Here is a 58,631-nt window from a genome sequence, read left to right as displayed (position 1 = left end):
GGTTTTGCTTTGGCTATGTTTCATTTCCTTTATAAAATCCCCGCTCCTGAGTGGGGAACAGTTGGCATGGCAGGATATAAATCACTCCTTGAATTCTAGACATTTATGAGGTACTTCCTCACTGGGTGCCTGACTCTCCAAAAGGTGGTAGGAATACAAAAATCAATAAGATACAGTTTCAACTCTTGGATTTACTCTTTAAATGCTGCTCAAAGGGAGAGGGGAGACCTGACAATGGTGATAGATCTAAAATCAAAGCTTTTCTAAGGAATACTGTCCTTCACCGTCTTTGACTACGGGTCCCACACCGGCACATTTCTACCCTGGCCTCTTCGATCCCAAGTCCCTTGCATGCAAGGGAAGAGCAGTAAGTGCTTTGCAAACTAAAGGCTTGACTGCCCCTGACTTGAGCTCTCAACACTTCTCATGTTTATCACAGAAGCATATTTCCGATGTCTGGATTTCTCCTGGACTGTGGAGGGCATGACGCATTCACCCTCGTGGCCCATGGATCGGAAAGTTTTAGTGCATAACAAAAATGCACTTATTTAAGCAAACTGCATTGTTAATCAGCATCCTTCTGTTCAGTACGTTTTAGCCGGCTTCGGAATCCATGGAAAGAGTTCCGTGAGAAAAAGAAATGCTTAAATCTTTAAGGTTTTCATTCTACCACCCACTAATGCAATAGAGCTAACTGTTGTCACTTCCAAATACTATGAAGTTACGTATGCTCTAATATTGCTATCTTCAATAAATGGAAGGTGTGCCACCGCTCTGTTCTGACGAAGAGTTTGAGGTGGGAACAGACCTGCATTTAAGTCTTGGTTCTGCCCTTATCAGCTCCGTGTCCTCAGTCAGATCTTTCGGTCTCCCAGGCCACCTGCACATGTAAAATACATGAGCTAATCGTAAGTTCAGAGATTTGTAACAAGGACACAATAAGGTATATTTTGGGAAGAGTGCAGCACAAATCTTGTTAGTCATAGACTCTGTTTCCATGCAATGAGCGGTCTGCATGCATTAACGGTGCATTTGGGTTTTTGGTTTTAGATGATGGAGTGAGGCACACACCTGTGAAGGGGGTCTGTGCACCTCCCAATTTCTCAATTTCATGCCGTATTTCCTGGAACGTGGTGACAGATTTGGAATCAAAAGGGCTATTTTAAAGTGCTCTGTGTGTGACACAGGCTGATGTGGGGTTGAGCGGAAAAGGTGCCCGAGGGTCAACAGGTAATAATAATAGTAAGAGACTTATCCAAACCTGACTCCCTGAGAAACTCAGTGACATTTCAAAAGGTTTTTTGTTCAGAATCCCAACGCCCGGGGCCTGACCATGGTATGCTAACTTGGCAGCCAGTGACTGTGCCTCTGCGTGTCGCCTGATGGGTTTTTTTAGACATGGAAATTGAAAGCATGTGATGCCCCCCAAAATGCAGCCAAGGTACTCTGTAAACAAAGGGATGTGTTTATTTTTCCTCTGACTCCAGGGACCTGGCCGGCCGCGCCTCAGCTCTGGTTACAATGCTCCTGCCTGACAATTAAGGCTTTGGCAACCACTGAAGCCTGAGGAAGCAGTAGAAAAATCAGGTAGCCACCCCTTTCCCAAGTCAGAAAGTTCTATAAACATCTCTGGGCAGACCCTGGTGCTGGAACTGGTTAAGCTGGATTCAGTGACACTTAGGCCTGACCCCAGGTGAATAAAACTGCCTTTGATGTCAGCGTGGCTTTGGGAACAATCCAGAAAGCTGTTCTACCCTTCAAGTGTTTGTATTGAATGGCAGGACTTAAAGGTAATCAGGAACTACATTTGAACCAAGGTACTGTTTAAATCAAGGTCATCACTGCCCTGGCAGAGTTTCTAAGCAATGTAATCTCTAGCTACACAAGCTCTCCATGGGATCAGCGAGTGCTTGGAAATGCATCATTCTCTGCACCTCCCGCTAAAGTGCTGCTTGCTTACTGGACAGCATCTGCCCTAATATGTCTTAAGGGGAAATATTACCCTTAAATTTCAAAGTCTGTGGCTCAGAGAGGTCCAGTGGTCGCTGACATAGAACTTGGTGCAATCTATAGAGGAATGCTGTAGAAAAAGCTTTGGACTCTGAATGAAGAGATGGTGGAGGGGCAGCAGAATGTGCCACCCCCAAATGTGCCACTTGGACTTAAGGGTTATTTCAGGCTGAAGGCGATTAAGGAGCAGCAGCCATAAGAAAAGATTCCTGCCCTCCCCATTTGCCCCAAAGCAGGGCGTGACTTGTAAAGAGGTCTGCCCCCTCCCTTCCCTACCTGTAGGACAGAAGTCAATCCATGGTGACAATTCTAGACCCTCATCAGACCGGAGAGGGCAACAGAGGCACCCACTCAACAGTTTGCTAAAACTAATCCGTACCTGCCATTAGTTTCCCCACGCATCTGCCTTTCCACCATTTGCCACCCTTAGAGCCCTTCTCCTTTGTCTGATCCTATCTCTAAAAATTTATTTTATTTTATTTTTCATTAAGATGCTGTCTAAGGCCACATTCTAATCACGCCTTTGAGTTACTCATTTTTAGGTGCTTCCCGTGTGCTTCATGCACAGCTAATTACCTTGTTTTTCTCTCTTGTTAATTTCTCTTTCCTTAGTCTAATTTAAAGGGCCTCAGCAGGAGAGGCCACTGAGGAGGAAAAGAGATGAAGGGGAGGAGAGCAAGATGATTGGCAAGAATCACAGAAAGGTTAGCTGGTCCTGCTTGGGAAAGAGTTTCATGCCCTATTTAGAGACATCCGTCCATCCAATACTATGGCTGCGACCTTAGAGCATTAGTTGCCATTCTTAGTTGTGACTCATAGAAATGAACCCGTCTGAAACTGACTTAAGGAGATTCGTGATTCTCGTATCTGAAAGCAGAAGGCCTGGCTGGATCTAGGTGCTCACAGGATACCATCACACATTGCTGTCTCCTAGTTCTGGGTTCTTCGTATCGACTTCTTGCTAAGGCAGGGGCTCCTTAAGTTTTTGGAAACACTGCTGCCAGTCCCTTGGTTATTCCAGGCCAAGTGCTTCTGTGACGGATGGTGTCACTGGCCCCAATTCTTCAGCCCTTTCTGACCCTCTGACCCATCCCTTTGCCACGTAGCTTTGCAGTGCTTGGCCATGTGACTTGCTCAAGCCAAAAGAATGAGGTAGGAGTGACAGTGGCAGCTCCAAGCCAAGGCCACCAGAGGTTTGTTTCCCTGAGCTCTCCTGTGTTTCTGTCACCTCCATGAGAACGACGCGCCCAGGCCAGATCCCTGGTCCCAGGAACGTCTTAGTTCTTTAGGGCTGCTATAACAAAATCACAGAGACTGGGTAGCTCAGACACAACAGGAATTTATCGCTCACAGTTCTGGAAGCTGTAAGTTCAAGATTAGGGTGCCAACAAAGTCGGGCAAGGGCTCTCTCTGGGTCACAGACTTCTCCTTGTATCCTGACAGAGCAAAAAAAGGCGCAGGGAGCTTTCTGGAGCCTCTTAAAAGGGCGCTAATCCTATTCCTGAGGGCTTCACCCTCAAAAGCTAATCACCTCTCAAAGGTTCTGCTTATTTCACTATCACCTTTGGGGCTAGGGATTTCAACATATGAATTTGAGGGGACACAAAAATTCAGTCCATTGCCAGGAGGATGAGAGACACAAGGCGCAGAGCTGAGTCATCCCAGCGCAGGTGAACCTGGGCCTGCCGACATTACATGGACGACCTAGTGCAGAGCAAACTGAAGAGCTGAACCCCAGAGACACGTGGTAAGTCAGTATACAGATGCCACTGAGATGACGAAATCCAATCGTTACAGCTTTTCCCCCAAGTCACCTGCCCAAGCCCAAGCTGGTCCCTAGGGTTCTTTGTATCTCTCCAACAATGTGGGCTAAAATCTCATGGGCGTCCCACAGGAAAACTGGGTGCTCTGACAGAAGATGAAGAAGTCGGTCAGTCAGGCCCCCACTTTCCCTGTGGGAGACTTGGGCTCGGAGGGCTTTTACCCTGTTAATGAAATCAAGGAGCGAGATGCCCTGGTACCTATAGGAAGCTCACTGGTTTGTCCACATCGTCTGGTGGGGCAGTCCCTGAACTGGAGCCTGTCTTGGGGCATTCAGAATCGTCCCGGGCGAGTGTAACTGGCCGCTCTCAGCACCCAGACCTCAAGGGGCCCATTTTCAGCCCCACCATGAACTTCCTTCGAGGATACTCTGTGTCCCTTTGCTTTGTCCGCTCAAGGATTTTCCTGTACAAACTAAAAATATTATTACACAACAAAATGAAACATTCATCCCTTACTGCTCCTATTCATGACCTTGTGAGTAAACATTCAACATACACTACATACACATGTCTAAATCTGGGTGAGACTATTTTTGGCCTCAAATTATCCCTCAGAAAAGTGAGAGAATTGCCTTACTTTTGAAACCTTTCAAGTGTCTCCCACTAAGGTGTGCCCTTTCAATTTACCTTATTTGGACAACTTTTGTTGGACTTTTATGGCAGAGGCTGCAAATCCTTATTGGTTTGGGCTGCTTATAGAGCTCACCTCACAGCGTCAGAATTATGTAAGAGAGAATAAGAAAATACGGATTCAGTAACTATTTACAGCGGTATGATTTTATTAATTCAATAGCAAGCCTTGTAAAGAAGCCTTTTCGAGATTACAGATCTCTACCTATTTGTTAAAATTGTTAAATAGAAACATTAACGTTAATGACCCTAGGTAGTTAGGTCTTGAGATAAAATTTTCAAAAGTATCACTAGAACGTTCCCTGTCCTGAAGATACAGACACACCAATAATTCGTGCTGGGCAACTCAAAAAGGGGGATCATTACACCAAAGCCCAGGGGCTACAGGTGCAGGCGAATGACATCACTGCAAGAAATGTGCTTGCAGAAGAGCAATATTCGTAAGTTAATATACCATAGTAGCAACTGTATGAATTTAAATGTGTACAAGCACCATCGATTCTTTAAATACTAGATTTCATCTACAACTATACATGGGTGTTTCCTGCAGCCATGTAAGTCTTGAACTTGGATAGACTCCTCCCACTTTATTCTTATTGTTGTAGCTATCCTAGTTCCCTTGCTTTTTCATATAAACTTCAGAATAATATAATCTGTAGTTACAAGGATCTGACTGGGGTTTTTATAGAAATGAACCTAAACCTGTATCTGCCCTAAACTTGGGGGGAACTGACATCTTGAGTATGTTGAGTCTTCTAACCCACCAACACAGTATGACTCTACCTTTATTTAGATCATCTTTGATTTTATTATCAGCATTTTGTAGTTTTCGGAGTATGAGTTTTGTGTACACGTTTTGTTGGATTTACATAAAACCCAACTATTTCATTTATTTGAGTGTTGTAAGTGGTATACTAGTTTTAATTTTGTGCTCCCGTGATCTTTGCTGGTATACAGAAGTTCAATAGACTTTTGTACATTTATCTGGTATCCTGCAACCTTGTGGAACTCCATTTAAACTAGTTATTTGTGTAGATTCCTTGGGGGTTTTCTATGTAGACAATCATGCCAGATGCAAATAGGAACAGTTTTGTTTCTTCACAATATATAAATGTTGATGGATACGGAACTCTAATGTGCAACCGTAAACACTGTTCAAAAGGTATAAGATGACACCGTGCCAACAACTTTGAAAGGAAGGCAGTGTCATGAAGCGCAGAGGTATCAGCTACTTCTTTTGTCCACTGCTGTTGGTGGTGATGCTGCCTTGTCCACTTAAAGGAGACCAAATCTCTGCTCCAAAGAGTCATCTCATCTCCTGCATGCATTCTTATGAAAGGAGGGTACTCACAGGTGCCAAGGAGTGCGGCAGAAAATAGGTGAGCTTACTGCATAGGTCCAACAAGTTGACTGCAACGTGTACCCTCCTGTGTACCGAGCACTGCTTACCTGCAGGCCGGGCGGGGTTGGCGACGACTGCGTTTAGGGAGCGGCCTCACCTCGGCGGTCCTCGCGCCTCCCAGACGCGCGGGGGCGCTGTGAATCTCTACGAGGCGGGGCGGCGCTCTTTCTCAGCCTTTAAAAAAAATTTTTTTTTTTTTGGACTGAGGCTTTCGGGACGGCGGCGGGAAGATGGCGACCCACAGGGACAGGCTTGGAACGGCGGAGGTGGAGGGCAGCGCCAGCGGCGCGGGGAGCGCGGGAGTGGAGGTGGTGCTTCTCTCCGATCCCGCCACCGCCGCCCCGCTGTGCCCTCACGGTGCGTCCGTGTTGGGACTCAGTCTCGTTGTGGGGCGCCGAGGGGCGAGGGCTACCCTGAGTTTCCACGGGCTTTTAGTGCTTCTTACTTTTTATCAGTCTGTCTCCTCCACCGTACGTGATGGCTAGAAAACGCGTCTTCCTCGGGAGTTTGCGGTTTTCACCTTACTTAAGAAACGTCATAGAAAGTCCCCACTGTGGTGGTTTCGGCCCCACGGCTAGAGGCTAGGCAAAGGGGATGTGTGTTGTCGAGAAATTCCCTTTGCTGAGTGTCTGGGGATCTCATTTGTTGATTGGCTTTCATTTCAGTTAAAAAACAAAAAACAAAAGTTAGGGAGAACGATAGCATGAATTGTGGCTTGGAAACCAGACCCGGTTTTTCTCTTACTTGCGGAGAGAGTTGTGTCCAGCTCTAAAAGTTCAGGACCATTGAGTGGACCTTACCGAGGTGGCAAAGTGCTCCGTTCTGTGGACGCCCTCCTCGTTCTAGTCTCAGGACCCAGGTCATACACCGTGTGGACAGCAGTTCTAACAATAGCATTTTATTTCTGGAGAGACCAGTTTTCAAAAGTTATTTCCTGATTATTAAAGTAGTGGATTTAATAATGACAAATCGTGCATAAAATTAAAACAAGGTTTATTGAAGGCGGTGAAAACTAGGAACTTGATGTTGATGGCTGCTCTTTGACATGGTTTTCCCTCTTCTGGAACTAGGACCCACTCTTTTGTTTGCGAAGGTGAGCCACGGCAAAGAAGAAACACGGAGGTTTTATGCCTGCTCCGCCTGTAGAGATAGGAAAGATTGTGACTTTTTTCAATGGGAAGATGAAAAGGTATATTAGCTTTTTGGATATGTATATATTTTGATGTACGTGACATTTTTCAGACTGCATGAGATAAATTTCTTTTAAGACAGGAAGATATGTTTTGGGGTTTTTTTTTGTTAGACTGGAGTTCGTACTTAACTCTGAACTTACTTTGATCACTGATGTCTTAAACTACTGTCTCCAAGACTTAGTTCCCGTTAAGACCTTCTGAGGTGTTGATACTGGGTCTGCCAATAAAGATAGATTTCTCCCTGAAGCGCCTAGGTCATGATTGTTCCAGCAAGTGTTTTAGAAAAACACGTTTTTTAAAAAAATATTTGCATTGAACATCTTTTATACAGCTACTGGGCACTTAGAGAAATAGTTATGAGCTGGGATCCTCTTGGACTTGGCCTAATTATAGTTTCTTGAAGTTCTGACCAGAGTACTTTCAGCGTTGTTGGGTTTATTAGAAAGCAGCCTTGTATATTACTCTTCCGGACCCCTGTTAAGCTCAGCACATGGGAGTTCATCTCCACGCTTTAGTCTTCACGTGTTGGCTACTGCTTCAAACTGTTCTAGACTTTTCCCAGTTTAATGTTTTGGGTATCTCCCCCCTCCCCCCTGACACGATGCTTGTCTGCAACTTTGGGCCACTTGAATTTCTGGCTACTGCTTGTCAGAATGTGGTGCCAGTGTCTCTAACATGGTGGCCAGTGGGATATGATATTAAGTGGATTTTGTACTCTCAGTTGTCAGGAGCTAGACTTGCTGCCCGGGAAGCTCGCAACCGAAGATGTCAGCCTCCTCTGTCCCGGACACAGTGTGTGGAAAGGTACTGATGTGGTCATTTTTATTTATTATCCTGTATTTTTTTAACCCCGGCCTCTAAGTTTATTTTGATTAATTAATTAGTTTTGATTGTGGTAAATATATATATGACAGAATTTGCCAGTTCAGTAGCATTAATTCCTGGTGTTGTGCAACGGTCACCACTATTTCCCAAGTGTTTTCATCACCCAAAAAGAAACTCGGTCACCATTAAGCGTTAACTGCCATTCCCCCTCCCCCCAGTCCCTGATAACCTCTAATCTACTTTTGTCTCCATGAATTTGACTATTCTAGGTACCTCCGGTGAGTGGAATCATCAGTATTTGTCCTTTTATGTCTGGCTTGTTTCATCTAGCATAACCTGTTCAAGGTTTATCCATGTAGCACGTGTTAGAATTTCATCCTTTTTATGCTGAATCCTGTTCCCCTGTGTGTCTATACCACATTTTGTTTATTCCCCGTCAGCAGACACCTGGCTGTTGCCACATTTTGGCTTCTGTGACTGATGCTACAGCACACGTTGGGGTATGAGTGTCTGTCGGAGTCCCTGTTTTCAGTTGTTTTTGCATATATAGCTATGAGTGGGATTACAGGATCGCATGGTAATACTGTATTGAGCTTTTGGAGGAACTGCCAAACTGTTTTCTACAGTGGCTGCACCATTTTACATTCCCACCGGCAATGTAGGAGGGTTCCAATTTCTCCATGTCCTTCTCAACACTTATTTTCTCTTTTTTTGATTATGCCTTCCCAGAAATGGTGAAGCGGTATGTCATTTTGGTTGTAATTTTTTATTTCCCTGTACTCATAATGTTGATCACTTTTTCATGTATTTTTTTGGCTATTTACTTACCTTCTCTTTTAAAAGATTTTATTTATTTTTAGAGAGAGGGGAAGGGAGGGAGAGAAACATCAAATGTGCAAGAGATACGTTGATTTGTTGCCCCTTATATGACTGGACCAGCAACCCAGGCATGTGCCCTGACTGGGAATCAAAACTGTTATTACCCCTCAGTTCACAGGCCTTCGCTCAATCCACTGAGCCACCGCAGCCTGGGCTAGTTACTTATCTTTGGAGAAATGTCTGTTCAGTTGTTTTGTTAAATTTTTAATGTTTTTGTTGTTGCTGAGTCACGGGAGTGCTTATGTGTTCATCCTTCTCAGATGACTTGCTAATATTTTCTTCCATTCTTTAGATTGTCTTCACAGTCTTGATGACGTCCTTTGATACACTAGAATTTTTAACTTTATTGATAAAGTCCAGTTTATCAAATTTTTCTTTCATTGCTTGTGTTTTTGGTATCATAGCGAAGATATCATTGCTAGATTGAAAACTGAAAATTTCCTGTAATGTTTCTATTGAAATACTAAACCAATTTTTTATGAAAGCTGTGAAACACCTGTTTTTAAAGGTCCGCACGGTTAAAATGTTTTATCGAGTGAACTGTAATTGAGTCGTGGATTTAACTCTTCGGTAAACCTGTGGAAGGAATCCGTCCCTCTGCTGTGTCGTGGGCCCTGTTCTCTGTGCTGCGAGGAGCTCCCTGAGTCCCTTGCTTGGGTCCCTGATGATGAGAAATGGGCTTTCGCTCTCCTGGCTCCTCCTCCTGGCTCCTGGGGCCACTGTGTTTGGAAGGGTGCTGCGTTCCTATCCGGGCCAAGTGGGAAAGATTCCTGGGCTCTATTAAAAATGTCTTCCCAAGCTTCTTAGTAGATTTTAAGGCCCTTGGATGGAGGAGGCTTTTCTTAAGATAAATGGATTGCCTCTTAAGCAAAGTACTTAATCGGTGGTGTCTACTTAATTTATAGTAATTCAATCGATAACGAAAATGTGGAAAGTAGAAGTACCCGTAAATTGGTCACCACTGCCAGCTAGGCCCAACGCTAGGTATTTTACGTGAGATGTTACTTACGCCTGCTGAGCTGGTTTGCTTACACGAGGCTTGGGGACACAAAGTATCTTCATCAGGTTCACACTGCTACAGTGACTGAGCGGTGTTCACACTTCAGCCTCTCGGGTGCCAACGTGGTGTTTATTTATTTATTTATTTATTTAATCCTCACTGGAGGACATTTTTCTTTCATTGCTTTTAGAGAGAGAGGAAAGGACAGAGAGAGACATGTCTCATGTGGGCTGCCTCTCACACTGCATTCAGACCAGGGATCGTGCACGTCTCTGGACTCAGGGAACAACACACTTGCAACCTAGGCTTGTGCCCCGACTGGGAACTGAACCAGCAGACTTTGGGTTACAGGACAATGTTCCAACCAACTGGGCCACACCAGCCAGGGCATCCAGCATGATATTTTTTCCCCTTTTTAAAAAAAATAAAATGGGAACATTACACATAAAATGTTAATAGTATTTATCTCCACCAACACGGTATTTTTAAACATAAAAGCAGATAGTAATTAATAAATGATGTGTACTAATTTAATTTAAGGAGATATAAGATAAGGAGATGATACCTGAGGGGTTATATAGAGATATATCAATGAGATTATCATGGTGCGATAAAATAGATTATCTGAGGTGCAGAAAGCAGAAACACATCTCCTCCCCCCCCCCCACATCCATCGCCTTGGTCATTTTGTAACATTTCCTTCAGGCCCCTTTTCTCTGCCAGGGTTTGCTTTACAAGGTCGTAGTCACAGTGTGTGCGTAGTTTGTGCTTTGCCTTATTGATTTTATCTGATAGCGTGTCGTTCATGTCACTACATAAGGATATTGGTGATTCAATTAAACTCTAAGAAAGTTTAGGTGCTCTTGTTTCTTTGCGTAATAAAACTTAGTTTGGAGCTAAAAAACACTGATCTTTATATTGTCAGTATGTNCATCCATCGCCTTGGTCATTTTGTAACATTTCCTTCAGGCCCCTTTTCTCTGCCAGGGTTTGCTTTACAACGTCGTAGTCACAGTGTGTGCATAGTTTGTGCTTTGCCTTATTGATTTTATCTGATAGCGTGTCGTTCATGTCACTACATAAGGATATTGGTGATTCAATTAAACTCTAAGAAAGTTTAGGTGCTCTTGTTTCTTTGCGTAATAAAACTTAGTTTGGAGCTAAAAAACACTGATCTTTATATTGTCAGTATGTTTTTTGATAATAAAGGATTTTTGAAACTCATGTTTTAAGCTGTCAGAATATAAAAACACTGGCCAAAAAATGAAGTATTGAAGAATTTTCAAAAGGTTGGTTGTTTGGGCTGCTTGTAGAGGTTAATTTACCTTACAGATGCAGAATTATTTAAGAGAAAACAAATACATAGATTCAGTAAGACTTGGGGGCCATAATTTCATCTGTCATCTAGTGCTGATTCTTGAGAGCATGCCTTAAAATAATTTCAACACCTTAAATAATCTGTGACCCCCCCCAACCTTGGATTTTGTTGCCTAATCCACCATCTAACCATCCATCCATCCATCCAATCATTTATTCGTTCTTTGTTGAGGGCTCAAAAAGAACTTAAAATGCCAGTGGTGGAGTGGAGACAGTAAAAAGTCACACAGTGAAAGGAGAGTGCGGGCGTGTTCACAGAAAAGGCCGAGAGCAGGGAAAGGCGGGGCCGCTGCCACGAGTCCCTGCCTGGGCTGATCAGTGCAGTGTGAGGACTCGGCGTCTGTGTAGGCGTCTGCGTATGCGTTGGAGGACGAGTAGGGGTGTGCGCTGTTCAAAATGTAATGTCTTTGATTTCATTGCATTACTATGTGATTAGTGTTCTTATGATTTCTTATATGCTTTCTGGGGAGTAAAGTTCAAAATCAGTCATTCCTCTGAAAATTTAAAATTTTGGCTTTTAAAATCATAGGCTTACTAAATATCTATTTACTAATATCTCTGTTGTTAATGACCTAGTCTGTTAGTGTATCTTCAGCTTAAGACTAGCAGCCCATTCTTGTGTGCAGACGGACTTACGGGTGGTATACCATGACTTGAGATTGTAATTGCTTTCTAATTTAACTTCATGCAATTCATTTATGTTATCTTATTAAATAACTACTGTATTTGAAAGTAGTAGAAGGCATTTAAACACTATACCTATCCTATAAAGTAAACTTTTCATCTGTTACTGTGGAGTAACAATCACTTTTCATTGACTGATTTATTTTTGAAATTGGTGTAAAGGAATATGGCAGCTAGCAAGATGAATCAGCCCTGCTGCTTGGTTTTAATTACGGAGCTGGCAGCGTGGCCCCGACTCCCGGGTTTTACAGGGCTTGGTCCTTGGTTTTCTAGTCTCACTCTTTGGACCATCCTTTATATTTCATGTGCTCAGCTGACAGATTTACGTTTTGTGCCTGAGATTTGACTTTCCTACAGTTTTTATGCTGCCTGTTATGCTCCGAAATGTGTTATTCTATTATGTAATACGTTCGCACCTTCATTGTGCCCTGTGAAGTCTCAAGGAAGATATATTTCAATGCTAGAATCAGCATTAATTTATGTGCATTCAGATAGTTTTATTTAGTTGGTATTTCATTTGGTTATTTTTTTTCAGAGCTCATTTAAACTCAGATTTTCAAGGTCTGCTATTAGGGAAATGCCATAAACATCATTTGTCTCCTCCGGGAAAGGCAAATGGAACGTCAAATAGAGATCAATAAAAATGACATTTCAAAATGCTGGCCGGCAATTTGTGACTCATACTGAGCCATGCAGCAGAATGAATCTTCCCCCCCAGGGTATGTGTAGTAAGTACAAATGAGAAGGGGGCGCTGAGGACTCCGTGGCTCTTCACGGTCTCGTGTTCTTGCTGCCAGACTTGGAAACCTTGGGTCTGACTGGTGGGAGGGGTGTTGGGCCATTCGGCGAAAAGGTGAAGGGCTTGAGAGATGCAGATTGTTAGTTATAAAATAGATGCAGGTCTATTATAAAATAGTCATGAGGATGTAAGTACAGCACAGGGAACAGAGCCAATAACATTGTGATAACTATGTGTGGTGCCAGGTGGGCACCGGAAATACCAGAGGGAGCACTTTGTAAAGTGTATACTTGTCTGACCGCTATGTGCTGTACATCTGAAGCTAATACAAAATAATAGCGAATGTAAACTGTAACTGAAAAATAAAAATTTAAAATATGGTCTAACAAGAACAAAAAAGACACCCTTGTGTCTGAATGTTAAATTTAAAGCAGTATAGTTGAATGATTATGCTGTGATTGGGAATAGAGAGAGATAGGCACAGGATCTCAGTTTATCTTCTGTCCAGAGATAGTGGATAAGCAAGCAGTAAAGCTTTCTGAAGGACAGTTTTGACAAAGCACAAAGATACATAAGTGGAGGTTCACTTAACGGTGTCTTTCTTTTAAAAATAATTAAACTTTATGCCGTAAGATAGTCTATGTAGTGAGTGACTGTCACCCTCGCCCCTCACTGCCTTGGGCTTTGTTTCATGTCTTCCCGGTGATTTTGCAGCTTCCACCTTGAGCAGGCGGCACAGGGCCTGACGACTTCATCTGCTTGGGGGTCTTCCTTGTCCTTTTCCCTATAACACCCTTGGTGGTTGTCGTCACTCTTTCAAACATCAGAGCAATTTCAAACGTATGCTCTGTGGCTCAGTTTTAGGGCTCGACTGCCTGTGAACTAACTTCATGTTTTGGGACTGAGTCATTGGGTGACCGCAGCGACACCCCACCTGTGGTTCCAGCACGCTCAGTCCCACAGAGAGATGACAGCACGGAGAGCTAGGACCAAGTGTGCACATGGGCACACACTCCCTGCGACATCATGACCTCTGTCTGACTGACAGCAATTATAAATTGTATGTCAATATCATACATGCTAAAACGTGAAAGATAGGTTTCTAGAAAGTGATGAAATGGGGTGGTTGGGTTTTGCTTTGTAATACAATTGGACAGGCTTTTTTCTCTTTTTTTTAATCCTCACCTGAGGATATGTTTATTGATTTTTTAGACATAGAAGAGTAGGGAGAGAGAGAACCTTTGATGTGACAGAGAAATGTTGATCAGTTGCCCTCCTGTAAGCACCCTGACCAGGGATCGAACCCACAGCCCAGGAATGTGCCTTTGACCTGGGACCAACCTTGAAACCTTTCCGTATGTGGGCTGATGCCCCAACCAACCGAGCCCCTGGTCAGGGCCTGGCAGGCTTTCTTTTCACGGGTGGATTTCCTCCATTTTCATAGTGGATATAGTAGATGTGCTTGGCCTTAGTGTTGCTGTAGTGTTTTGTGCTTTCTGTTTTCACTGCCTTTTTAGCTCTCTTTCACTACATATGGCCCATGTTTCCTGTCCTTATGCTTCTGTGTTTTTGTCGTAGTGGTTCCTTTGGAACTTACTGTGATATTTAACCCTTTTTTAAAGATAGTCTTCCTCTAAAAATGAGAAATGAATCTAGTTTAACTCTCCTTCCTGTCTCTCAGTCACTGACTGATTTTAGTTGATTATTTCTTTTTAGGGTTGAGCTTTATGCCTTCGAATATTGCTTATAGCTCTTTTACTTGATTATTCTGTTTTAAACTGTACCTTTCGGCCTCTAGCTCTAAAACGTGCAGCGCTCGGTGTACTTACACTCTGCCACTTTCTCATGCCCTTCCCGCACCACTTTTGTTTGGATGATGTTGCCCACGTGTCCCCTGGGAGTGGGATGCCGTGTGTGTTTCTGCTGTCACCCTGTGGGTAGAGGGGCTCCGTGCTTCCCGACAGCCCCGTGTAGTCTCTTCAGTTGTCTCCTATTTAGCCGAAATTCATCCTCTGGCAGTTTTTATTTTTTAAATAAAAGCCTTTTTTAACAAAAAATTTTAAAATCAAAACTTGTATGTGGCTCTTCTATGATCTGTTCCCGTGAGATGTCCAGCGTGGGCACATCTGTAGAGAGAGGGGTGTGTGAGTGGCCTTGGCCGCTGCGGGGAAGGGGCCCGTGGAGTGACTCCTGGGGGAGACCAGGTTTCTTTCCGACGTGACAGAAATGTTCCGGGATTCTGCCGTGCTGGAGGTCGCACAGGTTCGTGAATGTTCTGACAACCACTGAATCGTGCACTTTACAGGGGTGATTGTGTGGTATGTGAATTAAATTCCAGTGATGAAGTCTGTGTTTAGGAATAGAATCACATAGTTCTGTGAGGTTTAGTGAAGAGCAACGTGCCTGTCTCCATCGTGCGTCTCCCCTCCCCAGAAGCAGCCACAGTCAGCGCTCTGGCCAAGTTCAGAGTTCTCCGGCATGTCTGTACAGCACACGCCATGCTTCCTGACTGATCGGTTGTTGGAACTGTCTGCTCATCTCATACGGAAGACGAGGATTTACCTTTCCCTGCCCTCTCACCCCTCTCCCCTCCAACTCCCCTGCCCCAGCTGTAATCCATACATTTTCATACCTTATTCTTGCTCAGTTCTATCATGAATTTGGCTAGATTCAGAATTTAGTGTTTGCATTCTTACAACCATAAAAGTGTTGTTCATAGCTGAACCCTGAAATAAATCACAGTAAGTTCTTTCCTACACAGCTTTTTGTTTTCCTTGCAGTTGATAACAGTTTTGGATTTCTTACTGCAGCTGCTATTTGTTATTTACATGCTTCTCCCAGATTCAGCTGCAGGTCTCTGCTTGTTTTCTGAAGCCTTGCAGAACATTCAGATGTAGCGCAGTCTGGTGGTTTTATCTTAATCTGTCCTAGGCTTTCTGAAGATGCTCCTTTCTGCCTGGCGCCCAGCTGTCCAGCACGTCCTTCAGTAGTGAATGACCCAGGTTACGTAATTACACAACTTGAGTTCTTCCAAGTCCTGAATCAGACATTTATTCATGATAAAGATTCTCGGAAAACTAGAAACAGATGGGAACTTCCACAACCTGAGAAAGGGCATCTTAGAAAGACCTATAGCTAACACCACTCTGGTAAGACTGGATGTATTCCTCCTAAGATTGGGACGTAGCAGGCTTGTCCACTGCTACCATTTCTGTTCAGCGTTGGCTGGGAGTTCTAGCCAGTTCAGTAAACCTAGATTTGGGAATAGATTTGGGCAGAAAATATAAAAATTACTAGCGAGAAAGAGAAGCCATATTTATATAACTTTTATTGTATATTGGTATATTTTTCTATTTTATTATCAGTTATTGTTGTTAATCTCTTATTGTGCCTAACTTGGAAATGAAACTTTATCATGAGTATGTACATATAGGGAGACATGTAAGGTGTATATCGACTTTGATACATTCCCCGGTTTTAGGCATCCTCTGGGGGGTCTTGGGATGTGTCCCCCCGGGATAATGGGGGACTACGCCAGGCGGGGCAGTTGAACCACTCACTGGTTTGTTCTCTTACTGTTCAACGTTGGGCTGCCTGCTGTCCAGTATCTCCAAACTGTGGTCTCCCGTGTTTTGTCTGTTGGAAAATTTGTGAGGGTCAGGGTGGTGAGTCTGGTCTCTCACTCTGTCGTGGCTGGATGCGAGCGGCTGTGACACTTGACGTCCAGCGACGAGGGGTAGCAGCGGTGAGCTCCCCGTCCCTGTCTCTGCAGCGGCTGGGTCTGCCCACCTGCCTTTCCTGTCCTCGGGGCCCTTTTCTCTCCTGACGTTCTTTCTTCGAATTACTGTAAAAGGTTCTCCTGATGTCACTGTCCTTTTTCCTTCCAGTCATAGATAAAGCTGTCAGAAGAACAGTTTTCACAGAAGTAGAAACATTTAAGTCACTGGCACGATAAGCTGGTTCTTGCTGCAGTCACCTGGAATCTCTGTGTGTCACTGCGAGGGTGCTTGAGGTGAAACTGCTTAAAATAAAACGTTTTAAAACTCACTTTGGTTCTACATGAAGCTAAGTTTTTCTAGTGCATCCAGAGTTTAGTTCAGTGCTACTTAGATTTGGGCATTGCTGACCCTCTGTGAGTCTCAATACTCTTCTTTTTCATTTGTTTTCTTACTCTGATTTCATAGCTGGTATAGCATATACGAAGTCAGCAGTTTTGAAAACATACTAACTGTGCTTATTTTCTCTCTCTACTCATTCCAAATAGAAAGAACAAAGAGGTGGTGAGTTTGAAATCAGATATAAGGATGACTTGAAAGAAATCAAATGGGATTCCAATATATACTATTTCAGGCTTTGAATATCAGCTTGCTGTTTTGGAGATGAGCTTCTCAGAACTGCCGTCATCAGTATTGCTAAGAATAAAGGAGCTTTGTGGGAACATTTTTTTAGGGAATAATTTTTCCTTTTTTTATTTGGAGGTACTTTTTCTTGCTAAGTATGCCATCAGAACGTGAAGAATGATCTTAATTTCTTACTTTAAAATGACTATAATACTGAGCCAGACTGTTGAACACTTCAAAATTAGATTTGTCAATACATTTGTCAATAAATTTAAACATGATAGTAGTCTCCATTACTACTAAGTTGTTTGAGTAATATATTATGTTCACATTTTAAATGGATATTGATCTTCATTCAGTGACTGAACTGGAGCATCTCGATCCTTATGAAATTGCTGATTCTCTTCTACTTTGTAGGCATGTGGCCAGACGCAAATTCCAGCCAACAGATTTTTCTTGCCTTTGCTACTTTATGCAGTACTCTTTAAGAAATAAAAATACTTTTTGCATACAGAAGATAGCCAAAATAAATGATCTTTAAAACAACAAACCAAAAACATATTCCTTGTGTTTTTTGTGTCTTGAAGGTACTTGCAGTTCGTCGAGCTGCCGGCGTCTCAGAGGAAGTTTTGTCGGCAGTGTCAGCAGTTGCTGTTGCCCAATGACTGGGGGGAGCACCAGGAGCACCAGGTCGTGGGGGATATTTCTGTTGCCCAGTTGAAAAGGCCCAGTCGGCTCCTTTCTCCGCTGGAAAATAAGAAGACAAATGCCCAGTATTTGTTTGCTGATAGGAGCTGTCAGTTCTTGGTAGACCTACTTTCTACCCTTGGGTTCAGGAGAGTGCTGTGCGTCGGAACACCACGGTATGTGGCAGGACTTTTTAAAAACTTTTGCTGGCACCACTATTTAAACTGCAAGAAAAAATTATCAAGTTTCAGGATATATAGCATAAAGTTTTGAGTATACAAAGAAGTAATAAAGTGTGCTCCCTCTTATGGACTTTGCAATCTGTATTCCATTTTAGAGAAATCTTTAAAGATTTCTGATATATGATAGCAGATTCTTTTTTCTTTATTTTTTTAAGATTATTTATTTATTTTTAGAGCGAGGGAGAAAGAGAGGGAGAGAAACATCAGCATGTGTTTGCCTCTCTCATGCCCCACATTGGAGACCTGGCCCGTAGCCCAGGCATGTGCCCTGACTGGGAATTGAACCAATGCCCTTTGGTTCATAGGCCGGTGCTCAATCCACTGGGCCACACCAGCCAGGGCAGGAGATGCTTTCTGATTTGATTCTTAAATTGTTTAAAAGTTGAGATTTCTGTGTTTCAGGTAAGTTCTACCTTTTAAAAAATATTTTCAAAACTAAAACTTTGGTTGTATCTCTTCAGTGTTTCATTGAAATATTAGAAATATCAGGAAAACATTGATTTTTTGTTTATTTGCTTATTATATATGGCATTTGTAATTTCTTATTAAATTTGCTTTCACCGATTGCCTTAGGTTGCATGAGCTGATCAGGTTGAAAGCTTCAGGTGACGAGAAGTCGAACATTAAAAGCCTTTTATTGGATATTGATTATCGGTAGGTTTACAAATTATAATATTTATTTCTGTTCATTGTCTCCTGTTTCTTTTTAATGTTTTCCTTTTATAAATTGTTTATTGCCTGTTACAGGCCTAGCTGACACTGAGAAGCAGTAGTGGCTTATCAGCTGCTTTCTAGTCGTGTAACTCCATGTGTCGTCCTCCGTGTTTCAGGCTGAGCCAGCGAATTTCTCTCCTAGTGTGCTTCCTGCGTGTTCTCTACGAGTGTGCTTGCAATTGAGAGAAAATCCCTGTCGAGTGAAATTTCTTCTCATGTACTTGTTTTCAAAGATAATCCTGAGCTTCCTCCAGGAGCGCCCTTCATTGCGGTGTTTTAAGTGTATAAGACATTGGCTGTAGTATTTTTACCAGATGGTGTGCGTGCTGCTGTCTCACTGGACAGAGCCCCAGGGAAGGGAGAGCTGACTAGGGAATAGACAGGTCCCGAGGCCGCGGGTAGTGGGCCGAGAGCTTCAGAGTCCCGTGGCTTCTGATCCTGGTGGGACAAGTGGATTTGAGACAGAAAGAGGACCACACCTTGAATCTCTGGTGGTAATTTAGAAGATACAGGCTTTTGGTGTATAACACGAGATGACAGACATGTTAATCCACAGTCTCTGGAATTCTGTACATTTGAAGCACTCTTCCTGGTTTCTGTAATTACTTGAATCCCAGGAGTTCCTAGTGGGTCTGTAGGACACCATCATTTTAGTGTCTTCACTTGTTCTTAACTATGTTGAAGGAATCAGACTTTGTGTTTCTTTTTTTCTTATTTAATCTGCTAGAGTCTATTTGGCTAATATTCCAATATTTGTTGGAGAGAATCTATGAAATTACGTATTTTTTCTCACTAAAAAGGCAGATTTTTAAAAGTGAAAAAGTCACAAAAAGTATAGCTTTTGTAATTTATTTTATTTAGATTTGCAAGTCACCTGTAGGTCGTCTAAAACTAGCAGCTACATTTCTCAGAAATACCCCGCACTTTCTGAACTATTCATTCCTTATTAATCGGGCTAGCATTTATGGATATGTGCTTGGTGGGGGTGATCCTTGGCAGAATGGAATTCCATAGGGACAATAAAGAGTTCTGGATAAACTGAGTTTATTTTTTTAGATTAAGATATAATTTACATAAAATTTACTATTTTAAAGTTTACATTTGCACAGTTTTTGCTGTATTCACTATGTTTTGTCATCATTATTTAACTCCAGAACACTAAAAAGAAGCTCCTTACTCACCTCCCCTGATAACCACTAATCTGCTTTCTGTCTCCATGGATTCGTGTATTTGGCATGTTTTATGTACACAAAATCATATGATGTGTGACCTTTTGCATCTGGCTTCTTTCACTTAGCCTGTTTCCAAGCTACGATGTAACAGTACTTCATTTCTTTTGTAGCTGTATAATATTCCGTTGTATAGATACATTAATTTCTTTTTTTAACGACCATGTTTTTTCCTTGGGTAGTATTACTGTTAAATTATTATAAATGTTTACTTTGGAGGCAGAAGTTTAACTTTTGGATTCTTGCTGACAATAAGTTATTAACCAGTTATAACAAGAACTGGTATTTATTGAGTGCTTGTCATATGTCCTAACTCATTCGATCCTCACAGCAGTCCTGTAAGATAGATGCTTTCATCATTGTCACTTCTCGGATGGAACTGAGGTACAAAGAGGTTAAATAACTTGACCAAAGTCACAGTTTGTAAGTCACCAAGTCGGTCTGGCTCCAAAAGTGAAATCATCCTCCGGAAATAACTTTGCCTTCGAAGTTGTATGAAAGCCCTTCTTATGTAATCCATTTCTCTTGTCACCCATCTGTCTTTCCTTTTTGTGTCTGTCCCCTTACCCTGTTCCACAGCGGTTTTTAAGCCCGTTAATCGCTGGTTTCCAGATTATCCACATATTTGGAATGAGGCATTCTATTAGTCAGGAATCTTTCTTTCATTAGAGTCCCGAACACTCGTTACCGGAGTCTAGGCTCCTGCAGGCTTTAGTCCAGTCCAGACCCTGGGCCTCACGCAGTGTTGTTAGGCCTCTTCCCCTGCTGCCTCTCATCGGTCTTTCTCTGTGCACTGGCCTTGTGCCACAGACAGCTTCCTCCACGCTGCCAGGGACTCGAGTCTCCACTCCACTGCCCGATAGAAAGCAGCCGTCATTCCCAAGAGCTCCAGCAGCCACGCTCCAGGCAGTCCTCTGCTTGGCTTGTCTGGGGTCACGTGCCTGTTCCGGAACCATCACTTCGGCCTGGCAGACAGGGTGCAGTGGCCAGCCCCTGACCAACCACGTGCAGCGGCTTCTCCATAGGAAGTAGGGGAGACGTCAATGCTGGAGAACAAACAAAAGAAAGCACATGTCCACAAGTGAATTATTTAAGACCGTACATATATCAGCTCTTGCAGCACTGACGTTCCTATCTTCAGTACGTAAGTGAAAATGGTACAGTGTTGTATTTCCAATAGTATGGTTTTTTGAAGTTACATTGTAAATTACATCATGACTGTGATTTCATTAAAGACAAGCTTTCTGTATGCTAGTTGTGGTGGACTGGTTTATACACAGAAGACGTAGGAAAAAAATCACAGTGTTTCATCGCAAAGAAATTGTTCAGTTTCCCAGGATTCCTGGTTCACTTTTTTTCCTTTTTTGGGAAACATGATCTTTAGTGCCGTCTCCCCAAGCATTCTGGATTCTGCTTTTTTAGACAGTTTTCAATGCATTTAAGATTTCCAAGAAGTAGAATCATAACTTCTAGACTCCTTTCCCACTTGCTGTATTTTAAGCACATTTTTGAGATGTAGTTTACATACATTTTTAGTATTATTCACAAGGTTGTGCAGCCATCAGCACTGTCCAATTCCAGAACATTTCCATCACCTTTGAAAGAAACACTCTTCCCAAAAGTAGTCTCTCTCTGCTTTCACTGCCCCGCCCCCCAGCCCTTGGCCAACAGTAATCTACTTTCAGTCTCTTGTGGATATTTCATGTAAATGGAACCATGTAACATGTGGCTTTTAGTGCCTGGCTTCTCTCACTTAACACAGCATTTTCAGGGTTCGTCTGTGTTGTAGCAAGCATCAGTACTTCCTTCCTCTCTGGCTGAATAACGTTCTGTTGTGTGGATTTACTGAATGATGTTTATCTGTCCATCAGTTGATGAACATTTGGGTTGCTTTCACCTTTTTTGGCTATTATGAGTCATGTTTGCTATAAACATTTGTGTAATTTTTTGTGTGAACATACGTTTTTGTATCTCTTGGGTATTGTATTAGTCTGCTAGGGCTACCATTACAAAATACCATAGACTGAGGGTTAAGCAACAGAAACTTGTTTTCAAACAGTTTTGGAGGCTAGAATTCCAGGATCAAGGTGTCAGCAGTTTTGGTTTCTCCTGGGGCCTCTCTCCTTGGCACCCAGATGGCAGCCTTCCCACCGAGTCCTCACGTGCTCTTCCCTCTGTGCACGCACAGCTGTTGTCTGTGTGTACGCATCTTGCCTCTGTTCGGCGTGTAAGCCTCGCATTCTGTTCAGTTTATTCCTGTTGTGTTCTTTTTGTTGTTACTGTTGTTTTCTTAATATTGTTTTGTCTTATTCATTGCTATTGCTCTGATTTACTTTTTTTTAAAAATTGTGACAAAATACACAGCATAAAATTTACCTTGTTGATCATTTTAAATGTGTGGTTCATTAGTGTTAAGTAACTGAAGTACATGTACATCAGTGTACAACCATTCTCCAGAACTCTCTTCATCTTACCTGATTTTTTTAAGTATAGTTTTTTATTGTGCTATTACAGTTGTTGCATTTTTCCTCCCCTTCATTCCCCTCCACACCCCTTCCCACTGGCACTCCCCCGCAACTTAGTTCATATCCATGTAAGTTCTTTCACTTCTCTATTTCCTCTATTATTCTTACCCTCCCCCTGTCTACTTTGTACCTACGATTTATGCTTTTTATTCCCTGTACCTTTTTCCCCCATCTTCCCCTCCCCACTGATAAGCCCACCATGTGATCTCCATTTCTGTGATTCTCTTCCTGTTCTAGTTTTTTGCTTTCTTTTTTGTTTTTTATTTTAGGTTCAATTATTGATAGTTGTGAATTTGTTGTCATTTTACTGTTCATAGTTTTGATCTTCTTTTTCCTAGATAAGTCCCTTTAACATTTCATATAATAAGGGCTTGGTGATGATGATGAACTCCTTGAACTTGACCTTATCTGGGAAGCACTTTATCTGCCCTTCCATTCTAAATGATAGCTTTGCTGGATAGAGTTATATCGGGTGTAGGTCCTTGCCTTTCATGGCTTTGAATACTTGTTTCTAGCCCCTTGTTGCCTGCAAGGTTTCTTTTGAGAAATCAGCTGACTATCTTATGGGAACTCCTGTGTAGGTGACTGTCTCCTTTTCTGTTGCTGCTTTTAAGATTCTCTCCTTATCTTTAATCTTGGGTAATGTAATTATGGTGTGCCTTGGTGTGTGCTACCTTGGGTCCAACTTCTTTGGGGCTCTCTGAGTTTCCTGGACTTCCTGGGAGTCTATTTCCTTTGCCGGGTTGGGAATGTTCTCCTCTATTATTTGTTTAAAAAAGTTTTCCACTTGTTGCTCTTCCTCTTCCCCTTCTGGTACCCTTATGGGTGCCAGGTATTGGAACATTTAAAGTTGTCCTGGAGGTTCCTAAGTCAGTCCTCATTTTTTTTTTTGAATTCTTATTTCTTCATTCTGTTCTGGGTGGATGTTTATTTCTTCCTTCTGCTCCAAATCATTGATTTGAGTCTCAGTTTCCTTTCCTTCATTGTTGGTTCCTGTATATTTTTCTTTATTTCACTTTGCATAGCCTTTACTTTTTTCCTCTATTTTGTGACCATACTCAACGATTTCTTTGAGCATCCTGATAACCAGTGTTTTGAACTCTGCATCTGATAGGTTGGCTATCTCTTCATTACTTAGCTCTTTTTTTTGAATTTTGATCTTTCTTTTTTTTCCTTTTTAAATATTTATTTATTTTTAGACAGAGGGGAAGGGAGGAAGAAAGAGAGGGAGGGAAACATCAATGTGTTACTGCCTCTCGTTGCACCCATCATTAGGGACATGGCCCGCAACCCAGGCATGAGCCCTGATTGGGAATCCAACAGGTGACCCGTTGGTTCACAGGCTGGCACTCAATCCACTGAGCTACACCAGCCAGGGCTCGTCTTTTCTTTCAGTTGGGCCATATTTCTTGGTCTCTGTGAGCCTGTTACATTGTAAGGGGCGGAGCTTTAGGTATTCCCCCGGTGGGGGCAACCGCCCTTATGCGCTGCAGTGCTGTGTGAGAGGGAGGGGTCAGAGAGGGAGAGTGCCGGTTCATCTGCTCTATGTGGCTTTCGGTCACTCCCCCCATTACCCACAAACAAACTGGACCCTTCTGGTATTGCTTCCTGGGTGGCTGGTTTTGTGTATGTCCTAGGACCCTGTGGGCCTCTCCAATGGACTCTCCCTTAAGGCTGGGAGTTTCTCCCACCACCACAACCCCCAGGTTTCTACAGCCAGCAGCTTTGAGGCTTTCTATTCCTGTGCCAGAACCCTGAATTGCGTGGTCTGTCTGGTTCCCCAGTTGTTCCTCCCAGTTTATCTGCACGCAAATGTGGGGCCACCCCAGTGCTCCAGTGTCCACCTTGCCACATGTCCTCTGGGCTTCTAGAGGGTCTCTGCCCCTCCTTGCAGTCTGGATGAATGTTTCTTTTTTAACTCCTTGGTTGTCAGACTTTCATACAGTTCCATTTTCTGGCCGTTCTGGTTGATTTTCATTTTTAAATTTGCTGTTGTCCTTCTGTTGGTTGTGCGAGGAGCAAAGTGCATCTACCTATGCCTCCAACTTGGCTGGAAGTCTTCATCTTACCTGATTTCTATTTGAAAGATTTAAACGGCTCCTAACTCTTTTGCCTTAAATGCCATACCTATGGTTTTACTTTTCTTCAGCCTGGGCTTGAAATCCCTTGGTTTAGAGTAGGGCAAAGGGGGTTTGGACAGTTATTTTATAACTAAGGGAATATACTGATACCTTTTTTCGTGTCTGTAAACCTTTGTGTGTACGAGCTGCAAACAAAAGCCAAAGGTGTAGTACTAAGGATATCCTAGCCTGGTTCTTTGGTCCTGTGCTCTGTTACTGAGTTAGTTCTACAAAAGGTCAACATGAGTGTTAAGAGAGAGCAGGTTCATTGAAACATAGGAGTAGCCAGAGTGCATTCATTCCGTTGCCTGTATTTACAGTATGATGGACTGTGTGGGTGGTTCGGGTTTCTAGGAATTAAATAGGAAACTATTCCTTCGTGGTATAGAGTGACAGTGAATAGTTACTCTGCACTGGGACTGCGGTTTGTCACTGCAAAGGTAGCCCAGGGCCGCAGAGGGCTGCCTCAGCTCCTGTGCTCTGTGTAGATAAATGTCCTTCTCAGGAGGCCTAAGATGTGAAGCTAATATTTCCTAAGACGGATTTCTATATGCTCTAATTTTAGAATGAAGGATGTGAAACTCTATTTGGCAAACTATCATCCAAATAAAGTTATATCAAAAAAATGGATTTCTTGGGTTCATTTCATGAACTGATTTTGTTCAGCTCTTGATTACATTTCCTGTGTGTAGAGCATGTTTCACACTTGGTGACTGACTCATTTAAGGAGAATGAATGGCCAAATTAAATGAATGTCCTTTTGAGCAGTTTTCAAGTGCGTGCATTTCTGATTGGTTTTATTTGCCTTATTCAGTGGAGAGAGTAATTCTTTGTGGCCAATTTCATTTTAAGAGGGTAATGTTGAGTTATTTTTCATAACTTAAAATACAAATAATTATGCTTCCTTGTTTGTATTTGATGAGACTTACAGCTGAAATGTAGGCTTTTTTCTTTCTCTGGCTGCATTCACTGCTGCCCAGAAAGTTTTGGACAACTGTGCTGGGTTTGAATTTTTTTTTAAATTTTATTTATTTTAGAGAGATGGGGAGAGGGAGGGAGAAAGAGAGGGAGTGAAACATCAATGTATGGTTGACTCTAGCATACCCCATACTGGGGATATGGCCTGCAACCCAGGCATGTGCCCTGCTTGGGAATCAAACCGGTGGTGCTTTGGTTCACAGGCCTGCGCTCAATCCACTGAGCTACACCAGCCAGGGCTGGGTTTGATTTTTTGTAAATAAAATTTTCTGTTTTAATTTGAAAAAATGACTTGTGTCATTGTGAAGCAATAAAAAGTGGAGAGACAGTGGGAATATATTTAAATAGGGATTGTTTTGTTTTGTTTTTTCTTTGATTACACAAAGCAATGCAAAAGAGAAGAAAAATCTCTAATGATAGTTGACTCACAGCTGTACTGGCATTGATAGATACATACATTCAGTAAATAACTGAGATATATACAGGGGTGGGCAAAAGTAGGGTTACAGATGTAAGTACATGAAACACAGAGTTTATTCTTGGATTATATATTTTTCTATACTAACAACTGTTAACCTACTTTTGCCCTCACCTGTATGTTGTGAATTTGGAATTTTGTTAAATAAGAATTTATTTAACATTGATAATTGACATTACCCCACAGTTATTGTAATATTAAGTTACTGTATGTAGTCTGTTTTTCAGTTATCCACACCTTTTGTTTATTTCTTCAGTGCAAATTTGTTTTATGAAATTAACAGACATATTAACAGTGTCTTAAATAATATTGAGTGATAATATACTGAGAACGGTGCAAAGCTATTCCCTGTCTCCACAGAACAAGAAGAAACAGTTCAGATTCTAGGAGGGGAGATTTTGTTGGACCTAAAAATAATTCCCTAATATTAGGGACATTAAAACATAAATCTTTATGGCTGGTGTTTATTAAAATAACGATACCTAACATTTTGGTATGTGCTATGTAGTTGGCACTGTACTAAGCACTTTACATACATTATCTCATTTGTTCTTACCAAGGCTTACCGTGTGGAAGCCACTATGTTTCTCATTTTGTAGATGAAGAAACGAGGGCTCAGAGAGGTTAAATAACTTACTAAGGTTGCACAGCTAACGAGGGAGAGCCAGAGTTTGAAGCCAGACTGTGTGACTGCAGATCCGTGCTGTTAACCACCGTGTACTAGGAGGAAGGCAAGTCGGGGATGCCGGTCACAATGCTCACCGTGGCGCGGAGTCAGCTGTGGACAGGAACGGTTAACAGAGTAGACATGGACTCGGAGAAGTGCTGCTATCATTGTCTGGTCAAAGAAGTCGTGTGCGTAAGTAAGGGTACGTCCCCGATGTTTTCCAGTCGTTCCACTCGGTGATGTATTCCACAGAAGGGTAGTGGGATTGATTTGTGCATCGTTCATAACAAAGCTGCCAAAGTTCGCAGTGCTATGGAGATGAAAGTGAGGTTTCCGTAATATGTGAAAAACTCAGAAATCAGCAGGAAAGATATTAAGACCCATATACATAAGTGGAAACGGAAACGGAGAGTACAAATAATGCTTAAAGAATAAAGAAATCTCAGTCTTATAAGAAATCAAATAAATTACCTAGTATTACTTTTGCCTGGTAGACTATCAAAATTTTATAAAATGTTAAGACACAAAGCTGGGACTCTCTCATTCACTGCTGGTGGCATTTTAAAGTAGTATGTTACTTCACCTGGAACTAATATAATAATGTATGTCAACTGTAAAACTGTAATTGCAGATTTTTTAAATTAAAATAAAGTAACTTGAAAAAAATTAAAATAAAGTAGTACATTAGAAGAATAAAGTGATTCAGTCAGTAAATAAATATCCCTCTTCATCAGCAAACCATGGCAGATTAACGGGTTGTGTTGCAGTTCTAGCTGTTGGCACAGTTTTATTTTTTGGTCTTTAATGTCAATGTCACGAGAATACTGCACATTAAAAAAATCACTTGGGAGTTCCAAGATAGCAGCAGAGTACGTGGAAGCTGCACTCGGGCCTTCCCAGGACCAGCCTGGAATTACAGCTAAATTGCAGAGCAAGCAGCCTGGCTAACCAGCTGAAGACCAGCTGGAGAGAAGCCTATAGCCAGGGACTTACAGAGGAAGCCACATCGAGACTGGGCTTCTCCAAGATGTCCGCATGGCTGTAACCCCAGCACAGCCTGTGTTCCAGCCCCTAACAAGAGACTTGGATTAAAGTGGAAAAACCCTATTTTCTCATTGTGACCTAGAGGGGAATGCGCAGACCCCCAAGAGGGACAGAAGACCTACCACCTAGGTCCCTGTGAGCCCCAGTGCTGGCACTAGCTGAGGCCCCTCGGGCCTAGAGGTCATGTTTACCTCACTGTGGCAGATCCCTGGGGGAAGGGGAGGCTGGAGGTTGAAGGAACCCAAGGGAATTTCTGCTAAGAATCTCTTTCTGAGACCCACAATATAGATGTCCAGATCCCATACTCAGATTTTTGTTTGAGTCCCATATGTAAACAGGTTCTTTCATACTTTAAGAAGGGGAGTGTAATCTGCAAAATTTAGCAGTAACTGTTTGGAAAGCCGTGCCCTCTGACCTAGTAATTTTATTTCTAAGACTTGACAGGGATACGTGCGTATCATGTGAAGTGAAGAGGCCTTGAGGATCGATAATGATGCAGCAGTGGTTGTAGTAGAAAATACTGGGAACAAGCCACATGTCGAAAAAGGTTCTGAATCTTTTAACTCCGGTAGAATTGTACGATGAATACTCTGTGCCTTTTAAAAAAGACCGAGGAAGTGCTGTGTGAGCGGATATGCAACTGTCTCCAGGATTTCTTGTGAAGTTAAACCAAGTGAAGAGCAGGGCGGTGCAGAGTGTGCTCAGCGCCTTCCGAGGCTGAGCTTGTGCACGCGGTCTCTTCAGAAATGCAGAACAGCAGTTGCCTCTGAAAAGGCAACTGGGCGGGTGGGAACAGGCAGGAAGGGGACTTGCTTTTAGGAGCATTTGTAGCTTTTAAATTTTGTATCAGGTGCTTATGTATGTTTAAATAAGCAAAAAGGCAGAGCTCCACCAGTGATTCTGATGCTCACAACGAATCAATACAAATGAGGCACTCTTGAGAGTACCCAGGGGGGTGAACATGTCCCTTGAAGTGAAACAACATAAATATATGAGGTCTGCGTGGAAAAAGCCCAGCCGTTGTTAACAAGAATGGTTTCCACAGCATTGCTGTAACCTGGCAGCCAAGGGGAGTAGACCCAAATGCGTGTGTGTGAACAGTGATGACTTCACTGTACTAGTCAGTGGGGGTGGTAGGCGCTGTTGAGTGGGCATGTGTACTGTGTGGCCGTCGCATTCAAAATGACTGAGCCAGTAGAGCAGCAAGTCTGCATCAGATTTTACATTAAGCTTGACCATCCTCCATGGAAACTATTCAGATGACTCAGAAGGCTGCAGCTGTGGGCAACTGGTGATGGGCAGCTTCGTCACGACAGTGCCTCTGCTCATGCGTCACGTCTTGTGCAGAGTTTTTTTTGGCAAAACATCAAATCACCCAGGTGACTATGCCTCCCTATAACTCAGATTTGGCGTCCTGTGACATTTAGCTTTTCCCAAAACTAAAATCACCGTTGAAAGGGACGAGATTTCATATTGCCGATGAGATTCAGGAAAATATGACAGGGCAGCTGATGGTGATTGGGAGAACTGTGTGAGGTCCCAAGGTGTCTAATTTGAAGGGAACTGAGATGTCATTGTCCTATGTACAGTGTTTCTTGTATCTTCTTTTTATTTATTTATTTATTTATCTTTAGAGGGGAAGGGGAGGAAACAGGGAAAGAAATATCAGTGTATGGTTGCCTCTTGTAGGTCCCCTACTGGGAACTCGCCTGCAACCCAAGCATGTATCCTGACTGGGAATTGAACCACGATCCTTTGGTTCGCAGGTCTGCACTCAATCCACTGAGCTACACCAGCCAGGGTTCTTGTATCTTCTGTCTTCTTCAATAAATGTCTCTATTTTTCATATTAAATGGCTGGATACCTTCTGGACAGTCCTCGTATGAATATTCCTCTTCCCTGGCAATAATTCAGTAAATATGAAATGCATGTGATTCCTTTTTTGACATATTGAAAAGTGTATTTTATAAAGCTGATCTACAATAGACAAGAAAAACTTTATTAAATACATTTTTGTTAATCACAGAAGAAGATACAGTAATTAATAGCTGTTGAGCAGAAATGTTGATTTAGTGTTTTCCTTAAAATTATTAACTATGAGAGATGTATTTTAATCACCAACCCATGTCAAGCTTAAACTGCATAATAATCTCCCAGTAACCTGATTGCTTGTGTACACTCTTCTGGCCCATAAGAACATGTGTATTTTATGTATTAGTATTCCATGATTTTATCACTGATTCATTGACGTTAGGAACGTAATTTAAGTTCCTTATTCATTACCCACTGTTAGCAACTAAGATTTTGGGAAGCGTTATTTCAGAACACTTAAGGAATGATGAAATTGATTTTATTAAAAGTGTGATTTCATAGTTTTAAAATTCAGTTTGTATTTATTTATGGCATAATTATGACTAGACAAGTAACTCCAGTAATAAATTATTTTGCAGGTATTCACAGTTTTATATGGAAGATAGCTTTTGCCATTATAACATGTTTAACCATCACTTCTTTGATGGAAAGGTAAGATTTATAACCATTTTCTCTTTCTTAACTTGTGGAAGAACAAATTGAAGAGTATCTCCTTTGCTATTTTTCTTTTTTTTTAATAATGTTTTTATTTAATTCTTGTTCAAGTACAGCTTTCTGTCTTATATTCCCAACCCTGCCCGCCCCCCGCCCCATGCTCCCCGCCTCCCTCCCATTTCCACCCCCCACCCTTAGTTATTGTCCATGTGTCCTTTATACTTGTTCATGTGAGTCCATCCCCTTTTCCCCTATGATTCCTTTGCTATTTTTCTAAAGTCCCTTAAGATCAAATTGCCACTATTCCACCATTTATTGGTAGAGATATTTTTATTCATGGACTGAGTATGTATGGAGCACCTAGAAGCGATCGAATTATCCCTTTCTTGACTTTTCACTACTTTTCAGGTGAAGACCCACTTTTTCACCAGGGCCCGTGTGGCTCTGTGTGGCCTGAGGCCTGCCACTCTTCAGCCCCTCCTCACCCTGCTCTTGCTTCCCTGTTTGTGGTCAGGGCACACAACTTTGACCTTGTACTTTCATCTGGAACTGACCTTTCCACCACAGGGCCTTTTGCCCTCCTCTTCCCTCAGCCTTCTACTTTCTCTTTGCCTTGTTACCTTAACCTCATCCTTCAGGGCTCTTTTCCAAGTCAGCTTTCTCTAGTCTCCCTGAGCTTCAGACAAGATCAAGTTCTCCTTCCTAGATTTACAATACTACAATTAAATAATTCTAGGTGGTTAGTTGTTTATGTCTGCCTCCCTGATACATTTCATGTCCCAGTTAAGGAGATTTGATTTATGGTTTTATTAAATTAATCCTTAAAAAGTAGTGGCAAGGGTGCACCTTGCTGTAAACTGTGATCTCTGGGTGATAACGATGTATCAGCTTAGGTGCGTTGATTGTAACAACACCCTTCTCGTGGGGAATCTTGATGATGCAGGAGGCTGTGAATGTGTGGGGTGGGGTTATATGGGAGATCTGTACCTTCTCACTTTTGCTGTGAACCTAAAACTGCTCTAAAAAATTAGTCTTAAAAAAAAGGATACTGGCTAAAAAAAAAAAGCTCCTATAAGCATGTTAATAGTGTCAGTGTGAATAAACAGCACAGCGGAGCTGATACTTCTCCCAGTTTGAGCTCTTTGTCAGCCCTGTTACAAAGTAAAACTCACAACCAACCAAGTAGTCACACCTAACAGGAGATTCTGAATTTGAAAATGGTTTGGAATTATCAAGACTACTCGAAGTGTATCTGCCTGTGTGTGTGTGTTGGGGGGGTGTCAGTTTTTTAAAAATTGTGAACCATGCTTAGGTATATATGCTGCTTCAAGATGCTGGCTATTGGCAGAATGAAAACCAAGCAAGACTGAAAAACTAGGTATCTAGGAAATGAGAACAAATTCTGAATTGTTGGTTGGGATTGAAAAATGCGCCTTCTGATTCAGTAAGTACAGCCAATGTTGCACTCCTTCCAGCATAGTTAGTTTAGCCTTGGGATATGTATTCATTCAGCCGTAATAGCCATGAAAACCAAGTGTTGAGTAGTTAGATGTACTTTGCCATTTCCCAAAGGGCTTATGTGGCTAATAATCACTAGGATTTGAGAACTGATCAGATAAGCATGAAGGAGGGGAATTGAAAATTCACATGACAATGGATGATGAGAAATTTGTCAGCTAGGGCAGTGGAAGTGGGGGAAAGAGGAAAGAAGTGCATTCTGAAGCCTGGCTGGGGAGCTCAGTTGATTAGAGCATCATTCAGACTCATCAAGTTTGTAGGTTCAGTCACGGGTTAGGGCACATACAGGAATCAACCAATGAATGCGTAAATAAGTGGAACAACAAATCGATATTTCACTTCTCTCTCCCTTCCTCTCTCTCTAAAATCAGTTTTTTTAAAAAGTGGCTTCTGTGGACATTTCACAGATGGAAAAAAGACTTGGTTGCAGCCATTATGTTATACACCTGAATTTGAGAAAATTGTACCTCAATTTTTAAAAAGGAGCTGGTGATTAGGATTCTGGGGGAGAAGTCGAAGATGACTGGGTGGTGTGCCCCAGATTCATCGAAACAGAGGGTAGGGGTGTTCGGAAGGGAGGTTTGCGCATTCTGAGTTTGTGGGGCTGGAGGAGTATTGGCGTGGGAGCCTCTTAAAACTGGGTTCCTGAGCTGAGGGCTGGCGACATGGATGGAGGGGGAGCCGAGTTTACGTTACTGCTTGATGCTGTGATAGTGCGCAGGGGTCTGCGATTTGTTTTTAATACCATATCATGCTTTTACTTCTTATTCTGAATAATAACTACAACGGTAAAATCTAAATACCAACTGGGTAGGAATTCCATCTATTTCAAGAAAGTAACACGCAATTATCCTTTTTCTAGGAAAGTCTGTGTAACTTTTATTGAAAGTTGATAGAAACACCTAACAGGTTCCTGGAGTAACTGGAATGAGCTGCCAAGACTGAGCTCCACGCTGAATTTTTCCAGCTCAGGACAGTCAAACAGCCCAGCCCTTCCTCGCTCCGTGTTTTAGGAACAGCCTCTAAGTAGCACTGCAGCTGTGGAGATTGATCTATAGAAAACGATTGTTTTAATGATTTTACTATCTGCCCTTTTCCTGCCGACTTCCTGAGTCAAGGTGTTCAGTAAAGATGCCCTCTCCTAATCAGTCATAATATTCTGTGTGTACTTGGTGCTTGTGGAGGTGTATGGGGAGCCTGAGGACATGGTCTTTGTCACCGTGTATAAGCACTTCACAGACCACTGGATTAAAGAGCAGGCATTTCCTGCACAGGATATTTTTCATAGCAAATAATAGAGTATTTGGATAACAAAAAATGTCATATGCCTTAACAGTAAAGGGGGTTAAAGTATGTATAGAGGGTGGCATTTAAAATGTCAAGCAGACTTCCAGCCAAGATGAAGGTGCAGGTAGATACGCTTTGCTTCCTCACACAACCAAAAGGACAACAACTAATTTAAAAACAAAAAATAGCCAGAACTGCCAGAAAATTGAACTGTATGAAAGTCCGACAACCGATGAGTTAAAGAAAAAACCTTCATCCAGACCAGGAGGAGCGAAGACAGGCAACCAGGGGGCAGCCGGGGCAAGGCAGTGGTGGCGGCTCCTGGACTGGGTGGATGAGGTGGCAGTTGGTGGACCGGTGGTCCTACATTCCCATGCAGATAAACCGGGAGGAACACCGGGGGATTGAGACAGACCCAGCAGCCCAGGGCTCCAGTGCAGGGAAATAAAGCCCCAAAACTGACAGAAAACTCCTGTGGGGGTTGAGGGAGTGAGAGAAACTTCCAGCCTCATAGGAGAGTTTGTTGCCAAGACCCACAGGGTCCTAGAATGTACACAAGCCAACCCACCAGGAATCAGCATCAGCAGGGCCCACTCTGTTTGTGGGAAGCAGGGGAAGTGACTGAAATCTGGCAGAGAGTGGAGCAAGCGCCATAGGTCCCTCTCAGACCCCTCCCCCACATACAGTGTCAAAACCTAGCAACGTGGGTTGTCTTGCCCTGGTGAACACCTAAGGCTCTGCTCCTTACAACGTAACAGGTGTGCCAATATAAAGAATAATGGCCAAAAGAAGAACAGAACAAAAATCCAGAAAAAGAAGTAAGTGACGAGGAGATAGCCAACCTATCAGATGCACAGTTCAAAATACTGATAATCAGGACGCTCACAGAAATGGTTGAGTATGGACACAAAATAAAGGATGAGGCTATGCAAAGTGAAATAAAAATATCTGGGGAACCAACAGTGACAGGAAGAAAACCGGGAATCAAATCAGTAATTTGGAACAGAAGGAAGAAATAAACATTCACCCAGGACAGAATGAAGAGACAAGAATTCAAAAAAATGAAGAGAGACTTAAGAACCTCCAGGACAACTTTAAATGTTCCAATATCTGAATCACTGGGTTGCCAGAAGGAGAAGAGGAAGACCAAGAAATTGAAAACTTATTCGAAAACATAATGAAGGAAAAACTTTCCCCAAATGGTGAATGGTACAGACATGCAAGTCCAGGAAGCTCAGAGAGCCCCAAAGAAGTTGGACCCAAGGTAGCACACACCAAGGCACATCATAATTACATTACCCAAGAGTAAAGATAAGGAGAGAATCTTAAAGAGACAGTTACGTACAAAGGAGTTCCCATAAGACAGTCAACTGATTTCTCAAAAGAAACCTTAATAAGAAGGGGCTGGAAAGAAGTATTCAGTCATGAAAGGCAAGGACCCACATCCAAGATGACTCTATCCAGCAAAGCTATCATTTAGAATGGAAGGGCAGATAAAGTGCTTCCCAGATAAGATCAAGTTCAAGGAGTTCATCATCACCAAGCCCTTATTTTATGAAATATTAAAGGGACTTCTCTAAGAAAAAAGAAAATTAAAACTATGAACAGTAAAATGACAACAAACTCACAACTATCAACAACCGAACCTAAAAAACAGAAACAAAGAAAGCGAACAACTAGAATGGGAAGGGAATCACAGAAATGGAGATCACATGGAGGGTTGTCAGTGGGAAGGGGGTGTGGGGAGAGTGGGGGGGAAGGTCAGGGAATAAGGAGCATAGATGGTAGGTACAAAATAGATGGGGAGGGTAAGAATAGTATAGGAAATGGAAAAGCCAAAGAGCTTATACTTAGGACACATGGACATGAACTGAGGGTGGGAGGTAATGCTGGAGGGAGGTGCAGTAAAGGGAAGAGGGGGATAAAGAGAGAAAAATGAGACAACTGTAATAGCATAATCAAAAATATACTTAAATTTTTTTTTAAATTAAAAAAAAAGCCAAGCAGTTTCTTAGTGCTAGATGGAGAGTCCAGTCAACCCTGGGGGCACAGCCAGCATTGGGCCCCATGGGTGGTCAGCACGGGGCCACCACCCACTGGTGACGGGACGTTACCACATGGATTCTTGCCTGAAAAGATATTATGAATATTTTTTAAGTTTGTTTAAGTCTTTAGGCCTAGTTTACTTGTTTATTTTCTTTTTTCTGCTTTTAGGTCTAAGGAATTTGAAGGTTTTTCCATAACGTCATCTGTGCTTTCGGTCCTGGTTCGTATAGGCAGGGCAGGAAAGTGCCAGGCAGCCCCGAAGAGTGCTCGCCTTCCCGACCCACGGTCCTTTGCTGTAGGACTTCCAGGAGGGAGTTAAGAAGGAGTCTCCTAGGGAAAGGAATTAGGGTGTCGTGCCTGTCCTCTCGTCATTTGGATCTTCTAAATTGACTTAGTAGTAGAGTGGTATATATTTTATTATGAAGTACATACAGGTTTATTGAAGTTTAGAGTATCATTAAAGTTGAAAATCATATTCCATTCAGTATATTGTTAAATGTTGATTTGTTCTTATAGATGAGTACATACTTGAAAACTATTACACAGTCAGTTGACTGGAATCATGGGTGTGTCTCCTGTTAACTTCTCCCAAAGCATGGAAAACTTCTGGTATCAGAAGAAAGTGCAATCATTCATTCCTGAAAGCATGGGAGAAGTGGTTATGTCAATTTTGCAATTACTAAAAACACTTCAACCAGTTTGTTGGTAAAATGCGTTAATGGTATGTTTTCGTGGCCTGGATAAGCTTTGTTATTTGTGAACCTTCATTTATTTACTTATCGCGCATGTTCATATATGTCTGCCATTTACCTGGCACTCGAAAACATTGGTGTATTTAACTGGTAATTGCAGCTCTTACTCAACTGAACACCTGGTGGTGGACAGACCAGATAGGAAGAAAAGTCTCATTCGTCTTTGTGTCTCTAGTGCCCAGCACAGTCCCTGCTTCTATTTGGTGAATTGCATTTTAGCGTTTCAGGTAGTCTTCATGGTAATGAGTTTCTCTCTTTTAGGCTACTAAATTTAGTTTTTAATTTGAGCATCAGAAATGCTCAAATTAAAAATTTATAGTCCTCTGATAGCGATGGTATTTGAATTTGCAGTTTTAAAAACCTGCATATCAAGAAACCCAAAGATAAAATCCTACGGGGCTGAGTGAGAGAGGCTTGAGGACGTCAGTGCCGAACTCTGGGGTGGCAGGTGGGTGACATTTCAGTGCGGAGAGTGACACTGAGCCCAGTGCATTCTCCTCTAAGTGAGATGAAGTCCCTCCCTCTGGTCCTCCCTTGGAAATGAATTTCTGTTTGTCCCAGGCAGCCCTTGAAGTGTGCAGGACGTTTGTACAGGGCGACAACGGCAAAGCCCTCGTCATGGTGACAGATCCTCCTTTTGGTGGCTTGGTGGAACCTCTGGCTGTGACGTTCAAGAAGATAATTGCTATGTGGAAAAAAGGTCAAAGCCAAGGTGTGTAATGTATTACTTACTGCAAAATAAACACGTGTCTATGTATCTAGTTTTTTGTCAGATGGTAGCAGATCTCAGTGAATCAGAGCACTGATAAAATATTTGACCTTGGGTTCTAATTTTTTTTTTTAAAAAACAGGCTTGTTTGATAATGCGGCATATGTTATCATCATGATACACTTTGTATTGTCCTAATTGTGTTTTTAAAATAGCTCATAGGTAAAATCTTTTTTTTTTTTGGTGGGCATAAATAAAGGGACATTTTGTAGAATAGCAGTTAATTGTTTTCGTTTTTTCCATTAAATACAGGGCTGGATGAAAGCAGATTCACAGTTCGTGTGAAAAATAATACAATAATTAATAAATAATAATAATACAAGAATAAACTGTGTTTCATGTACTCACAACTGATTTTGCCCACCCCTGTATTTACTGAATGCCCACTATGTAGGAGGTACTGTTCAGGTGTTAGAAATAGAATGAATAAGACAGCTGCATATCTCTGTCCTCATGGACTTTACATTCCCTGTCCCTGCCACCCTTCCCCAAACTCTAAGGGGCACTCAGCCTCTGGCCCAGCGTGCTGAACTGTGCCAAGATTTGGGTGGGGTAAGGGTCGAAACTGAAAACTTCAGTTTCAAGTGGCTCAGGACTCAGACTATTTTATACCATTATGTAATGAGTCTGCACACTAATTTTTTAGTTGCCAGCTTGTTAATTGATAAATTGTAAGAGCGTCAGGAGTTTGTGACCAATTTTCTCTATCAGTTGTACTACATAAATGGTGTACTTTGGGGACAGAGATGAAATGTACTTTTCATTTCATGCAAATGAAATCTAAAAAATCTAAAATGTGAGTTACAGTGCAAAGTATTCCACTTGTTTTCAGTTCCGAAGCCCTTACTGGAGCAGGTAAAGTCTGTGTTGTTGGGGAAGCAGTGAAGAGCTCTGTGGGCTTGCAGTCCGGTCCCGCCACTCACCAGCTGCCTGACTCGACCCGATTCCTTAGGTCTTGCAGCTTCATTTTCCCCTTCTGTAAAATGAGGCTACTAATACCGAACTCCAGAGGTCGTTATACGGAGGTAACATATAGAGAGTACCTAGCAGTGTGGTCAGCCCACCTCAGCGCTTTGTAAGTAATAGCTGTGTTCCCTGCCTCTCATGAAAATTGTATTTCCCATTTTGGGGGGGAACATCTCTGCCTTTACACCTACTATCGCGATTTGCATGTAAGGATCACTTTGCACACCTTTGTGGCTGGGTTTAGATAGAAAAGGACATCCCCATTGCCTTTGGAAAGGTCTGGTTGTAAGGGGCCTTCTGGTAAACATTGTTTCCTTTTGTATGCCTTAAATGGATTGAATGATTGCACTTTCTTCTGATACCAGAAGTTTTCCAATTATAGCTGTTTTATTTTTTTAATATCAATTTCTTATTTTATTTCCCCTGTTTTTGGTGATCCATTAGATAATACTCAGGAAGAACTACCCATCTTCTGGATTTTCCCCTATTTTTTTGAATCTCGAATTTGTCAGTTTTTTCCAAGCTTCCGCATGCTGGATTATCAGGTATAGTAAATACTCTGTCTGTGCATGGTTGGGGAATGTATATTATTCAGTTTAAATAAGTATTCCCATAAGACTATCCATTGGTTTTAGTAAATGAAAATACTGTTAAGTTGTGTTAAACACTAAAATTGTACTATACATAGCCTGTGGGATTATTAAAAATATAAATCCTTAGGTACCAAAATAAACCTATTAACTCAAAATCGGAGGGTGGAGACCATGATTCTGAAGAGCAGCTGGGTTTAGACCAGCTAATCTAATTGTCTGTCACCACGGGCGATTTTACAGCACCATCTTACTGGTTAAGTGAGGAAGGCAGTACTATATCTGCCTCCTAAGGCTTTAAGAACATCAGAAGGCTTAGCCTAGGCCGAGACACACTCACACTGGGGTGGAGGTTACCGCTGTCAGCACTGCTGCAGCCCTCTCTGTGCTGTCAAGTTCGGAGGGTCCCAAGGTGGGGGCACAACTCCCTACAGGTCCTTTGTGGACAGCCTCAGAAACATTAAAACTGCAAAACACGAGGTCCATCTACCGTGGACCAGAGTTTAAAATGTCGGGGGGGCAAATGAAGATCAAATAAAGCCATGAGAACTATTCCTGTAGAGTGGTACCCATCATCGTCTGTTTAGACAGCCTGTGTTACTAAGAAGGAAATGTTGGAAATATTGCAGTTTTAGTTTTCAGGAATAGTTTCAGGATCCAGGGTTGTTGGATATAATTATGTAATTTAATGTATTAGTGAAAAAAGTTCTAATAAGGTCATGTGTATTAGGATGAAAAGCAGTATTTTTCATAAAGAGAAAGCCAACCTTTGGAAAGAAAAATTAGAAGAATATCCCTAAAATAAAACAAATATTCTTTTTCATGACTCCCACCAAAGGTAGGAACACTGCTGCCCGTGACACTCATTTGGAGAAACCGATTGCACCGTGTCTCTGGGCGCAGCGATTTTCAACCCTTTTCACATAAATTAATTCCTAAAATTCTGCAGCACACTACAAAAATAGATTTTCTGACAATCTGATTAAAAATAGGTATAATTTTTACTCATGCACACCAGGTGGCTATGGTGCTGGCTGTTGTCATTTATGTGTGTGACAAAGGGAAAAGAGAGGCCAGCGTCCCTGAGGACGGCAGGTTTTAAAAGTGTCCGTGCGCACCAGTTGAATATTGTTGTCCCGGTGGATTTAACCTGATTCGTTGTGCCTCCCCTTTCATGATTTTTCTACCTTTTTTAAAAAAAAACTTATCTGGACTTACTATTGTTATCATTATCCTCCTTTCTGAGCCTTTTGCTTTCTTTTGTTACTTTAACCTCATTTTGCGGTAACTTTTTTCTTCTGTTAGCCACTTTATCAGATAAACATTTGGAAGTCTCCGCTCTTCCTGATCCTTCCCCCAGACCTTGAATTAGGCCTTCCTTCAGACATTGCCGGAGACAGTTATAAACCCCCAAATCACAATGCAGTAAAAAACCAGAAATCAGTAAATTTCTTTTTCAAACACTTTTCAGGTAGGAGGAAGGCAGGAATGCTGCAGATACCCATAGACTCTCCTGTGACAAAGCACTTGATAAGTGCAAATTAAAATCGTTACCAGAGACCCAGAAGCCAAGTGTTTTATGAAGGGTAGATTGGAGAGGAAGGGTGTGGTGGTGAAAAGAAGCTGATTTAGAGTCAGAAGTTCGAGCACTGCCATTCAGAGGCTGTTTCGTCGTGGGAGAAGTCACTGTATCTTTCCGGGTCTGTTTCCTTACATATAAAATAAAATGAAATGAAATGATGGGACCAGAAAAGGGGTGGCAGGTAAGTTTCACTTAGCACTAAGCCTGATAAATGAATTGGTAGTGACTTTTGGAAAATTCGTTGAGAACAGCAGACTCAGAGACAGAGTAGTGTGAGTGATTAGTGACGTCTGTCAACAGGGCCAGGGCCAGGCGGTGATGGCACTCGGCTGTGTTCACCGCGTCAGAACTAGGTCATCTCACTTACTTCACCGTGAACGTGCTCTATGATCTCTTGTTTCTGCTTCATCTGGGACATTTGTCTGGATTGGTGAAGTCAAGCGCTTTTTATTTTTTTTACGCTATCTTTTAAAAAACCATCTCATAGAAAACTTTTTTGAGTCTAATGTCATGTTTAGAAATAAAGACATTTTGACGGGACTTTCTGAGGTATGATTGTAAATTAGAAGATAACAACTGTAATTCTTGAGACTCAGTATATGATAAAACATTCAATGGGTTTGGAGTGACAAGGGGAAAATACATACGCAAAAGTAGGTTTACAGTTGTGAATATTCGAAACACACTTTATTCTTGTATTATTATTTATCGTGTTATTTTCCAAATGAACAACTGTAAACTTACTTTTGCCCCAGGCTACATATAGTGATTTTAAATGAGGTTACATGGGATATGGAGAATGTGAGTAAAAAACTTTAAGGTTGGTTGATAGAGTTGAAGAGTTAGTCCACTTGGGATCTTTTCAATATACTGAAATTAAATCGAACACAGCCCTTAGAGAGTTATGGAAGTACAAGTACTCCATTTTATTTAATCCTTGTTTCCCAGCATGAGGCCTGGAGCATAGTAGGTTTAAAATAAATATTTGTTGACTTGAACGTCTTGGTTTCCGTACAACTAGTTTCAGTCTCATGTTACAGAAGAAATTTGTGTAGAGATAAAATTAAAAGTTAGGAAGTACGGAGATTTTGTGCTTTCCCTCATTTCTATACAGTACTTCATCACATTAATCAGTTCCATGGGAGAAATTTTCTATTTGAAAATGCTTCTCGTCATCATTGTGAGTGAAATGTCAGGGATAATGATGGGAAAACGGTGTATCAGCTCCACCACCAGCGATAGGCAATTTGCAAAATTGTGTTTGCTTTACAGCACTTCCATAGGAGGTTTATTTGTGTGGATGAAGCTGTGGAATATGGATGTGTGTTCGAGGTGCATTAATTTACCCGAGCAGCATGCATTTTACACACCATATGTTTATAGTTAATTAGCACAACAAACCCGCATTTAAAAATAATAATAATCTCAATTAGGTTATGCAAAATCAAGCAATCAACCACCTTCCTGACACGTGCATTCTCTGACTCCTCGGGTAGCCATAAAGAAATTGTCCTTTTTTTTTTGCCTTCTCTTCCATCTGCTATCTATTATATTGCATGGGATATTCCATTTGCTAGAAATCTTTCTAAGATATTCTTTTTCCAATATTTGCAAAGCTTCCTAAGATTCTCTTGGAAAGAATTTTTTTTCTTATGACGCTCATAAATGTTGAAAATGTCTGTTGAATTTAATAAGGCGCCATATATTTATAGAGTACAAAGAGGATTGCAGTGGGGAAAATGACAAATTTAAATCGTTGTAAAAGAAAACTACTGAAGGTACTATTTTAAGGTGCTTTTGAAGTAAAATCTACTTTTGTATCTTAGCCTCTAATAGCTGACACATATTCACAGAATTCTAAAGTTGGAAAGGAACAGGAAACCTGGGCTAACTTCCCCAGGTAATAATCCTCTCCGTTCAGTCCACGATAGCAGTCATCTAGCTCACTTGAATCCTTTTAGTGCGCACAGCCCTACAGCCTTCCAAGGCAGCGCAGTTTATGTAATAGCTCTAATTGTTAGAACATTTTCTCGTATCGAGATAAAATATGCTCCCTAGTAACTTCTGACCATTGGTCCTTCTTCTGTTCTCAGAAGCAGTAAGGGATAAACCTGATTTCTATGCCATGTGGTGCCCCTTCAGTTATGAAGCAGCTGTCAGGTCCTCCCGGTCTTCTCTTTTTTGAATCAACACTTCCAGTATGTTAAACTCTAAGCCCTATTCGTTTCCATTACTTTCAGTGGAAATAAGCTGGTTTTATTAATGTCTCTCTTCAAATGGAGTGACTGAGTACAAGGCTTCAACTGTGACCTGCCCTCCTCCCAGCTTTTACAATTGTGCTGTGTGGACTTGTCGTACTGCCACTTACAGGCCCCCACCCCACCCCGGGGCTTTCTTCATCCTGTCCCTCATTTAGCAGGATCTCCTCATCCCGAACTTATTTTTCCCCACTGCTGAAGCCTATTTGTCCCCCGAAGATCTAGTAGGCATTGGCAGGGCTGCAGGGCGAGCTCAGGGCTCTCCCTTTAAAGGCCTCTCATTCCACGGTCATCCATTCCTTACATTTTTGTGATTGGCTTATTCAATAGCTAGCTTGTGAGCTGGTCTATTGTAAATTCTTAAGTCTGTTCCTGCTTAGAATCTAAGCAGTTGATCACAACTTATTCGAAAGTTGTGATCTACCCCTATTAACCTCTTAAAAACCTCCTGGTGTTCCTGTGGGTAATCTAATGCAGTAGTTCTGCTTTAGTGTGCCAAGGAAGCCTTGTTAAAAATGCAGATTGCTTCCCTCCCCCCCGCCCCTCCTCCCTGAGTTTCTGTTTTATTAGGTCCTGGTGGGGCAAGAATTTGCATTCCTCACGAGATCCTAGGGGATCCAGTCTGTGGGCACCGAGAGGCACTGATCTGAAGAAAGATAGACTAAGTGGCTGGGTGGATCCATAGCAGGTTTAAAACAACCTGAAAATGTGTATGGGTAATAGAGAGGTTGGGGAGGGGCAGGGGCAGGAAGCTAATAGAAATCATGCTTGTTAGCTTCAGTTTACTTCCAAGATAATCTGCTGACACTGAAAATTGAGGTAGGGATCTTGAGAAGAGGGGTAAATGTTTGAAGGGACCATCGCGCAGGGAACTGCAGTTAGGAATCGCTCTTCGTCGCCATCTTTCTGTCTGTGTCAGCCACGCACCAGGTCCTGAACTCAGTGTGTTACATACATTACATCCATTACCCTTCACCACCCCTCCAAGGTGGAAATTACACAAACTGGCTTAAGGTCACACAACAGGTGAGCAGCAGAGCCACTGTCTGGCCTCCAGACGCGTGCTTTGTCAGCTAGTGTGCGGTGGAGGGCCACACGGAGGCCGTTCTGGGACCGGGGAGCTGAAGGTGGACGGGTGGCGAATTTCACACACAAAACATGAAAAGCCCCAACCAGGCTGGCACATGTCTTAAGGTGGAATTTTTTAACACTCAAAGCTAAATTCTTGCAATTTTTTTTTCTTTTTCAAGTTATAGTTTACATTCAACATTATTCTGTATTAGTATCAGGTGTACAGCATAGTGGGCAGACAGTCGTACACTTCCATAGTGGTGCTCCCCTGTATTTCCCACACCCGTCTGTCACCATACATAGTTGTGTTCCCTGTGCTGCACTTGTATCCCCCTGGCTTGTGACTACCAATTTGTACATCTTCCAAAACCTAAGGTTTTAACTACATAATAGACTTTCTTGTAAAGTCTATTGTATTGGATAAAAGGTTAGAGTTCTCAATGCTAGGCAATGTGAATTTGTCATAACAAATTTTACTACTTTTATAATCAAATTTTACTCCCATAGAGGCCTTCCTGAGGCTGCTGATTAATAAGTAAACTCTTGCTTTTAAGAATTTCTTATTAAATATTTCAGTTTAACTTGTATCTTGGCATCAGCTTGTTCATTTATTGGTTAAAGAATCTCAAAGAGTATTGAATCACTTGAGTAAATTTCCTTTTTCCATTTTTTTAAACTTTCTAGGTAGATTATGATAATCATGCACTTTATAAACATGGAAAGACAGGTCGGAAACAGTCTCCTGTGCGTATTTTCACCAATATTCCGCCCAACAAAATAGTGCTTCCTGCCGAAGAAGGGTACAGGTACGGTCACGGTGGGACCCTGAAATACACAGCCACTGGAAACACAGGTCCGTGTCTCTGACATCACCGTGTTTTCGACATTGGCGCATGTCGTTCTGTTACTTTTGACTTTGGCCCATAGTTTTACGTTGAGTTAAATTTGGGTCACACCCGTTTGGTATGCAGTTGGTTTCTCCAAGTCCGTCTCTTCCCCTCAGGTTCTGCCCGTTGTGTCAGCGACACGTCTCCCTAGAGAATCGGCACTGTGAGCACTGCGGCTCTTGCACGTCCAAGGTGCAGTTTCTTTAGGGGACATTCTTATTCAAATATACTATTAGTTTTAGTTTAGTTTACTGGTTTTTGTTACATTTGTTTAATGTTATATTGTTACCAAAATTTGTATTAATATCTTATTCATTGATTATACTTTAATACAGTATTTTATTTCTAATTATAAAGTACACCAGGCTTTTAAAGATAGACAAATGAAAGGGTCCCGGAGCAAACTAAGCCTGAAACATTGCTGGAGGCAAAAATGGCAAAGCTGAGGCTGTCCTACTTTGGGTACAACCGAGAGTGCAGGGTCTTTGGAAAGACAGTAATGCTGGGCACAGGGAAGGCAGCAGGAAAAGGGGAGACCAGGCATGAGATGGAGCCCTCCGTAAAAGAAGCCGAAGGCAGGGACCTGTGGGAGCTGAGCAGGGCTGCTGAGCTCGGGGCAGCGTGGACGTTGCTTGTTCAGTCACGGGGTAGCGGCGGGAAGCCAGCGCGGCCACGTGGAGGACGTCATTCATAGTTATTTCAGGTCACTTTTATACGGTACTGCATGACTGCCCAAAGTGTTCATGTTTTAAATGAGGCACTGCATTTTGGAGAGCACAGAATTACAGTGTTTCAAATGAGGCACCGAACCTTTAGATACCATGGCTGCTGTGGTGAAGTTGTAGCTAGTAGCGTGTTCTGTGCACTTTTCCTGCGCCAGGCCCTTTCCTAAGGGCTGTCCGTGGACTGATGATGGCTGCTCTCAGTAACGTGCTGGACAGTGCGGTCACTCCTTTCTCTGTGCAGCTGAGGGAGGGCTGCACAGGACAGAACCCCCTCTTTATTTTTCAGAAAGGTGGGTTCACCCTTAAGTCGCCCTGTTATTTTAAATGAATCCAATCAGAAAGGACATGTGAAGTTTAGTTTGGCTGATAAGCACATATTATTCTTCCATATTCTCTATACTAGTTTTTAATTATGTTAACATATCCAATCACATATATTTTCATTCATCTAGCGGTTATCTGTATTCTTCATTTAAGAACATGATGCCCAAAACATGAAAGTTCAAAATGTGGAAAATAAAACTTTGTTATTTAGAGGTGTAGCCATATTGGTAAAAATAAATGACGACAAGGAAGGGACCACCACAAAAAAGCGAGCATAGGTGCTAGTAGGAAAGGCTGAAAGTGGGTTGGGGAGGGGCCCCACAGGAGGAGGTATCCGGGAAGGCCGGGTTGGGGAGGGGCCGGTGGGGAAGTGTCTTCGGGGATGACAGTGATCTGCTTTCTGACCTGCTGGGGCACTTTGTGTCCTCATTAAACTCAGTGTGTGTGTTCTTTGCACTTTTCTAGGTATGACTTACTTCGCAGTTTTAAAATTACCCAAATAGTAGTAACCTATAATCTCTATGTTTCTAAATTATATACAGTTTTCAAATAGGAATTTTATTAAGGATTATACTAGACAGACACAAAAATTATGAATCATTAATTCTCTTGGAATTTTCATTGAGCCCTTCTTTATATAGACCGGGATACCTGATCTGGAATGGACTTTCAAGATCAGTTAGATAAACCCCCCAGTTTCAGGGTTAAGGAAATTGGAGCCCAGCAACGAGGCACTGAGTTGAGCAGAGAAATGCATAAATTAAAATCAAAGTATGTAATTTTGAAGCCCAGGAAAGTGAGAAATAAGGAATTAATAATTTATGCAGATTTTGATAAGACATTTTAATTTTTAATTGTAGGACTTGATTTTTAATGACAAATTAAATATAATTTAAAATTGTTTTTGTAGGACGGTAGGAAATGGAACCATTGCTTTCTCTGCAAAAAGTGTGTAAAGCCTTGTAAGTATTTAGACTTAGTGTTTGACACCCTGTGAAAACATTTGAGTGTTTTTTCATCTGGATAGGGTTTGTATTTAACTGTATGTATAAAAGAACAATTAATATACAGACCTTTATTGATTTCTTTGCTTTGTAATTTTTAGTTACCAAAATGTACATTTCTCTACATCACAGAGAGACATGACTGCTGGTGCTTTTCAGGGTAGCATTTGGTTTGCCTTGTTTTGGAAGGCAGCTGTGCTCACCACTCAGCACCGACGCTGCGGGTTTATTTTGGCTTATTTTGATAGGGCTTTATGTCCCTCGGCCAGCACCCCTTGTCTGCGGCCCTCAGATCCTGACTCAGGATAGAAGGGCTAGACTTGGGGCCGAGTCTCCTAAAGAAGTTAGCTGGTTTGCAAGGGATTCCAGCCTTTCGCTTTGGTCTCGTTAGCCAGATTCTAACCAGCTATGCAAACGCGTCACCGTAATCAAAGTAAACACTGTTCATGCTTCCCTATTACAGAGGTTAATCAAATGAGAAATTATATTAAATGAACCTCTTCTAAAACGTAATTTTTTTTTACAGCTTGGATCCACTGTAGCACTTGCAATTGCTGTGCTCTTCCAGATCATTCTTGCGAGGGCCCTAAAGACGGCTGCTTCATTTGCGGTGAATTAGATCATAAACGCAGCACTTGTCCTAACATCTCTGTTTCCAAGAAAGTTAACAAGTTAGTTGAATTCTTTTATTTACGAGAAAAGCATTTTCCTTGTGTGATATGTACAGAGCAATTCACAAAAGTGTGAAATAGAGGATTCAAAAGTGCTAAGTTAATTGGTTTTTTCACTGATATGCATTGTTTGAATAGATGGGGGAGGGAGGACATGAAGATGAGTCCAGGAGCTTAGAATTTTACTGGTAAGACATGAAAATAACCAGAATATAACATGGAAAGTGACTGACTGTATCTCCTGTGGTTAATGTGAAATTACAATTTGGGGGGAGTGAGTTGGGGATTTATTGAAGGGTGCGATGTTTAATTCAGGACAGGTTAGGTGTCGACACATAGCCATGGGTAAGGCTGCAGAAGGCATCTCAGAAGGAAATGTGTAATGCCACAGTGGATACCTTGGCAAATGAAGTTATTCCTTTATTGTGTCAGACTTCAAGAAAAACATGTAGTCATATATAATATTTTAATACTTCAAGTTTTAGTTTTTGCCTTTTTCTATCATGTTTTCCCTCCTGTCACCAATATTTGACATTGGTTGTAACTACAAGCACAGTTACACCAAAGACGAGAGCATATTTAGAAAAACCATTGCTATTTCAACTGAGCTAACATGAAAGACTGTATATATATGTATGTATTTTTACATATATATATATGTATTTTTACATATATATATGTGTGTGTGTATTTTTAATAAAATACACATATGTGTGTATTTTTTAAACTAAAAGGGACCGCGCGGGCCTGTGAACCACACGATCGCGGTTCGATTCCCAGTCAGGGCACATGCCTGGGTTGCAGGCCAGTTCCCGGCAGGGGCCAGTTCCCAGCAAGGGATGCACGAGAAGCAACCATACATTGATGTTTCTCTTCCTCTGTCTTTCCCTTCCCCTCTAAAGATAAATAAATAAATATTTTAAAAAAAAAACTAAAAGGGTATTAAGTCCTCTTGTTTTATTGATACGAAAACTATGTTATTACATTTACACAACAGAATACTACTCAGCTGTAAAAAGGAAATTTTACCCTTTGCAACAGCATGGGTAGACCTGGAGAATATTATGCTAAGTGAAATAAGCCTTTCAGAGAAAGACAAGTACCATATGATCTCACTCATAGGTGGAATTTAATGAACTGAACTAACAAGCAAAACAGACAGACTCATAGGTGGAGAGCAGATGACAGCTAGTGGGGGGAGGTTAGGGGGTGAGGGATTGAGCAGAGAGGAAAACGGACTCATGGACACGGATAGCAGCGTGGTGATTGCAGGGGGGAGGGGCCTAGAAGGGGGGAGTGTCATGGGAAAAACACAAAAACAAAAATAAAAAAAAGAAAACCAGATAGCCCAGTTGAATATTACACAGGAATTGAGATCAGGATCAAATTATAGCTATCACATGACTTGTGATTTAAAAAAATATCTATCACTAATAGAAATGTCAAATTTTTTGGTAACTATGATTATATTAGAATTCTTTCTCATTTGTTTATTTTTTTGTCAGTGAAAATTATTAAGTTCCAGCCATTTGAATTGTGCTTACTATTTAAACTGCCTTTACTTTTTATCACATTTACTTTAAATATTTCCACTAAGTAATCCAGGATAGACTTGGTATATTTTTAATTAATTAAAGAGGTATATTGAAGAATCTTACAAAATATTTTTCTTAGAAATCTTCCAGAATAAACTGTTGTTCTGGGGTTGTTGCACTATTTACAGAGTAATTCTGGGTGCAGACAAGAGTTAGTAACATGACTCTGCTCGAGTTTGTGAGCCTGGGGAGCGTGGAAGCTGAATTTGCCTTTGGTACCTCATTGCAGGCTCTTCGATGGTTCTTAAATAGCCCTGGCTAGTCTGTTTGGTGGTGATACATTGTTTTCATTGAGGGCATCCATCTAATATTTTCCAGTGCTAGATATTTATCAAGTTTAATTCAAAGAGCAAATCCCTTAGGATGTGGTACTTTTGGGAAAACTGCTAAGCTCTTGTTAACAGTTACTCTTTAAGCTATTCAAAAGATGGTATAATGAAATTGGAAATGAAAAACATTTTTACAATAGAAAAAATAATTTTAATAGCTTATTTTAGCATATATAGCATAACAGATCTTTTCATCGTATGTATTTTATAGCTCTGATATTAATGGCTTTCCCTTAGTATTAATTTTCCTTTGATTGTGAACTGGAATGATGCTGGCTCCCTCTTGTGGTCAAAGCTCATTTTATCAGTTATATAAATACAAATGTAGAGGACAAATACTAGGTCAATTTAATTATAAGGCAAAATAAAACATTTAATTGATTTATACTCAGTCACTTCATCACTGTTGGAAAATTTTATCTCTGGAAAGTTTTATTTATTTACATCACAAGTGAATATTTTCTTTCTGTTTTTGTTACTGCATCCTTTAGTAAAATCTGGTTCATGTTTAGTTCCTCTTATAAGTGGATAAGCCAAAGAAAATTTGTTCAGATTTTGTATACAAGCATGCATAGCTTCATTGACTTTGCCATTAAGAGGTTATACTTCATTAAATTTGCATAATTATCACTTATCAGGACATTATCCTACTTTTTAAAAAATAGCTGGAGGGGAAGGAGGTTTATATAACATGCACGAAACGGTAAAAAGATGATTGTTTTCTTTGTTCTAAGTACTGGTAGGATACCCCTGCCCATAGTACAAAATCTAAAAATGGAAAAATTTAAAGTTGTCAAGCAAAATTTTGAATAATACTCATTTGGAGCTCCTAATAATAGCTAATATTATTTAGTGATTACTATATGCTCAGCATTTTACACACCCAAATAATTTATAGTAGAGTATATAGTATCAAGGTAATTGGGAGCACAGGCCCTAGAATCAAACTCGTTCTGCCACCTCCTCACTGAGTGATTTCATAGCCCCGATTTCTTCCCCTACAAAAAGTTGGGAAGGAGAGGGAAGGGTGATGTCTGCCCTATCTTGGTCTCCCAGCTCCCTGAAGCTGGAGATGCTCGTTTTGTATTCCCAGCGTCTGACACAGATGCTGAATGAACAGAAACTGAGGCCTGAGTTTGGTTCACCGGGGGATTATATACTTTTTATGAAGCTCCTTTCCCATGTCTTGGTCCTGACAACATCAAGAGTAAGCTTTTCCCTGCAGTTGTTGTTTAGGAGAATAAATCTAAAGATTGATTTTGCTGCATGGCCATGAGAAGGTTTCAGGTTCACCAGACTGGCAACGCCAGCTCACGCCTTGGTTTGTGATATAATGAATGGCATGATCCTGATAGTCTGGAGAAAGGGAATGAACAGACCAGCAATCTAGTTCTGCAGTAGACTGCCTGTAAGCCAGTTCAGAGCCCACCAGAAACAAAGGATCTGGGTTTTTTCTGGTGTGGTTTAGTGTTTGTAGAGGGAGCGTTCCAGCCTGTTCACTTTGAAGCTAGTCTTCAAGCAGGTGGAGGCTGCGAGGTGTGGACGTCCTGTGCAGCACTTACTTGTAGATCTAGAGGCAGGAGACGGGAGCCATGGACTTGGGAGACGAGCCAGTGTTTCCTGTCCTGCTACGTCCGTTTTCCGCCCCTGCCGACTGTCCTTTTTCTGAAGGAATGCAGTTCAGGGTCTTGGAGACTGAAGCGCCCAGTTGAGCAGTATAAATGTGGGGGGTGGGAAAAACCACCAAAAAACCCTCCCAACTCATTGGCTTAACTGTTTACCTCTATTATGTGTTTGTCTTGAATAGATTATTCTAAATCTGTAGTAACCGTCTTTCAAAGAAATTTCTTTTCTCAAAATTGGGCTCAGCCTCGACTCTGTCTCCTTGTTGGTTTAGGATTCTGTGGATTTATGCTTATAATACAGTAAATTCTTTCCCTTCTGTTTACTTACTTGGTTAGCTAGTTGATTAAACTTCAACCTAATTACATTATTCACTGTGCTCATTCTACAAAATAATTTAGCACCTTGTTTTTCAGCATTGTCAGGAAGCAGAAGCAAAGAAAAAGTAATAAGATGAAAATGGAGACCGCTACAGGACAGTCCATGAATCAAGCATCTGCTACAAAGAAGAAGAAAAGGAGAGAAAGAGTCCATCAATATCTTTGCTCTTAAATGTCTAGTGACTTGAGAATAAGAGAGATTTATAGCCCAACCTTTGATATCATTTTCTGAAAGTGCCCTGCTGGACTTAAATGCTGTCACTTTCAAAGGTGCCCACCTTTCTAAGCTACATAGCAGGCAGGTGATATTTGCTCGTTCATTGGCCCCTCGGCAGCATCTGTGGGGGCCCGGTGAGCTGCCCCTTCCTGAGCTGGTTTGCTGGCTCTGTCTCTGTGTCTCCTTTCTCTGAGTCCCTTCTCATGATATTATTTTAGCCTCTTTTATCTGACAAGTGGGTGTATAGCATTCTTTTGCAGAGTCAGAAGAAAATGAAAATGTGAAGTTATATTTATATAAGAATATGTTAAGTAAGATAAATGTTTTAAATTAAGTATTAAAATATTGAACAGTGGCTTAAACCCCACTTGTAAAGAGAATTACAATGACAGTTATTTTTAGATAGAACCTGAAAATGGTGAAAAGAATTTTGACAAGGGTTGTCTAAAGATATAAAGATTATAATGGTGGTTACATTACTATTAAATATTTATTTTTCAAGTACTTTTTGCTGTTGTCCTTTGATGGTAGAGAGGCACCAGGTGCTTGTTGATTGAACGAGGTGTTGAGAACCCGGACTTGCCCCGCCAGTGGGCCTTCCCCCCAGCAGTGTGTGTCTCCGAGATAAAGTGGCCCCGAGGCACAGGGCTTGGCTATCGAACCTGATTCCTGGGCTGACCAACCCTTCCTGTCGGCATGTCCTTGGCAGGTTATTCACTCTTTATTTTTCTTTAAATTATTGTTTCATTCAAGGTAGTATTAATATACACTTTGTACAGTTGAGGATATTGATTCTTAGGTATATAAAGTAATATTCTTATACTTTGGAAAGTTGGTAACCATGGATGACTTCAGATTTCAACATAAGAATCTACCTCTAGAGATCTCATTGTTTACTTTCACAGTGATGTAAAGAAATCAGGTGAGAAATGGGGCTAGTGCTTAGCAATAAAAAAGAGACATAGTTACCAGATCTTAGAGCCATCTAAAGGGTAGGGGCAGACTCCCAGCCAGGGTTCCTCGGTGCTCTCTCTTGGGTCCTCTGCAAGGCTGCGCAGGACTCGGAGCCGAAGGCTGTGCCGGACCGTGCAGATGGAACTCCATCACCTGACTGAGCGGAGAGATTTGTGTGGAGCGCCCAGCTCAGAGACCACATCCCTTTGCACCCCCACTGCAAACACTATGAGTGGTTTATTCCATTTCCTGGTTTGGTTTTGCCCTGCTGTGATCATGCACAAAGTTTCTAAAAGATCAGACACTTGCTTGTCAAGAGGCTGTTCGCGTAAGTTCCCCAAGGATCCTAAGTTCCACAGTAATTGATTTGGAGGCTTGAAGACCCAGACCAAGGGATGGGCAGGTCCATTTTGGGGTGAGGTCTCTCCTTGCTATGTCCTCAGACAAGCTTTCCTCTGTGGAGGGAGGGAGGGAGGGAGCTGGGTTACTCACTCTGGAAGCCTCGGTTTCTTCCTTCTCAGAATGGGGATAGCAGGGTTGCACCTCAGATTTGCTTCTGTGGCCCCGGTCCTGCTCTCGGTGGGAAGTGCTAGCAGGTGAAGGTGGCTCTGCAGCCCTGGCAGTGACCACCTGGTGGTCTAGCAGCATGGCACTGAGAACAAACTCCAAGTTCATCTCCTCATTTCTCTGCTAGATATGTGACGTTATCTACTTAGACTGAACAGTTTTGAATGGCTTGCATTTGCATAATGACTTTCCTAATTTCCAAGCACCTGTTTTAGAGCGAGTCTGGAGGCACCTTTGTTTGGGCTGAACTAGGGCCCTGTCAGTAAAGGTGGAAGAACTGCCCCCGACCTGGTATTTAAATTCCACTGGGTGTTTCAGGTAGGACTGCTGGCCGGCTGATGGGGGGTCCTCGGTGGGGCCCTGGCCAGAGTGGTGAGTACCTCAGGCGACACCAAAGTGTAAGCTAAGCTCCTGGACTTCAGCATCTCCTCCCTTGCCTCCTTTTCTGAGCAGGTTGCTTTGGTGACAGGATTGGTACCATGAGGTATGAACCTTGTATAATCACCGTGAGGGCCGCGCTCTCTGACTCGGGCCTGGATGTGCACATGGCCTGACTTTTGTGGTATCCCCAATGGCACGGGCCCCCTCTGAAACTCACACCTGGGGGACCGTGACCACTGCAGAACCGAGTCCTGACTCACGCTGGTTCTTCTCATCACTGTTTCCTTTTGGGGATGCTGTCGATTATAAAATGCACTGTTGATGTAATCATACCTTTTCAGCAGGAAAAACTCCGTTAACCCATTAATCATACATACTAAATTCTAGATGTATCTTATTTCAGAAATACTGAAATGTGAAAAAAGGTACATCGTAGAATTGAGGACATAGGATATCACTGATAACCAGGAATTATGTACTTTAAAACTTTGATACCTTCTTAGAAAGTTAAAAATAGAGGAACTGTTTATTCTGTTCTTATGTTCAACTAATACTAATTTTAATGACTTAAATGTCTTTCTTTTCTAAGAATAAACTAATATGCTATAAAAATATCTCTGGGAGGTAAAGTGTGATGGGAGATGAGGTCATTTGTTCTAATTAAACTGCAAATCTGAATATTAAGATACCTACTCACAACAGTAACAAAAAACCCTTGAAATTTGACAGGTAAAATTTTCTACGCTTTTTAGAACATTTGTCTTAACAATTAGAGCTAAATTTTGTTCAACTTCTTGCTTATAAAATGTAATGAAATTCAGAGTCACTTTGTAGGCCCTGAATGATCAGGTTATGATTTTCCTACCTTTAGTCTGATATTTAGATTAACTTAGTTGTCCAGTAGGCCCTGGGCTGTTCATTCATTCCATTGTCTTCTGTTTGGACCGTTTTCCTCCTCTGGCTGTCTCGTAAAGTGTCACGGAGCCGTCAGGTCCTGGCCCCGCTCCATTCCGCTTCTGGGAGGCCTTGCAAAGGTCCCTGATACCTGCCGATTCCTTCCCCTCTGAACCCCTTGGTGTTCTCCACCACATTTGAGGCACTTTTCATTTATTATTTTTACATGGTTATATTTATAGATTCTATTCCCCAGAAGAGTAATGGTTAATGTCAGTAACCATTTTATACACTTTGATGTCTCTCCTGCATTATAGGTGCTCAATAAAGATTTGATGAAAGCATGGAATTTTCTGGAGGCTCTCAGATGGTAGGTGTATTACTTTGCTAGGCTGCCATAATAAAATACTACAGACGGGGTGGCTTCAGCAGCAGTAATTAATTTTCTCAGTTTGGGTGCTGGCAGGGTTCTTCTGAGGCCTCTCTCCTGGGCTGGCAGACAGCCACCTTCCCACTGTGTCCTCACGTGGTCTTTCGTGTGTGTGTGTCCCTGGTGTCTTTCTGTGTCCGGATTTCCTCTGCTTCAAGGATACCAGTCAGATTGGACTGGGGCTCATCCTAATGACCTCATTTTTCCTAAGTCTCCTTTTAAAGGCCCCGTCTTTAAATAAAGTCTCATTCTGAGGACTGACTGGGGGTGACAGTTCAGTCTGTAACAGTAGGCACGCCTAAAATAGAGAGAGAACTTGCTCTCCTCTCTTGATTCAAAGGACAAGGAAAAGAGGTCTGCACAACATTGGGAAGAATTTGGAGTCACCGAGTTCTAGGAGGACTACCCTCCCTAACACAGAGTTTAAACGATGGGGTGAGCGGTGTGAGCAAGATTGGCAGCCTTCTCTGGAAGTCTTTAAACTTAAAATAATTTGACTTTCAGGGTTATTTCAAGAAAAACAAGTTGATGCCTGGCCCCTTCAAAGTAATCTGTAAAACACTAGAAACCTGACAGAATTTTGATTAATTTTTTTAAAGATTTTATTTATTTATCTTTAGAGGGGAAGGGAAGGAGAGAAAGAGAGAAATATCAATGTATGGTTGCTACCCAGGTATGTGCCCTGACTGGGAATCGAACCGTGATCGTGTGGTTCACAGGCCCGCGCTCAATCCACTGAGCTACACCAGCCAGGGCGACTAATTTTTAAATATAAAATCACAGCCTTCAAAAAAATCCTGGTCTGATGCCACCCCCTTCACAATGTCCTTGTTGGTGACTCTAGTGAAATAGCACATCTCCCACCGGTGACAAAAATGTGTGTTTGTGTGTCTTTTCATTTATACTTCTTCTAAGGTGTCCGATCCCACCGGTCAGAACAACTCGCTGTACCTGTTTCCCCGTACAGACTAGCCCCTGGACGGCAGCAGCCTGTGGGCGTCACGGCGTGCCCGCAGGCTCCTGGAGCGGTGCTCACACTCAGGGCCTCGCGCTCCGAGCTGTCAGACACCGGGCTGCAGCAGGCGTGACCTCTGTTCGCCACCCCCCCCAACCTAGGGAAGCATGCGGCCAGGCTAACACACTTCTTCACCCCCAAGTAGTAACTGCTCATAGATACATGTTGGAATGCCATTTAATATACCACTGTATGCCTCAGAACCCTAACTGTGCCACACGAGTAGGAAGCTAATATGCTTAGAGCTGCGTAGGTGAGGAAAGCTTGCACAAAATGCAAAGGAAAATCCAATTACTCTTTCTTGATACAATTTTAATTGGAACATTAGGATATGGGTTAAATTACTTGAGGGTCAGCTAAGAAGGTCATTGCAATCAATAAAATGAAGATAACATCTCTACTATTTGATTGCAGGCGATTTAGTATAAATGTTAACTCAGCAAGACTGAGGGGGAAAAACACCAAAAGTGGGCAAGAGGGTCTCAGGGGTCTTGAGAGATGAGTTTTATCCCATTAGCGGGACAGTCAAGATTCTCACACTGCCTAGTTGCTTCATAGGCCTGCAGAATAGATGGGTAACACCGGTGGTCTCCAAGAAACTAAGCCTGAATAGATGGGCCAGTTCCTTCATCTGCAAATGTGGAAGTGAGGGGTGGGAGGGAACTAGGTCAGCCTAAACGTTCTACACGCTTAGAGGACAAAGGAAACACAGTTCCCTGTCTGTCAACAACGTGTGGGCCAAGTAAACAAAAGCAAGTGAAAAGCAACTCCAATCCTGCCACCCAGACAGAATCACTGTGACAGCTGCGTGTGTTTTCTAAGGATAGATTCTTGTATAAATAGCCATGCAGAAGACACTAAAATTTCTTTCACAAAAATGGAATTATAGCCCTGGCTGGTGTGGTTCAGTGGTTTGAGCACTGGCCTGCGAACCAAAAGGGTCGTCGGTTCGATTCCCAGCTAGGGCATATGCCTGGGTTGCAGGTCAGGTCCCCAGTAGGGGGTGCATGAGAGGCAACCACCCATTGATGTTTCCCTCTCTTCCTCCCTTCCCCTCTGTCTGAAACAAGTAAATGAAATCTCTTAAAAAATGAAATTGCAAATACCATTCTGCAGTCTTCAGTGTCCACATGGGGCCAGCCTCACGGCAACACACACCCCGAGCGGTCCCGTGGCCAGGGACCTGCGGATCTAGCCTGCCCTGAAGAGGACCTATTGCTGGACGTGCTGTGTCCTCGAGCCACTCCATTCTACTACTTGCGTCCCTGTGAGTTGGGTTTGTTTTATTGCCGAACGAATGGAGCCAGAGTAGGGCAGAGAGATTCTAACACCAGCCCATATTTATTTCTCTTTCCAGCAAATTCTGTCACCTTGCTTATTTTCCTTCAAACTAGACCTCTCAAAATAACAGCTTTTCACATGGCCTAGTTTAGTCACATCCCACACACTCCGTCTTTCGTCCCTACACTGTGATTCCCACAACTTGACTCAGGACCTGACCTTGCCCCTTCAGACTTGCCCTTCCAGCTGCCTGTTGGCCACTGCAGATGTTCACACCACAGCTCCTGGAATGAGTGAGGTCTTCACTGACCTCTTGCCCTGGCCTACTTTCCCTTTCCTTCTCCCTCATACTGACCTCATGCCCCCACCCCCAACCCAGCACCAACCAGTTCTGTTTCCTGAATCTGCACACTCAGATATCCCACCTTAGTCTTGCCTATTCCCTGCTTTCATTCTCCCGATATAATCAATAATCAGTCTTGTTATCCTACTTAAGAAATGTCTCTGGAATCTCCCACCCCTGCACCCGATTGTCTTCTTGCTCCCTTTACACCTCTCTCTAATGAATGCATCATGACCCTTGTCACAGGAATTAGGGCCCAGAATAACCAAAGAACAGAGTATGATGCTGTCAACAATACACGCCCCCGCCCAGATGCATCTGTTGGAAGCTGCCAGGCCTTCAAAATTCAACCCCGTACCATTGTAGCGCCTGGAGCGGGGCCGTGAGCGTGAGTGAGCCCTCGGGGTGTAGTGAGCAAAGAACAGCCGTGCTGCCGAAAAGCTACTTCAAAAAAGCTAGTTCTTGCATTTTTCCCCAAGCGCTATGGAGAGGATACACAGAGCGTGGAAATTCCTCTTACAGTGTGCTTTCTCTTACCTTCCCCTCATTCTCTCTCCACCCTCCACACTTGAGTATCTCCAGCCAGTGCTTCCTTTCAAAAGCACCAACGGCGGCTGATCCCTGGGCTTTCTCTTTCTGCTCGATTCCGTCACAGTCAAACCTGTAGAGCGTTTTTGGTGCGTTTGAGCCAATGTGACAACTACCAGGAAGCAAAACCTCAACGGATGGAGAAATGCTCCCGGGAGTGGCTCTTGAGCACCTGATTGTGCACATTAAGGTCAAAGGAAGAGGAGGGGGTAGCAGGGTTCCCTGAAACCCACTGGTGATAGATCAGGGAGGTGGGAGAAAGCAAAACGGAAACCCCGGGGACTGGATAAAAAGTAAGACAACAGACACTTGCACACGGGTGAGGAAGTTAAAAGTCAACAGTTAACAATGAGGGGGTTGTGGTCTCCTGGTGCAGTGACTGGTTTGAGGGGTTTGGAAAAAGGAAATTTGACTTTGCAAAAGTATGTTATTCTAGATGCAGAACAAGGACAGGCTTTACGTTAAAGGTGGACAATTGTTAGGGAAAAACACCAGCCTAGGACGTGACTACCTGCCATGGACTGCTTTTAGTTAGAAAGCTTTAATTTATCCACCCTATGTGGTTCTTTAGGTCTCTGAGTTAGTAGGGCTGCCACACAGGCCTCCCTGAACTTGTCAAATTTATAACGTGGCTCCTCTCCTTCCACAATTCTGTGCCACACTAGTACAAATGAAACAACAAAGCAATGTTTTCATTAGAGAATGGGGAAGGCAAGGATCTGGGGTGGGTAAAGCCCAAATGGTAAAAACAAAAGGCCGGGAACCCTGTGTTAATACAGCTCTTGTCCTGTGGCCACTATGGACCATTCCAGTAATAACCCCTGCCATCCACTCCCACCAACACACATGAGGCACTGCTAAGGCCACATAAAAAGATTTGCTATTTCCTGGCTACATCGGGAACTCCACACCCATGCTGTTTCCTGTGCTGTAATACCTTCTGGGAAATTCATCCTCTTCTGTGAAGGCTTCCTAATGTGCAGGTAGTTACTTGTATGTCCCGCAACACTGACTGTATACTTCTACCAGTCCTTTTCATGTGTTGTGTGAGGGTTCATATTCAGGACGTTTTAGGAAAGTGCGTGTTCGGTTTCCACAGGATTTTAAGTTCGGGTTTTAAGTTCAAGAACCCCAGGATAATACTGTCACATTCTCTTAACTCAGTCATAAGCTGCGGGTACTTCTGATTGAAATGTGTCCTGTATAGAGAAGCCTCAGATGGGTTCTGGTTTATGCGTTGGCCAGGCTGACCTGTCGGCCTTGTAGGGCAGAGCCCACGTCCCGTGCATTGTGTGGCCCAGATTTTTTCACATAGTGGATGCTCCAACAGCTATGGGATAAATCCCAGATGAGCCCACAGCCCTCACTTATTTTGGTGGAGCTACTGCTAAGAATAATTTGTGAGGCTTAAATGGGATAAGGGATCAAGACACTTGCCCACGTCGGAGGTTTTAGAGGAGGGCCCTTCCACC

The 58,631-nt window shown here is 42.2% G+C and overlaps 1 protein-coding gene across 3 annotated transcripts; it reads left to right on the top strand.

Moving 5' to 3' along the window:
- Positions 1–6,080: 6,080 nt before the first annotated feature.
- ZCCHC4 (zinc finger CCHC-type containing 4) lies at positions 6,081–51,850 on the top strand. Of its 3 annotated transcripts, none has more exons than XM_037044821.1 (13): positions 6,081–6,222; positions 6,936–7,054; positions 7,780–7,862; positions 17,490–17,765; positions 18,405–18,485; positions 30,037–30,109; positions 36,277–36,427; positions 37,895–37,995; positions 43,636–43,757; positions 43,955–44,030; positions 45,798–45,849; positions 46,418–46,558; positions 50,522–51,848. In XM_037044821.1, exons 1-13 carry the CDS (start codon positions 6,096–6,098, stop codon positions 50,659–50,661), a joined length of 1,542 nt encoding a protein of 513 aa, XP_036900716.1. In that variant the 5' UTR covers positions 6,081–6,095; the 3' UTR covers positions 50,662–51,848. The 3 variants fall into 3 exon arrangements, with proteins under 3 accessions (XP_036900716.1, XP_036900707.1, XP_036900725.1); XM_037044812.1 differs by having other exon boundaries at positions 46,418–46,562; positions 50,526–51,848; XM_037044830.1 differs by lacking the exons at positions 36,277–36,427; positions 37,895–37,995 and having other exon boundaries at positions 46,418–46,562; positions 50,526–51,850.
- The last annotated feature ends 6,781 nt before the right edge of the window (positions 51,851–58,631 follow it).

The sequence above is a fragment of the Sturnira hondurensis genome, unplaced genomic scaffold (genome assembly GCF_014824575.4).
Source record: "Sturnira hondurensis isolate 20B ecotype Veracruz unplaced genomic scaffold, ASM1482457v3 Scaffold0000780, whole genome shotgun sequence".
NCBI lineage: Eukaryota > Metazoa > Chordata > Mammalia > Chiroptera > Phyllostomidae > Sturnira > Sturnira hondurensis.
This window is presented reverse-complemented; position numbering and strand designations above follow the sequence as displayed.

Coding starts and splice junctions, on each gene's coding strand:
- ZCCHC4 (XM_037044821.1), top strand. CDS start 6,096: ATGGCGACCCACAGGGACAGGCTTGGAACGGCGGAGGTGGAGGGCAGC. Junction 6,223..6,935: donor CGCCCCGCTGTGCCCTCACG/GTGCGTCCGTGT, acceptor TTCTGGAACTAG/GACCCACTCTTTTGTTTGCG. Junction 45,850..46,417: donor CAAAAAGTGTGTAAAGCCTT/GTAAGTATTTAG, acceptor TTTTTTTTACAG/CTTGGATCCACTGTAGCACT.